At 43.2% G+C, this 72,089-nt stretch overlaps 1 long non-coding RNA gene across 2 annotated transcripts; it reads left to right on the forward strand.

Annotated features, from left to right (window-relative positions):
• The first annotated feature begins 598 nt into the window (after positions 1-598).
• LOC141940255 (uncharacterized) lies at positions 599-39,935 on the forward strand. Of its 2 annotated transcripts, none has more exons than XR_012627935.1 (4): positions 599-707; positions 14,280-14,398; positions 37,616-37,727; positions 38,903-39,935. It is a non-coding gene; the product is annotated as an uncharacterized LOC141940255 (long non-coding RNA). The 2 variants fall into 2 exon arrangements; XR_012627936.1 differs by having other exon boundaries at positions 38,890-38,907.
• Positions 39,936-72,089: the final 32,154 nt, after the last annotated feature.

Below are 72,089 nucleotides of genomic sequence, written 5' to 3' on the forward strand. Positions count from 1 at the left end.
CTTGCCCCGTAATTCAAATTTTCTTGCTGGAGCCCTTGCTGCAATGATCAGCCCCATACCTGCCTCTCCTTACCTTGTACAAGGAGCCTGGCCCATAATGGAGCTGGGAGAAGCCACATTGTGTCACTGCGATGCAGAGATGGGGTCGAGGGGGGACAAGAAGGGGCTGAAGCAATTGACACATCTAAGCTGGGAGCATGTAACTTGTAAAATTGGACCCAGCAGGTAAATGTTGCACTCAGCAGCTCTGTATGCCCTGAAGGAAAATGTGGCCCTGTGCAGTGCAGGAAGAGCCAAAGAGGGCAAAACCTTCATCTCTCTGCTTGCTTGTATCTACTAAGTTGTACTGGTAGAGAATGACAGAGCTTGATGCACAGAAATTAGTAATTGTGGTGTTCCTGAGAAGAGTCCCATGGCCAATCCGGCCATTTTGTTGATAAAGGAAAGTTATATTTTACTTGCTTTCATGGTCAGTTTGGCAGCAACTCATTGTCTCAAGAAACCCATGAAGATTGAATCACAAATTTGCTGTGGATGAGTAATAACTGGCTAATGTCTAGTTCTTATACAATTTTGTTTCTTCTTAGGTTGAAAGTGCTTTACAGAGATGGCCATTTAAATCCATTTATAGAGAAGAGGTCCAAGACACAGGGCAGTGAAGTGACTTTTGTTGAGCCCACAAGCTGTCCCAGAGGAAATCCACATCTGTGAGTCTCAGCGCAGTGTCCTGCTCACATCGCTCTCTCTTTCAGCCTGTCTTTATTTATCTGGCAGTTGTATCAGACCTTTTTACATTTTCTTGCACATTACCATAATTACAGGGCTTTTTCTTACCTTTACTGTTGCCTGTGCTGATTTGGAATCCAATTAAAACAGAGTTGAAAGCAACTTCTTGTGGCTTTCTAGATAGTTGTCATCACCTCCCTGCCTTCCCAAACAGGGAACTGAAGGAAAAGGCTTTAGATGTCCTATTCTTAGTAGCTATTGAAAAATGTCAGGAACACCACTGAGCTGTCTATGATAACAGGCTTCTTACACCAGCCCACACATGGAGAAATTTTCAGTACTGTGATTTCTGTAAGAGTATAGCTGTTTAAGCAAATATCTCAGCTGGTATAAAACTAACCTGGCCTGTGCAAAATGACATTTAACAAAGGTAATATGTGCAGCTATAACTGTGGTAATACTTCATAGAATCATAGAATCATAGAATCATAGAATGGTTTGGGTTGGAAGGGACCTCAAAGATTGTCTAGTTCCAACCCCCCTGCTATAGTCAGGGACACCTCCCACTAAATCAAGTTGCGCAAGGCTCCATCCAACCTGGCTCTGAACACTTCCAGGGATGAAGCATCCACAACCTCCTTGGGTAACCTGTTCCAGTGCCTCACCACCCTCACAGTAAAAAACTTCTTCCTTATATTTAGTCTAAACCTCCCCTCCCTCAGCTTCCACCCATTACCCCTCATCCTATCATTACAGTCCCTTGTAAAAAGTCCCTCCTCAGCCTTCTTGTAGGCACCCTTCAGGTACTCGTAGGCTACTATGAGGTCTCCCCGGAGCTTTCTCTTTTCCAGGCTGAACAAGCCCAACTCTCTCAGCCTGTCCTCATAGGAGAGGTATTCCAGCCCTCTGAACATCTTGGTAGCCCTCCTCTGGACTCGTTCTAATAGTTCTATAACCTTCTTGTGTTGGGGGCTCCAGAGCTGGACACAGTACTCCAGGTGGGGTCTCAAAAGGGCAGAGTGGAGGGGCAGAATCACCTCCCTCGACCTACTGACCACACTCCTTTTGATGTAGCCCAGAATCTGGTTGGCTTTTTGGGCTGCAAATGCACATTGTGGGCTCATGTTGATCTTATCATCCACCAACACCCAAGTGCTTCTCCCCAGGGCTTTTCTCAATCAACTCATTACCCTGCTTGGGATTGCCCCGGCCCAGGTGCAGGACCTTACACTTGGCCTTGCTGAACTTCATGAGGTTGGCCTGAGCCCACCTCTCCAGCCTGTCCAGGTCCCTCCAGGTGGCATCCCTTCCCTCACTCCATTATGTCAACCAAACCACACAGCTTGGTGTCATTGGCAAACTTGCTGAGGCTGCACTCCATCCCACTATCCATATTGCCAACAAAGATATTAAACAGTACTGGTCCCAGTACCGATCTTTGAGGGATACCACTTGTCACCAGTCTCAGCTGAAAGCCTTCATTTTCCTAGAATTCAAGGCTGATGCAGCTGGACAGATAATAACTTTTCTTTACATAAACAAGTAACCTATTCTTAATGCAGATGTATTTGAATTTTACCAGTACTTGGATTTTAAAAATTTGACAGTATTTCATAAATATAACATTAACACTCATGCCATTGCCACTGACATAGGCAAGGCATAGTAAGAAGAGCAATTATTTGTTTCCTTAATGAATTCATTTTTGGAATGAAGCTCTCCTGTTGTAACTAGTGCATCATCATTTAAGATAAAAGGTGAAAATAAGGAGATTGTAGATATATGTAGGGAGGATCTGAGCTGGATAATTACACTGATTTGAGCTTGAAATCAGCCAAACGTTGCCTTGCCTTGCCTTGTCTTCTTTGCTATGCTGCGCTATGCTGTGCTGTGCTATGTTATGTGCATATGCTATGCTAATCTCTTAACAGCACAGCACCTCCTAGCAGTGAATTCTTTGACATGACTAATATGTAACATGCTTTTTCTGTTCCTTTCCAATTGAAGAAAATCTTCCAGGTAGTGGTTTAATTTTGAATGTCTAAAAGAGATACATCAATATGCATGAGTGTGGCTCTTCTTAGAGCAGATGGGGTCAAAGAAATGTGCTCTGCCCTGGGAGTATCAGGCAGAGAGGTTGGGCACTGTCTTTAGTTTCAGTGGAAGTGCACCTCAATGTTTAGTACTGTCTCCCAAGGAAGTCTGGTTTTTTTTTTTTTTTCCCTGTCCAGAGAAGTTTCTAGTCTTACCTTAGTAAGTTTTATTGTGCTGCAGACATGAAGTGTCAGCTGGAGACTTCATCTAGAAGAGGTGCAGGCTGCAGTGTGCCTTAGAGACCTACGTGAGATCTTGATTTCAGATTCATTACTCAGGGAGAGCCTAGGAGAGGCAGTGTGGGACAGTGAGGATAGTTTGATTTGGTTCTTAGAGCTATCATGGCTGAGGATATCTTAGATGTGAAGCTTGTGTGCTAACTGGAATCTGCCAAGTCCTGAAACAGTCACATCCAATGTATTTTTTATTTAACACACCTCATTATCAATATTGCTAATATTGTTACTATTATATTGCAGTCCAACAAGGAGGTAACAAAGCCAGATCATAGCTTGCAGGGAATGGAATCTTCTAACCAATCACAGAAAATTAAGTGATTTGGGACCTCTGACGCTTTCTTGTTTTCAGGAAGTCAAGTTTTCATTTCTTGCAGCACAATATGATCATACTGAGTTTCTGGAAAATTGAGAGTGGAATATGTTTTAGCTTTAAAAGGAATTTACTATTGATATTGCATAGTTTTCACCACAGAAACTGGAAAAATATGAACTGGATGGAACAAAAAAAAAGAACAATCATCCTTATATTTCATCATGAAAATACTTTATGTGTATCAAATAACTTTGCTACTTGAATGAAGGTAAACAACTGCTTAAAATAAGTGTTAGTAGAAACCACAAATCCAGAACAGCAGCCATGCTGTTCTTCTTGGTACAAGTGTTACATTTGCAGTGCATGGTAGGACTGGAGAATTTGGCACAGACTTTGTGTATCTGGAAGAGCGTATGTGGAAACATGCTACAGAGAGCAAAGTGTCAAGCAGCACAATTCAGCTCATTTCCAATTGCTGCAGTAAGTTCAAACCTTGGAGCTGAAAATACTGCTCCTGCAGTGCTCAGAATTGTTTCCTCCGAAAGATGAAAGGCAATGTTCAGGTTTTGGAAATTTCTTGAATTAGCTTAAGTAGTTTTGAAAGCTGAAATTATGAAATTCCCAAAGGCTCTGTAGCAGTTAGATCAAATTCAGTCTTCTTGATAAAACTCAGCATCTAATTTTCACTGGGAGGGACAGATTGTAGAAATGGAAATGTTTTGCTGTGATGAATTGATCTATCAGATTGTCCTGTCTGTAGCAGAGTTTTCTAAGTGCTTTTGTCCAACCGTATATTCAGTGCTACAAGAGAAAGATCTTCCACAAGTTTCTCTGACATGCTATTCCAGTGTAATGAGCTTTCCAATTAGTTAATACTTGCTAATATTCAGGCTCCATTTTTCTTTCCAAATCCATATGGTGATAATCCTAGCTTTATGACCTATGGCGCAAGCTTACTGAGAACTTCAGGGCTATTAATAGAGCTGGTCAAAATGCAGAATGCCCATCCGTGGGGATTTTTCCTCACTGTAGTACTTGTCTTTGCTCTGAGCTTGGAACTGCAGAAATTCTGAACATACCTTATTATACATAACATAAAATAAAATATTAAATTCATTTTATATTGTTTTGAAACAAGCCCTTTGACTTCCAAAGGGCTGATTTTGTCTTGTTTGGGCACCTGCTTGACAGGATCCCTTGGGAGACGGTCCTGAAAGGTATAGGGGTCCAGGAAGGCTGGGCACTCTTTAAGAAGGAGGTCTTAATGGCTCAGGAGCAGGCGGTCCCCAGGTGCTGTAAGAGAAGCCGGCGACAGAGAAGACCACCCAGGCTAAACAGGGAGCTTTGGCTGCAACTCAGGGAGAAGAGGAGAGTTTACAGCTTTTGGAAGAAGGGGCTAGCGACTCACAAAGGTGCTGTGAGGCTATGCAGGGCGGAAATCAGGAGGTCTAAAGCCCAGCTGGAAATTAATCTGGCTTCAGCAATCAAGGACAACAAGAAATGTTTCTATAAGTATGTGAGCAGCAAAAGAAAGACCAGGGAGAGCCTCCATCCCCTGCTAGACACAGGAGGAAATGTGGTAACAAGTGATGAGGAAAAGGCTGAGGTGCTTAATGCCTTCTTTGCCTCAATCTTCAATAGCAAGACTAGCTGTATTGAGGGAATCCAGCCTCCTCAGTCAGAAGACAGAGACTGGGAGAATGACCCCCCCAACATTCCAGGAGGAGATAGTCAGTGACCTACTGCATCACATAGACACACACAAATCTATGGGACTGGATTGGATACACCCGAGGGTGCTGAAGGAGCTGGCTGGGGTGCTCGCCAAGCCGCTTTCCATCATTTACCAGCAGTCCTGGCTGACCGGGGAGGTCCCAACAGATTGGAAACTGGCCAATGTGACACCCATATATAAGAAGGGTAGGAAGGATGATCCGAGAAGTTACAGGCCTGTCAGCTTGACTTCAGTGCCCGGGAAGCTGATGGAGCAGCTCATCCTGAGTACCATCACACAACACGTGCGGGACAACCAGATGATCAGGCCCAGTCAGCATGGGTTTATGAAAGGCAGGTCCTGCTTGACAAACCTGATCTCCTTCTATGACAGGGCGACCTGCTTATTGGATGAGGGAAAGGCTGTGCATGTTGTCTACCTCAACTTTAGTAAGGCCTTGGACACCATTTCCCACAGCATTCTCCTGGTGAAACTGACTGCTTGTGGCTTGGATGGTCACATGCTTCGCTGGGTAAAAAAACTGTCTGGATGGCCGGGCCCAAAGAGTTGTGGTGAATGGAGTTAAATCCAGTTGGTGGCCGGTCACGAGTGGTGTCCCCCAGGGTTCAGTTTTGGGGCCACTCCTGTTTAACATCTTTATTGATGATCTAGACGAGGGGATCGAGTGCACCCTCAGTAAGTTTGCAGATGGCACCAAGCTGGGTGGGAGTGTTGATCTGCTCAAGGGTAGGGAGGCTCTGCAGAGAGATCTGGACAGGCTGGAGCGATGGGCTAAGGCCAACTGTAGGAGTTTCAATAAGGCCAAATGCCGGGTGCTGCACTTGGGCCACAACAACCCCCAGCAGCGCTACAGGCTTGGGGAGGAGTGGCTGGAGAGCTGCCAGTCAGAGAGGGACCTGGGGGTGTTGATTGACAGCCAGCTGAATATGAGCCAGCAGTGTGCCCAGGTGGCCAAGAAGGCCAATAGTATCCTGGCTTGCATCAGAAATAGCGTGGCCAGCAGGGACAGGGAAGTGATCTTACCCCTGTACTCGGCACTGGTGAGGCCGCACCTCGATTCCTGTGTTCAGTTTTGGGCCCCTCACTACAAAAAGGACATTGAATTACTCGAGCGTGTCCAGAGAAGGGCAAGGAAGCTGGTGCAGGGTCTGGAGCACATGTCGTACGAGGAGCGGCTGAGGGAACTGGGGTTGTTTAGTCTGGAGAAGAGGAGGCTGAGGGGAGACCTCATCGCCCTCTACAACTACCTGAAAGGAGGTTGCAGAGAGCTGGGGATGAGCCTCTTTAACCAATAAGCAATAAGACAAGAGGTAATGGCCTCAAGTTGCGCCAGGGAAGGTTTAGCCTAGATATTAGGAAGCATTTCTTTACAGAACGGGTTGTTAGGTGTTGGAATGGGCTGCCCAGGGAGGTGGTGGAGTCCCCATCCCTGGAGGTGTTTAAGAGTCGGGTCGACACAGCGCTGAGGGATATGGTGTAGTTGGGAACTGTCAGTGTTAGGTTAATGGTTGGACTGGATGATCTTCAAGGTCTTTTTCAACCTAGACAATTCTGTGATTCTGTGAAACATCCTATTTTTTGTCTGTAAATTACATGGTTTCCCCTTCTTGTTTTAATGAAACGTTGCTATATTCTGAATGAGAAAAAAGGATAAGCACTGTGTACTATAAAGAGGTGCAACTGTTTTCAGTATTGATGTCTTGGACCATTTTCCTCTATATTGAAAACATTTGATCCTAGCACAGGATATAGTTCTAAATGAGTGAGATTACATGAACAAATTTGGTTTCCTCAAAACATTTTTTTTTTTTCTGGTAGCAGCCTGTCCCTCAAGTTTTTGACCAGAATTTGTTACAACCAGAATTAGGATTCAAATCTCTCCCCTAAGCAAAGCATGTGTAACCTGGCAGGCCAGAGAAACATTATCCAGGTTTCTTCACCAGAAGTTGTGAATTTGAAGTCACTTCAGAAGCACTGTTTCTGCACATATTTTTTTATTTGTAGCTCTGAATCTGTAGGTAATCATAGCAGAAAATTGAAGCTAGCTCTGATTCCTGTCTGACTTACACTGCTGTTAATCAGTAATAACTTCACTGAAATCAATGCAGTTATAAACAGAGGTGATTGGTGAGGTGAGGTCTGGGTCCTTAAAACCAGAAGCTAAGTTAACTTACAAGGGTGCAATAATATCCTGGGCCATGAATTAGCAAAGAAGGTAGACCATGGCTTGGGGTTATGAAGGATGCACAGGTCTGATATCTACTGCTGTAAAAGGCTGCTGGGGATAATGGAGGTGTAAGAGTTGCTTTCAGCTGAAATGAAAATTCTGTTATATTGAATTTCTGTAATTTATATATTCTAGAGTGTGTATATAAATATGTAATATCTTCTCAGATATCTTCTGTTATGTTGAAAGCACATAGTTCATCCCTTTTTACTAGATTCCGGTAGGTTAAACAATATGCTAACATTGTCTCTAGAGTGTCTGATTACAATAAAAATCTGTTTGGTCCAGATGGGTGACCAAAGGGAGAATAATTTCCAGTTCAGCAGCTAACATATTAGTCAGCATTTTAAAATCCATGGTGAAATATGGGATGAGCAGAATGAATGCTACATATCTCACATCTTTGCTTTCTGCTGTCTGAGACATACCTACTGATGATCAGTGTAGCAGCTCAGAAGCTGTATAAGCTGTCTGTGAAGTGAGAGAAACAGCAACAGCGTTCAGTACTGATACATGATCTGTAAAGATTTTAAAAATTGCAAAGAAAATTATCAGTATCTGGAGACTTCCTCACTGGCCTAATATTTCTGTAGTTACTTTCATATTAAAAGGAGAAGGGAATATTCACAGTCATTCCTGTGAGAAGAGAATCAAATCTGCTTCCTACTGCATTTAGTGACATTTTCATAACAGATGTCAGTAAGACCAGGACTGACACCCATAGTCATTTGTATGGAAAACATCTACCTGTGAGGCCAGATTGACATAGTCTGTAATAAATTCCCCAAGTCCCCATTTAATTAATGAGTCCAACATTCATATAGAGATAATTGCATGTAACACATTATTTGTATACCATTAAATTAGACTGAGCCATTTTCATCTGAGAACAGGTTCCAAACATCTGCTTCTAGAAAGCATTATTATTGCTTGTTTGTACAGGACTAACCAGGTGCCAGCTGTTTTACCAGCAGATAGGAGCCAGGTCCTGGCTCCAAAAAGTTTACAAACTAAATTGCCTGCTTGAGGACTAAGGGGGATTGAGGTGAATGAAAGACAGCAGTGCTGTTGAGACAAAGAGTTTCCCTTGATCCCATCAGATCTCTGATTTTTGCAATCAGAGTAAAAAATCTCATTTGTTGAATATATACTACCCTTATGCAGGCTGAAGAATGCCAGGAGTATTCTCATCCGAATTTAGCCACTTGAAGGAGAATCTAAGCATGGTTGGTCTCCTCTAATCACTGGAGACAGACAGGCACTTCCAGGGAATGATCCATCTTATCCTGAAATAGAGGAAGAAGGGTAAGTTTAGGCTCCTTCTCTCGTCTTCTCTCTCCATTATCATAGTGGTATCCTAATGACCAGCTTAGACTAGAGGCCTACCTTTCATACGGCTGAGGTTGGAGGAAACAAGTCCTACCCTGCAACCTCACCCTGTGAGCAGTCCTCTTGCTTAGTTGGTGCTCTGTGTGTGCTTGAAATGACTCCACTACTCCGAATCAGAGGCTGGAAGAAATCCTGTTGGGAATGACCGGAAGATCCCATGTCCCAGCACACACCACTTGTACCATTGAGACTCTGTTTACTGGCTCCACAGACACTCCACATGGTGCTACCATGCTCAGTCTGGCCGGAGAGGGAGGTCCTGGAGAGGGGTTCAATTTGCATTGCACTTCCAGCAGTATGGATCTCTGGAGCTTCCTATGTCCCTGTGGGCAGCTGCCTCTGATACATCTAGTGTGTGATCTTCTCGTCGAGCACAAACATGTAGTGGAAGTGTGCCTCTGGCACCCACTGGCACCCACATGGAGGAAGCACAGCTTTCGCTTCACCGCAACATATGGCAGAAAATATCACATGGTGAGAACATTAGAATAAACACATTGGGAAGAAAACAGATATGAAAGAAACATGTGGGAGTACAGCCATAATCCAGTGCAAAAGAGGATTTTGGATGGAACACAGAACAGACACCCAAATCAAAAACATATGGGATGCATAGCCTGAGAATGCAGGTAGCCATCCCTGCAGGAGCTGAGCCTGGAGAAGGCTCTCATCAGAGCCAGGTGGACCTAACTGTTGTGTTGTGAATGGGCAATGCGATGTATAGTCCATCAATTTGGACTTCAGGTGCTGATGGTATGCATTTTTGTCAAGTTTGCAGATGACAAAAAATTGGGGGTCCTGTTGATTCGCTGGCAGATAGGGGTGTAACTCAGAGGGACCTAGGCAGGCTGGAGGAATGGGCCAACAGAAACTTCATGAAATTCATCAAGAATTAGTGCCAAGTCCTGCCCCATGGATCGAAAAGCCCTGTTCAGCAACACAGGCTGGGACAGACTGCCTGGGGAACAGCTCTGTTGGAAGACCCTGGGGGGCAGTGAGAGGAACATGGGTCAGCAATGAGTCCTGGCAGCAGTGTTGGCAAACGGCAGCCTGGACTGTATGAACACTGGCAGAGCCAGAGGTCGAGGGGAGTCATTATCGTCCTCCACTCGGTATTTATTAGACCCACCCAATACAGTGCAGACACTGATAAACCAGCTGTTGTTCAAGAGAGGCCCCTGAGATGGTGGGGCTGGAGCACTTGCCCTGTGAGGAGAGGCTGGGGGAGCTGGGCTTGTTCAGTCTGGAGCAGGGATGGCTTGGACATTACAGAAGACCCCAGTGCTTATGGGGAGATCACTGAGGAGATGGTGCAGGGTGGAAGCATGTGTACCCATGAGAACAGTCACTCAGAGGCACAGGTTGCCCAGAGAGGTTGTGCAGTCTCTGTCCTTGAATGATTTCAAGACTCAATTGGTTGAAGCCCTGAGCAGCCTGGTCTGACCTCAGAGCTGACCTGCTGTGAGCAGGAGGTTGAAGCAGAGACTGACCAGCTGGAGCTGTGATCATGCTCTGTCAGACTTGCTGGTCTTGAGTGACTGCTGAACACAGAGCCATGGTCTGTCCCCTGTGAGACATGAACGCACTGTGTGAAGACTGCTCGCCCTGGTCCAGGATGGCCATGTGTGTCTGACTGAGACTCAGGAGGTTTGTGGGGCAGATCAGGGGACTGAAGTCCATGTGCACTTCAGGTATCTTCCCGTAAAGGACAAGTTACCAACTGGAAGGTGACCTTGGTTGATCCAATTAAATTGTTGAGTATTTGAAGCAAAACTGAGTAAACCCAAACACGTAGGGGAAGTCTTTGTTCTGCCACCCCATCTTCTCCTTGAGGAGCTGCAGTGACATGCTGAGGTTCATTCCTGGGTAACACCACAGTTGCTGAGAGGTAAATCAAACCTTTTATATGAAAGTTTGCTAATCCTGTATTTCTAAATTTGCTAACCACACTAGGGAAGCTCAGACACATGACATGACCCAAGTATAGGGTGATCATGAAACTCTGATGTTATTCAACACATCCCCTGCACTGACTGTGGCCGCCTGTAACTCCTCGTCCTTCTGCAGATTGTTATGAGACACACTGGCCAGGGTGATGTTCTCGTGTGCTTGATTAACTGCATCATGCACCTTCTACCAGGGCATTTTCCTGCTGAGGGGACAATTTCCCTCCTGTATTCTCAGCTTCTATATCCATCTGTAGGAAGCCTGAGGAAGGAGATTTGACTTTCAAGGGTTATTGCTGTGCAAGGAATGTACACACTTTCTTATAAAGTATGAAAAGCTGGGGGAGCTTGAAGTTCCTTTTCAGGAACAGCTCAGTAATATTTTGCTGCATTTGATTCAGATACAAAAGATCATTTTTCTTATGTCTTGAGTGACATATACCTTCTCAGTTTTTTTGGAGTCTGTTGCTAAAACACATGGCAAGTATCAAACAGGTAACTGTGGGACAGGAGCCGTGGAGGACCAGCACATTGTTTTTCAGTCTGGTTTTCTGCGAAGGACCAGTAATGCTCCTGTCGGAAGTCAGTGTGATCATGGGGCTAATGGCAGAAGTAGCTGTACATTAGTGGCAGAAAGCATTTCTGAGTTGGGCTCAAAACCAGGCTGCAGTTCAACATAACATCCAGAGAGGTCCTACAGGTCTGTCTGAGAAAGACCTTTAATTCCTGGGTCCATTTAGCTCTTACTCTCTAACACAAATTCTAGATGTTGCTTTTTTCTGTAGGTAATACTTGGAGGTGGGCAATGTCTTGGCTCATGATAAGAGGGGTCAGGAGTTGTACATTGCCATTGTGTCACATAGCAGGACACATAAGCCAGGCCAGGCATTGCGAATGGAGGAAAGAAAGGTTAAATAGTTTTTAGAGAAGAAATGTAGTTCCTTCTGAATTCTTTATCCTGAAAACTTAACATGTAATGGAAATCAATACTGCTACTTTTGTACAAAAAAAGATGCAAACCCAGTGTGTTATGAAGAGTAGCTATGACAACTGTTAGGGTGATGGTGAGTGAAGGCAAATCCCCCATCATGCTGGATGAGACTGTCTAATTATTTTTTGTATACCCTTTCTCCATCAATTGTATTTTTTTCTACTAATAGATTCTAATATCTTTGGCTCTTTGTTTTGTTTTGTTTCCTACAGAGCCCAGCCCAGCACATAACTAGTTCTCCAACATCCTAGGATGAACTGGTGATTACTATTTTTGCTGCTGTAACACAGAATATAATCTCATATCTGTACATGTTCTGTGCAGGTCTACTCTTCCCGAGGTTTTTTTTCAAGGAAGAAGGCTTCAGCATTTCCCCTGAAATGAAAATTTGCCAAAATTTCCATTCAGGGACTATTAAGATATTTTACTTCAATAGTATCACTTTGATTCATTTTGGTTTGCCTCTAATATTGCCATTCAATATTAAACACATTACAGCTTTTTTAACATTAAATGCTATGTACTGTATAACCCATTATTAGCTTACTGGTTTATTACAGTAAACAATCAAACTGAAATACATCAAAACAACTCACTTGGAAGAAAAAAGTCACAGTAGTCACAGTGGAGCATTTGTCTTTGTCTAAAGAAAACCTGCAGCCATTTTTCTGTTGAAAGACTTAATGGAAATGGACATATTTCATTGAAATGTCCCACTTCCAGGTGCAGCTTTCAGCAGAAAACAATCTAAAAGCAATCAGAAATGTTTTGAGCAGCTCCTTATGAAATATTAGAGGATCTTGCTGACATGTACAGTAGCAACCTGGGTTAAAAAGACAGGTGCTACACAGCATTGAAAAGGTCCAGCCTTAGGCAGAACTGAAATAAGAGTCCACATACACTGTCCTAATAGCGATGGGTTTGTGTAACCCCATGATGGGAGATGGTCTTCCAAGTCAGGCAGTGAAATGCCAACAAAACATTGTTCACAGTGACAAATGACGGGTTCACAGTCCTGGTCAGTAGTTTCTGGTCTAAAATCCATCTTCTTTGTCCTGCTGTGTCCCACAGGCAAACTTAAACCCTCCCTGGACTGGCACAGAAATTAAATGAGAAAAGATATTAAAAAAGATTCCAAAATAAAAAGTAAGGATAAGTGGAATAAAGAGCGCTGGAGAAAATGAATTGGACTCCTACTTGAAGGCCAAATGCATTTGCCAGCTCAGGCTGGGGCTGAGATTTTCTCCCTGTGACACAGCTTTGCACAGAAGTCCCGGTGCATTACGTGGCATGTTTTCACTCCTTCTGATGCCAGAAGCAGGCAGCTGAACCAGATGAACACCTGGTCTTTTTTGGTAGAGCAATTTCCATGTAAGCATACAATTTGAAAAAGAATGCATTGTCTCTTTAAGGCTCCCTAGTAAATAAAATAATTTGCTGTTCATGATGTACTTCTGTATTGCATCGAAAGGGTATTTTGCACTAAAAGTATAAATGCACAAATGCTAACAACTCTGTCCTTGTGACTATCCCTGCTATAATAGATCTATGATTAAGAGGTTGCTAAATTATTTTAATGTTTATTCATGCTTTCTGTCAATCACCTCTGGTCTGCATTTTCAGCCCATTCTTTTCTATGTTCAAGGTAATCCTAGATGACTTAATTTGCACACAAAACTTCAGTCATTATCTCTATTTTGATGACCCAAAATAGCCTTGCTATGGCCACATAAATTGAATTCTGTACCTTTGTAAATAATTGTTCACAGTGGAAGTTGTTTGGTGAAATTCTGAATCAGACTGGTGTAAATTTTATTTCTGGCCTTAAAATCAATGAAGCACTTCATATATAGCTGATGTTTCATCAGATATTGCTGATCTTCTGTCCTCTGTGCAGGTTCTTGTAGCTGTTGCTCTGCTGAATTATTCTGGATTTCTGCTGCCACTCAAATGTAGACTTAAAATTGAATTACTGTGGTTCTCTCTCAGTCCTCTTCACTTTTTGTACCCTCTAATGGGGCACCAAGTCAGCCAAAGCTTTGAAGTGAATTTGCATAGACATTTTCCATAAGGTAAACACTACATAAAAAACAACTAGGACTTAACAATTCAAATGATTATCTGATCTCCCCATAGGCAGCTTTCCTTTAATTTTCTTCCACTTATGCATTTCTCTCTTTTTTTCAGTTTTTCTCGCTTAACTCTGCAAGTTTACCAGATGCTAAAAGACCCCTCCTCCTTCTCCTCCTCACCTTCCACCCACAGCTGGGCTACAGCCAGACTATCCACAGCTGCTCTCTTACCTGTGGAAAATGCATGGGATTCTGCTTACCTGCTGACTGACAGGAAGATTTTCACAGTAGGATCTATTGTATGTCAAGCGCAATAAAATACTATAAAGTTGCAATAAAAAATTGCAATGATTTAATCACACTGAATTTAAATTCAGCAGCCTATCCCACCTATTAGTTTTGGCACATTTATATTCTTGGGACCAGTTCCAGAAATTTTTGAAAATAACTGAAGATTTTTGATGGAATATAGGTTATGGTTTAAGTGTTGGCTTTCCAAAAGACATTAAGAAGGTGCTAATTATCAATCTTTTTCTTGTCTGAGCAGAACAGAAGAAACATGTCACTATCTTTGTCAGATCTACTTACAAGTGTGCTCCCTGAAAATGCTTCTACACCACCGCTATGAAGCCTAGCAACATATACTGAGAACTTGCATGATGAAAGGTAGGAATAGATTTTGTATTTTTTTGCTTTTCTTGGTAATTTTAGAACAAAAGTCTTCAGCTTTCTATCTATACAACTTCTAGATACCATAAAATTTATTATAAAAGCAGCTGATGCTGACACCTTTTTCATTCAGCTCTTAAAAGTAGAAAGGTTACATTTGCATGAAAGTACATTTGCATTTTCCTATTTACAGAACAAATATAACTATATATGAAGCAGAAATAAAAATGCCTTGTTGATTATTAACCTCTTCTGTATGTGATATGTGAGACTTTAATGTATATGGAGTTGTTTTTAATGGGACTCTTACAATTAGAGCTCTGTGGAATGCTTGAAAAACATGAAGGTAGGTATGTAGAAACATGGGCTGGAGCACACCTAACAGCAGAGTAATGTTAAGAAGAAACTTGTTTTTCACATTTTTTAAAACACTATTTACCTTTCTGTCGACAGGATTCTGGATCTGACCCTTAAGTCTCAGCAGTGGACCTCTAGCGTGGAATTCAGTTGATTAAACTTGGGTACCTATTGCTGATTTAGGTGCCTCAGGGTATCCAAGATTGTTGCATGGGGGGGGCAGATATTACAGAGGACCTGTGAAAGACATTTGTCTTCTGGGATAGCTACTGGAGGTGGGATACTTAAGAGCAACTCAGGATGCTTTTCTGTAGGCAAGAGTCAAGCCCATGGTCAATACAGTCAGCGGAGTCCAGATAACCATGTAGGTGCCTATCTATTTTATGGTGAGCTGAATCTCTCTCTGGGCTCCTTGACTGACTTGATTATATCTCCACTGACAACAAAGGGAGCAGAGATACCTAGTGCACATGTAGATGTCTAAATTTAGCCATATTAGTCTGTGAGCTGAATCCTACCCAAAGAGTTCAAAACATAGCTGTGCCAGCACTGGTATACTGAAATTTCCATTGTCAGGTTTCATCAGCCAGCAGTGGAAAGTCTTTCTTTGATGTATGATTTTATTCAGAGCAACAGGTGAAAAACGTACCATGGATCTCTACTAACTGCTGTCAATACTTCATTTGTTCTCATCTGGAATATGGCTGCTGCTGTTTGCTCTTTATTCTGGCAATCCACAGATAATTGTTTTTCTTCTTTCTCTCTCCCCCCCCCCCTCCTCTCTCCAAACATAGAATCATAGAGTCATAAAATCCTTTAGGTTAGAAAAGACCCTTAAGATCACTGAGTCCAATCGTAAACCTAGCACTGCCAAGTCCACCATTAAACCACATCACTAAGCACCACATCTACACATCTTTTAAATACCTCCAGGGATGGTGACTCAACCACTTCCCTGGGAAGCTGTTCCAAAGCTTGACAACCCTTTCAGTGAAGAAATTTTTCCTAATATCCAATCTAAACCTCCCCTGGTACAACTTGAGGCCTTTTCCTCACACCCTATCTCTTGCTACTTGGGAGAAGAGACTGACACCCACCTCATTACAACCTCCTTTCAGGTATTTGTAGAGAGTGATAAGGTCTCCCCTCAGCCTCCTTTTCTCCAGGCTAAATAACCCCGGTTCCCTCAGCTGCTCCTCATAAGACTTGTGCTCAAGACCCTTCACCAGCTTCACTGCCCTTCTTTGGACACACCCCAGCACCTCAATGTCTTTTTTGTTGTGAGGAGCCCAAAACTGAACACAGTGTTTGAGGTGCAGCCTCACCGGTGCCGAGTACAGGGGGGTGATCCCTTCCCTAGTCCTGGTGGCCACACTATTTCTGATACAAGCCAGGGTGTTAGTGCCCTTCTTGACCACCTGGGCACACTGCTGGCTCACATTTAGCTGGCTGTCAGTCAATGCCCCCAAGACTGTTTCTGCCAGACACCTTTCTGGCCACTCTTCCCCAAGCCTGTAGCATTGCATGGGGTTGTTGTGATGCAAATGCAGGACCCAGCACTGAGCCTTGTTGTACCTCATACAATTGGCCTTGGCTCATCAATCCAGCCTGTCCAGATCCCTCTGTTAAACCTTTCTACCCTCAAGCAGATCAAGACTCCTGCCCAACATGGTGTCATCTGCAGACTTACTGAGGGTGCACTCGATCCCCTCATCCAGATCATTGATAAAGATACCAAACAGAACTAGCCCCAATACTGAGCCCTGGGGAACACCACTTGTGATACATCCTTCTCTCCTTTGGCTCTGTTATTCCCTCTCTATCATATACATAAATGGATGGTAGTTGTTTTAACTTGACACTATATATTAACAATTATCAGGTGCTCATATTGATTTGGGCTATTGTTTACCACCCCTAGCAGAGTGTCACCCAGTGTTTTAAAATACCATTAGGCTGTCAGGGGAAGATGCTGGCTGACAAAGAGCAGGTTTGCTAAAGAAAAGTGCATTGCAACATCTAACAGAGATATGTGGAGACCATTAATCCGCATCCATTTTACTATAAGCTTCTTATTTCAGAGTATGCACTGTTCAGAGGAACACTAGGACAGATGGAGAAGAAAGGCTAGAAAAGCCTGGGGTATTTACTGTTGTGATGTAGACACAGCCTCCTACCTGGTGATATTGCTGTCGCACTAAATGTATTTTCCAGCTTAATGTTTGTTAAACAAAAACAGAGGCTCTTTTATTCAGCAGCTTATTCTGTGGAGCTTTATGTTCGCAAGGTCTAAGGATGCTGTTCATGTCCTGGGCAGCATTTTCTCTGCCTCGCAGGAAATTGCTCTAGTGTAAAAGGCTGGGTACAAGCTATTCCAGAGATTGTAATAGCTGTCGTGCTGGTTTACACAGACACAGCGCTATCACTCTAATAGTCTTGAAAGCTTCTTAATAGGTAATGCTGACCAAACTCAAATGTTAGATCTCCCTGCATTATCATTACAGAACACTCTGCCATCAAAAAGTTTGTTGCAACAAGTGAGAATGAGATCAAAATACCACGTTCTGCACATTTATGCCCTGTCAGATATTTTTTTGCCTTTATACAAAATAATTCCCCTTGAATCTAGGCACATGAATATTGCCGATTTCATGCAGATTTATGAAGGTTTGATTAATTTCCATATAACTCAATTTCTTCTCAGCTATTAATGTGAGGAAGGAATTGTGATTGTGTACATAGACTCTGCTCAGCATGTGGTCCACAGTCAGCAGCAGATAACACCTCCAGCTGTTGTATCCTCCAAGACTGCTCCCACAGATTATTCGGTCTTTTCAGAGTCTATTTGCCATAAAGCTCACCCATAAAGGGGTGAAAAACCTGGCTTTTTGCAACAGACACCGCAGTAGGTAGCAAGATTAAAAAAAAATCTCTGTAATGTAACACACAAGTAGTTGCACGTCAGTACCGTCTGTTATGCTGTTGTGAATCTGGAGAAACTCTGTTGACCTCAGTAGCATCTATTTTAACCTTACTCCTCATTAGGGATGGCTGGAAGAATTGTGTATTTGGTGCTGGATTTGGAACTTAAAAAACAGGATCCTTAGTCCACTGTGAGCAGCAGTAGATTATTTTATTCTTCCCCTCCTTGTCCAGTGTAACCCGATTTTGACCTCTGTGAAAGGTGAGAGCATGGGTCAGTTTTCCAGTTTCCACCTCTTTTCCCAGCTCACAATAACTCCTGCAAGTAAACAGGATGGTCGTTTCTCTGCTGCATGCCTGCTGCAGCTGAAAAACAAAGTGAAGCTGCGACACAATTTCTCATGTGTTACTGCCTGGTCATTGCATCATAGCAAGTTGCTGTCACTACAGATCAGATTCAAAGTGATGACTTGAAATTGTGTTTTCTTCCCCAGTATCTTCCTTCCAAGACCTAGCACATGATATTATGTGTCATTTATAGGTTCAGCAAAACAAGTCTGCCCTTCTTATTTGTAACACTTTTAACGGTCACCAGGGGTTGGGTAAATCTGCTGGCATCCCGTGTTCTGCAGCTGCCTATTATGACTAACTCAAGTTTGGTATGACTCTTGCTGGCTCCCTTTGTGCATTACTTTGTTTAAATTGGAGAGTTATATTACTTCTTATTGGCATAAGTTTACATCTTCAGAACACCATACGTTGACTGAGACTAATCCAATTTATTCCTTGCTGACAGGAATATGGGAGGGACTGTCGCTTGCTAGTCTCAGTATGAAATGTGATTTCATGCTGACTCTCCCCAAAAATGCAAAGCCAAGCAAGAGTGTTACAGAATGGAGATATTTTAAAGATCATGACAGTTCGGAAAATTTTGCATTTTGCTCAGCCTTTTTCAGAGTGATGGTTTTGTTGTCTTTACAGCCTTAGTACAGCCTTGTTGATTTATCATTCTTGTTGGATTTAAGTCACTAGGATCTAACATTTGCAAGATTGGACACCCCATATGCTTCAGTAATTGATTTAATTGAAGGAGATTCAGCATGTTGTGATGCTGGAGTAGCCTTTTTGCGGCTTAAAAATTAGGTCAGTCTGTAAGTGAAAATTTAACTTGAAATATTCACCCTTATCACAAGAGTAAATTTGTCTACCTTCTAGACACAGTGACACCCTTCCTAAGAAGGGGACTTTCTAGATGAGCATCTCTTGTGTGGTCCAAGGCATACTTGATTTTCTTAGATGCCAGTTACTGCATAACTTAAACGGGAAAAGGGGGTTTGAGGACATTCTTCAGATCAGAAATAAGATGTAGATACTGAATTCCAGAACTGCTGTATTCTGGAAGCAAGCAATACCTTCTTGTCTGCTACTAGGAAAATCACTCTTAGTAAAAAGATTAGTCACCTGACTAATCAAGTGGCCTTCTACGATGGAGCAACTGCATCAGTGGACAAGGGAAGAGCTATGGATATCCTCCACCTGAACTTCTATAAGGCCTTTGAGAGAGTTCCCCACAACATTTTTGCTGCTAAGTTGGAGAGATACAGGTTTGACAGATGGACTGTTAGATGGATAAGGAATTGACTGGATGGCTACATCCAAAGATGGGCCAAGTGGACACCGGTAACAAGTGGTATCCCTCAAGGTTCCATACTGGGACCGGTACTGTTTAATATCTTCATCAACAACATAGGCAGTGGGGTTGAGTGCACTCTCAGCAGGTCTGCAGATGACACCAAGCTGAGTGGTGCAGTTGATAGACTGGAGGGAAGGGATATGCCACCCAGTGGGACCTTGACAGACTTGAGACGTAGGCCCATGTAAACCTCATGAAATTCAATGAGGCCAAGTGTTCTCTTTCAGTACTTTCTTATCTCTCAGATACCCCAAAGACGCTTTTCTGCCATCTGAAAATCAGTTTTATTTAACAGTTGAGAAGAGAATTTCTGTCTACTGAGAAATACAGGGCAGATGTCTAACACTTAGTAACTGTATAACCAGTAGTTACCTGAAGGGGAAAAAGAAAGAGTACAGTTGATTTTTACTTAGTTTTTCACAAAATCTTGGTGTTTTAAAATGTGTGACAAAATGCTACAGCTCTGGAGTGGAGTGCTGTCATGCAGATTCTGTTCAAGACTGAAACAAACATTGAATCAAATTAATTTTCCCCCTCACTTTCTCTTGTATAATTAATTTTAGACATTAATTAAAGGCACAGTTCTTACTAGAAAGAATGGAATTCAACAAGGGGTGCTGTGTTGCTGTCAAAATATTGAGTACAGTAATGTTCAATCCTCTGCCCTATGGTGATTTCCTGGGCGAGCAAGTTAAGGTTTAGGGTCCTTGCTGCCTCCTGGAGTTCAGAGCTTATCTGTGGGTACAAACTGCATGCAGAGCCTGAAAGCTGTTCTGGGAGCTGCCTAAGCAGCTACTTATGTGAGGAGTCTGGTCTCAGATTATAGTCAGTGCTGGTGAAGTTCATCTGCGTGGACACCTCCAGTGCAGAGGTCACTGTGTTGGGCTTTGTTGGACTGTGTCCCATCTATGTTTTATATGGATTTAAATTATGGTACATCTACACTGTCAATAGACTTGCTTTGTATTTTTGTTCAGAACTTTGCATTTCTGTTTGTCCAAAATGTCTACATGCTAACTCGTGCCTGAGAATACTGCCTGGAGTAACAGGATTGTTCTCTGTGGGAGGAAATCAACACACAGGTGAATCACAGGATATCGAAGCCTGGAAGGCACCTCGGGAAATCACCTAGTCCAACCCCCTGCTCCAAGCAGGATCTCTGGGACCATATCCAGTTGGGTTTTGAATATCTTCAGGGTTGAGACTCCACAACCTCCCTGGGCAACCTATGCCATTGTTTGACCATCTTCACAGTAAAAAAGTGTTTTCTTATATTTAAACAGAATGTCCTGTATTTCAGTTTGGGCCTATTGCCTCCTGTCCTCTCACTGGGAACTACTGAGAAGACACTGGCTCCATCTTCTTTACATGCTCCCGTTGGATACACACTGATAAGTTTTCCCTGAGCATTCTCTTCTCCAGGCTGAACAGTCCCTAGTCATCCACAAAAAAGTGGACAACTTGTCTGCCAGGTCCTTGTTCACCAAGACCCCAAGGTCCTTCTCTGCCAAGTTGCTTTCCAGTCAGCAGACGCCCAGTCAGTACTGTTGCCTGGAGTTATTCCTCTCCAGGCGTAGGACTTCACCTCTTCTTTGCCTCTCCCTTTGTTGAACTTCACAAGATTCCCACTTGCCCATTTCTTGAACCTGTCAAGGTCACTCTAAATGGCAACACAATCATCTTGTGCATCAACCACTCCTCCCAATTTTGTATCTCTATACTTGCTGAGAGTGCACTCTGTGCTGTCATCCAGGTCATTAATGAAGCTGTTAAACAATGTTGGCCCCTCTATCAATCCCTGGGGTGCACAGATAGTTACTGGCTTCCAGCTGGACTTCATGCTTCTGATCATAACCCTTAGAGTCCAGTAGTCCAGCCAGTTTTCAATCCACTTCACAGTCCACTTGTGTTGTCCATAATTCATCAGTTTGTCTACAAGGATGTTATGGGATATAGCATCGAATGTATTGCTGAAATCAAGATAACATCCATTGCTCTCCCCTCTTCCTCTGAGCCACTCATCTCCTTTTAGAAGGTATACACATAGGCACTGTTGTGTATGCTACGTGTATACTACATTATGTAGGTGCAAGGCCTCCTAGCTTTTTAAATGTACATCTCCTAGATATTGCATTTGGGAAATAAGTAGGAACAGATCCAGATTATCTTAAAAAACTCTTAGGGCAACTGAGTTATCTTTGCAAAATGAGGGGGTGGGTTTTAATTTCTACATTTCTTTTAATTTCCTGGGTGGTGTTGGAATAGATACAAGAAAGCCCAAATGTTTTTTTCTGTGGCATATTACAAAGCCAGAGATGAAGATAAGTCTTGTGTAAGGAGTTTCAGTAGAGAATTAGGAGAACAGATTTTTTTTTCTGCTCTATTTTCAGTCCAAGAGCAGAAATTACAAAAGCTGTTTGGTGGGGTTTCTGGGACAACACTGAGAATGCATAAAACCAGAGGTGTTTAGGAGAAGATTTGCAGCTTTAGAAGATTATTTTTATATCTGAACTCAGCCTAAATTATCTTCCTATTTTTCCTAATACCAGAGTATAGGCAGGAGAGATTATTTTCTGCTGGGAGTTCCATGTTATGATAGAAAAGGATGTAATGGTTCTTTTTATTTTCTAGCGTCTTACAGGACCGTAAAATCACATCTACATTGAGAAAATAGCTCAGTTTCCGAAAGAGGAAACTGATTCAACTGCCAGTTTTTAATCCACCAGTACAACAAGCCAACAAAAGCTTTACATAAAAATTCTTTTCATATTTACATTTATTGAAATGAGTATGTCCAACCACTGACATACCAACTCCTTCCCTAGAAGTCCGTATGAAAGGAAATCAATTTAATTGTATTAGAATGAGGCTGGATTTGCAATCTGAAGAGCTTGGGTAGCTGGAGACTAATTTTTCTTGAAACAGTTAATTTCACAATAATTTCTGAGATTCCATTTTGCATTTGGTTTGAGAGTGCTTTGGAGCTTAGAGAGCAATTACTTTCGACACACTGCAGAATGAATAGTGTACCCATCGGAATATAAAATCTTTCTCTGTTTGGAAGCATACTTGGCCCATGATTCATAAAAATACCAATATGTTACTATGTGTTATGTGAAGTTTGAAAATTACTGTTACATTGCCCCTACCATTTAAGGAATGTTTCTTGCTTTTACAGTATGAATAAGAATTACAGAGCTTTTCAACAATGATTGTACTAGCCTTGACAGTAGCCTAAGGAAGGCACAGAGACAAAAGTCAGAGTCTCTTGACCTTTATAAACATTTCTGATTGTGATAGATCCAGTGAGGTTGTTTTTAATTCAGAAGAACATAGGATGCTCTCAGTTCACAAACTCCCCTCTGACTGCTGGATGCATTATATATACAAGGAAACCATGGCCTTCCAGTGTTTTCAGGCTAAAGCTAGATCTGCATTATGTATAATGATCAGATTTCTGGTTTGTTCATTGAAAGCCTCAAAATTACATTTCTGTGACACACAGAACCTACTGCAATGTATTGATAATTGTTTCCTGAAGTATTGCCAAAGATCACTTAAAAATGGACCAAATCCTGAAATTCTGAAATTTTCCCTCCCTCTGAAGTCATCCCATAGCAGGACCTACTTCAATTAATTTATGCAATTTATTTTTTGTAACAGGGTTTGGAAATTATGTGTGAATTTGGCCAAAATAATGAAATACAGTGTATCCCTTCATGCAAGGGGCTCATGGATGAAATCAGACCTATATTTTGAAGAAATTATGAAGTTAGGATTTAAGTTGTTTGATCCACCAAAAAGGAAAGATTTTATAATAAAATACTTGGAAAAAACAATGGAAGAGGACTAATCAGAAGGTACTGTTTTTATAAGCTCTGGGCTTTGCTTGCCATGTGCTTGGAACTGATAAAGTACAAGACCTAAGCAAAGAAATCTAAGTAACTCAGGATCTGACATGTGGATTAGGAAAAACATGATGCTAGATATACACACATTATTAGAAATTTACAGCATTGGGTACAGATAGGGACAGTATCAGATAAGGTAACATGGCATCCAAAACTTGGCTCTTCTGAAGCCCTGGAATCAAGTTTGCCTGGGAATTGTCCCAGTTTGTTCTGTGGTAGGCACTGTTGAAAGTCAGGATTTTTAAACAATATTTTTAGTAAGGACACACCAAATATTATTCAGCAGAAACTTACAGTTTGTACGGAGGACACTGACAGGATTTAATCTGCTGCAGATAACTGCTTGCGTTGCCGTAATGCTGTAAACAGTCTCTGGTTATCTGACTTCACTCTTGGAATGCTAATGCACATCCCAGTCACCAGGAATGTCAAAACACATACTCCTTCTGCTACAAGCCTCTAACCCAGGAGGTGAAGAGGAAGTGCCATTGTCTGTCTGATAGAGAAAACCTATGACACAAAGCTGAGCAGCTCTGGCCTCATCCTGTGGGCAGTGATGGCACACACCAAGTGATGGATCACTGCAAGACACACCAGACCATTGCAAGGTGGCTTACCTTTCCTGGGAAGGTCTCAAAGAGGTTTGGTGAAGGTGGCTGTTACGGCTCTTGTGCCACTCAGGCTGCAGCAAGGTGCTGTGAAGGGGAATGAAATAGTGATCAGGTGGTCTGAAAGTATGTCCCTCACCTACACACCTTCTCTGGAGACTTCAGGGGTTGGATTTGAGAAAACATTGCTTAATTAGCTCGTCAGACTCCCTGAACCTGGAAGCAATTGGGTTTTAATTCACTTTTCATAATATGCTTTGTTTTTATGAACCTTGTGTGGAGCATTTACTATGTAAATAAATTATATTTTTGCTTTTTCCTCTTCTCCCCACACTGGGCTCATTTAATACTCACTTGGCTTGTATCTTAGAAGAAAACAATCACAAACCGGAAAGACCAGAGCTCTTTAGTTTAAACAAATCCCTTACTCTGGAACTGAAAATTTAGTTTAGTCTCAGCAAAATAACAAGCATATGCAGTCTTTGGAGGCATTTTTATTAATATATTAAAAAGCTTATGAAATCATTACTGCCTGGCTGCCTTAGTGTCTAAAGGCTGCCTAAAGATATAAGGTTAACTCAATAATACAGCAGTCAGGTATACACAGTTGGACTTAAGTGGAATTTGAGGTACCTCTCCAGAGAGCTGCAAAATGCTGTGTTGAGCCACCTCAGCTAATGATGATTGAGATGGTTTGGTTATTGAAAGTGAGGCAGCAACACAAGCATGGCCATATTATTATATGATGGAGTTCTCTCAGTCCTGGTGAAGGACTGTGCCTGACAGGGAACCTTGTGATGCTGAAGTACACCGACCAAAATATCTGTCACTGACAGCATAACTCTCTCATATCTATAAGTCATTGCCCCTGTTGGATTTAGCTTTGCACCTGAAGTTAGCTGCTTCATACTCTCTACCCTGCTGTTTTGCTGGTGTTTCCAGCCTCTCTGGTGGAAATGGTACGCACTCCCCGTGTCCAGCCCTCTGGCATGACAACTTGCATGCTAGCCTAACCCGTTCCATGTCAGTACACTGAAATGAGGATGTCAGTGTCCTAGGTACAAACATAAGCCATGTCCTCCCTCCTTACTCTGAGCAGTAACGTCCAGGTGACTACAGTGGATGTCATACCTTCAGCCAGGTGGGACTCATGCCCAGAGGTCAAAAGGCTTCACTGCAGTGTATAGACTCTTTGGGGACCTGAGAATTGGCCTAGAGGGCCTGCCTCTTGGGACAGGTATCCCATACTCTGTTTTGACTTTGCATGTAGCCTTTGTATCTGATTCACTCGTGTTATTTCAGTTTTATTTGTTGTCAGCAAGAGGGATTTAGGGCCTTTGGACTGCCTTACCCTGGTCTGTGGGAATGCCTAGACAAATGCTGCTAAATTCTCTCCAGGAGTAGGTTCAACTAATGTAGGTCTTGAAAGAACATCCAGCCTCTATGTACAAACCACCCAGGAGAGACTGCTCATTAGCCTTTAGCTAGATATGACTGAAGGGTTTCAACCGATACCAACATTTCAAAAAAATATTTTAGTCCTTGGCTACTGGACAAAGCTATGCTATTCTGAGAGTTTAGTCATCATTGTATCAGTCTATTAAATATCCACTGTGTGAGAGACAGCCTCATGTTCAGAATACTCACTTGGCAAATCCAACAAATACTTGAGTATTTTATACACAAAGTGGAAGACTTTCAAGTGCAGAAAGAGAAAACCCCCTTGCAGAATTTCTTAAACTCCCCAGAGAAAGTGGCAGGCAGTAAGCCAGACCCCACTCTGAATGCAGCGCTAGGGATGAGGTTTGAATTTGAGGCTAATGCTGCACCCAGCCCCCTACATCTCCTCATTATCCTACAGGGTCTGCATCTCTACATTCATTAAAAATGACCCAAACCAAAATGAAGCAACTTGTTTCAGGTCAAACAAAATATCTTATTCAAATCAAATGGATTTGTACTGATTTTTTTTAAAAGGCATGTTCGTTTTTACAGGACTTTTTTCCGACCAGTTCATTTACTAAATCAAACCATCAGCTGCTCACACAGTTGCACTTTTGCTTCAGGTTTACTAGTGCACTGTTTTCACTGTTATTGCTGAGTAACATCACAGGGAAATCCAGCAGTAGGCTATGTGTTTATCCTTGTGATGCATAGGGGAAACGCAAAGATTTCTGCTACAGGATACATACGGGCTAGAGGGATGGAGAGACAAAACAGGATATTGCTCTCTTGCCTTCAGTTGGTTATGTGTCCAATTTTCCCCTGGGCTCTCAGATGTTGCCTCTCAAATATTCTGCACTGTGGATGGGCCTCAAATATTTCTCTTTCTTCAGTGACTGTGTGACAGATGGGGATTGCCAGAAGAAGTCTTACAGTAGACGTGCTCTCCATTTTTACATGCTCTAATGCATGCAGAAAGAGAGCCCAGGATTAAAATGCTCCCATAACTATGGACACTTATGCTGTTATCACGATCATGTCCCTTAAAGAATCAGGTACCAGGAGCGATGTTAAGAAGGACTTCAGACTGCAAGGTTAAATACTGAGAAATTAGGAAACATCAGAATAAAAGTTATTTGAGCAATCTACACCCATCTCTGCCTGTACATTATGATACGGTATTTACTTACATTAAATAAAAAGAAGGTCAATAAAATGGAATTTTTGATGCTATGATTCTAACTCCTGCTTCATTTTGCATATTTTCACAAAACCATGAGGAGAAGAAATTCCCTCCTGTGGCGCACTGCTTGGCACAGTTTACCAGACAGGTGAATCCATGTGTCTTAGAGGTAGGAGGGAGGAATTTCCCGCAGGAGAAGTTCAGCTGCTAGAAGAAAAGCCCCAGGTTTCACCCCAGGTTTGACACTGGGACCTCACCCCATGTTTGACATAGTGAGGGGAGCTGGGCACCTGGGTTGCACTTCAGCTGTGATAGAAATGGTCTCTTTTACCCCCCTTTTTTTGAGCGACACCCGTGTCAGATTGGCCTGTGGTGGGCGGTGGGGTGATCGCAGAGGATGTCCTGCTTAACCTTGGCAGCCCAACGGTTACAGCAAACCTGGAGCTTTTGGAGAATTTAGCTGTTAAATTTTGCCAGAGTGAATGGTGATTTTCAGAGGCCCCAGACTCCATCAGCTGTGGGAGTTTTTTTAGTCTCAGCACAGGGCCACCCTCTTTCCAAACATCAAGGGTCTGCTCCAGGATAGGAGAGTGCTAAAGCTCCAACATGAAACATTTTAATATGAGAGGGGAAAGTTCCTTAGCCTCTTTTTAAACATGATGTTTTGGCTGAAAGTTTCCAAAGGAAATCAACCAAGGATAGAAAGATTCAAGCTGGGTGAAAAAGTTGGACAAAGTCATCAGCAACTGAAAATAAGGCCTTGAAAGAGCAAGTCAGAGGATGTTTTTAACTGCATCTGTTGCTATCTGTGCTGCCTGTCAAAACAAGAGCCTGTTTCATCCCCCCGTGTTTCTGACAAGTAATGTGTGAGGTGTTCACGGACCAGTTTTGCAGTCAGAGGGAAATGCAGCGGCTTTTGAGATGGTCGCAGCACCGGGGACCACAACATCTCAGATCAGGGAAGGAAGACAGATACATTCATCAAGTCTATCTTTAAGGTAAATTTTAAGTAGGCAGAAGTTAAATATTTAGTTGGAATGTAGTCAGGATTCCAGCCCTCTGTGTAAAACAAATACAATCAACTTAAAATGCTAAAAGAGATTTTTACTTCTCTTTTCATATTTTGTTAAAAACTATTAAAACATATTAGAGAAAATAATTCAAACTTGTAAAAATCTTTATTATAAGAAAGGAAAATCCCATAACAGCTGTGGCTGAGACAATACTTTTGACCATTTCTGAGATAATTAAGCTAAATATTCAGATTGTATGTATGTGTCCAGGAAAATACTTTATCATCTGCTTTTTTGGTGTTGCTGTAAGGGTAGTTATTTATGGTAATTTACCAGTGATGAGTGGAAAGCAATGCTTCTAATCTTAATCTTCCTTCACTATTCTGCTGAGCATGCTGAACTGCAGATAGCACACTGTGTTATATTAATCATGTGAAGGGATTTATGGTCACTGTTCTCGCTGATGCTAATGGAAATAATGTACATTCATAAATCCTGGAAGCTTCTAGATTACAGCATGCTTACTAACTAGCAGATCTGGCTAGAAAATATTGAGAAATACACAATTATTTTCCTAATTTGCTTCAGGCTCAAGGTTCCATGGAAGAACATCTGTGAGCTGAAGATGCTTTGGTAAGTATAACCAAATTATGGAGTACGTATGGCAAGTGTTTTCTGTACATGGTTCAAATTCCACAATAGCAAGCCCTCTCCAGTGAAAGGCTAAAATACCAACCTGACACCCCATCCCAAAGGTATTCTTTGTGAGACAGGCAATGAAAGAGCAATGGGGACAGTCAGATCTCCCTGGCAGCCAGGCCAGCAACTGCCAGGAGGTTACAGTGGGTCCTTGCCATGACCTCACCCATATATAAACTCATACACACCTTTCCTACATTGCCAAAGATGCTCACAGGAGATAAAGATTGAATGCTGATCTCAATCATGATTTGAGTGATTGCCCTTGCAACCCAAAGAAGGTTAAAAAGGGGATGAAGACAGACTAGACAGCCCTAGGTTCAAGCAGAGCACTGATGCCCTGCAGCCTTGACTGTGAACCCCCCAGGCTAAAAGGAGATCTAATAGTATCAGATCTATTGCACACAGGTTGTGTAGTTAATTTCACAAGTTCATAGACATACTGGTGGGAAGGGACCCCAGGAGGTCTCAAATCCAGCCTCCCATTCAACAGCAGTAGATCAAGTTGACTGTGGCTTTGTCTAGCAAAGTCTGGTAAACTTCCAAAGATGGGGATTCCTAGTCTCCTGGTACCTGGTTCCAGTTTTGTACTACCCTCCAGGTGGATGAGTTTTTCCTAATTCTTAGCCTGAACTTGCCAAGCTACAGTCTGTGGCTTTATCCCTTGTTAGACATCTGCCAGTACCGAGAAGAGTTTGTTCATCATCTTTGCAACTGCCCCTTCAAAGGGGGCTATCAGATCCCCCTCTTAGCCTTCCCTCTACCAGGCAAAGCAAGCCCAAAGTCCTCAACCTTTCTTTGTAGGCCAAGAGCTCTAGCTCCCTTGACCATCTTGGTAGCACTCAAATGGACCCTCTGCAGTTTTGCAATATCCTTCTTTAAACAGGGGCCCAAAATTTGTCAAAAAGTGCAACAAGTCTAATCCACTTTTTACTGCAGTGGTGTCCTGGTTTTGGACAAGTGGTTTTACTGCAGAGGATTTACTGACATCCTGGAGTCCAGTATGAGTGCTCATGCAACACAAAATCTGATTTTATTGTGTTTGTGATGTAGAAGCACTCTGTTCATGTGCACATCAATTGTGCATGGAGTCAGATACTGCTTAGGGTCTTCTAGGTTAGAATTGTCCTGAAGCACAGTGTCAGCAGATGCCTGAGCCTCTAGAGCATCCTGGAGAATGGGAATGGAGCTTGATTAAACAGAAGTGTATTGAGTGTAGATTACAACTGACATACATGAGCTGGCTGCATTCCTATGAAATCCTCTGATAACAAAAGTTTTAAGATTGCCTTTTCCTCAAGAAGATAAGCAGATCAACATATATCTTTCATTCAAGCCCTAAACAGTATCTTTATAGCAGTCATTTTAAAAGGCTGTAAGTTTTGTACAACTAAGCCTGATTAACTTCTTAAACATATAGGTTTTTTATGCTATATGTTATAACAAAAAAATGGGATCCAGAGTTTTCTTTGGAAAGAAAATAATTCTGCTGCAACTGCAGAGGGATGAAAAGAATTGTTTTAAATTTATGTATTAATTATCATTTCTATATCACTCATCTTTGAACATCCAAACCTTTGGAGTCCTGAAATTATTTCCTAGAACTTAGACAGATGTGGTAAGAAGAAGGTATTTTCATCCTCTGGTCCCAAGGCCAAGTTCTTCAGTGCTGCTGAAAATGCATTTTTCTTGGCACAAATAGAGACATTTTCTTTGAGCAAAATTAGGATTTTTTGGCATACTCCAGCTGGCAGCTTTGAGAAACTTTACAACATCTGAGGAAAAAAAATGAAATGAGAAAGGAAAACTGAAGCATCTGACACCATATCTGGCCTTTGCTTATGGGCTTTATTTGGAGGATGCTGGACTTCTCCCCCAGCTCTATTGCACAGTCCATGTGTTATTCATACTGAATTTATCTGTTGAGGCCAGATGTGACTAGGGGCAGCTCTGTACTTTTCCAACAGCCCACCTGCATATATCCATCTCCCCCCTGTGGGATACAAAAAAGCAGTCATGCACTACACTGTGTGATTCATGTTTTTTGGGTAGTTCTGTTATCTCTGTGGCATACGATTCCTTCTTCATGAGGGAAACTGTGGCCAGTGTGTATGTGTGAGCTGCTGATAACTTTTGGGTGGAATTTATTTGAAGTAAAGCTAGAAGTCTGAGAGTTAGCTGATCTAATAAAGTTCATTACATGAGCTCCCTTCACAGTCATGGGACAGGAATAGGCACCTTCAGAGGGTGACTCACCCTCCCTGTTTCATAGGCTCACCCCTGTTCCTCTGGACTGACTCTGGAGGGAACATCACTAGCTCTCCAAGGCTGACAGCTGAGTGACATGCTCAAGTTAGGTCCACTGGACCTCGCTTCTGGGGATTAAATTGAAATAACATTCTCTTACAATTCAGTACTCTATTGGGGTAAAAATTCATGGCTCTTTCTTTGTACATCTTTTCTCAAAGTGGTCTGGCTTTTTCCTTTATTCCTCCAACACCCAGGCACAGGCTTAGTTTTAACAGGTTAAGAGACCGCAGCCAAAAAATTGTGGGTGACAATCAATACAGATTATTGTTGAGGGTACAGTCGTAAAACTGTATCACTAGGAAATAAAAATAGAGGCTGTAGACATTAAAATTAATTTTTATGAAATGTTTTCCAAAAAATAATTTATTAGACAAGTAACACTGGTCCAGTTTTCCTGATAATTCTTTGTTATATCATCCAGCATTCCTCCACTTACAGTTGTGATATATCACTTATTTCTTTAGGACTATTCCAGCAAATAAGAAGACCATATTAAGTCCTAACAGAACCTCTGGGACACAAAACACTGTCTAAATACTTTGAATTCATTCACCTTTAAAAACATAAAATAAATCATGAACTAATCAGGTTCTTCATTGAAAATCGCATGTAAACCATACATATCTTTGAATCCATTTTCTTGATATGTCTTCCCTATTACACCAAGGTTTTCCAGCAATTCTTTCTAATCTTAGAGATGCAGCATCAACCACAGTAATTGTATTTCTAAAATGCAGTAAAAAAAAATCCTTATAATGTTAAAACTATAAGCATACATTGTCACATGTTTTATTACCTGTGCATATTTGCAATCGGCAAAGTCACACAGGTAAAGAATATTAATGAGAAGAAAAAACCCCTCCATATCATTCACACATCTGGAGAACCAATTTTTCTTTCAACCAATGATGTCATCTTCCTAATACAAAATGCTGAGGAGAGCCAAGGCATAATGCAATAACTCATCTCATAGTCTTTATAATTTTTCAGTTGTCTGGTTTGTAAGATTTGTAATTGTTTTTACTGTACATGTGCCTGAAACAGATGCAAAAGCACATTTTAGGAAAGATGACCGTCAAAAACTCTCAGAATTTCACAGGTTTCAGGTGGGAGTATTTGAGCAACTGTGCCTGTCTCAGTTTCCCTGGGCAGCAACAGCCCCATCCAGTTTGGCAGGGCTTCAGGTGTGAGTGTACCACTCTGCACGTGGCCCAGTGAGTCAGGAGGACTGAGTATGTGGAGGTGTAACACAATGTTCAGTGAGGATATAGCATAAGAATATAGAAGGTGTGGGGCCTCTAGAAGGTAACATAATTATTAAAAAAGAAAAGTCTTGTCCATCCTGCATGCTGTCTGCATTCCTAAACCTACCAGCATACATCTTCATCCAAAAAGATAAAGCCATCCAACAAAAACTGTGTGGCTCAAAAGAAACAGTAAGAAGGCTATGAAAGGAAAAAGACTAGAATTTACAGCATGGAAAGATTACCTAAATGAGGGAACAGAGCACCCATAAAACATGGCAGGTCAAGTATAAACAGAAAAATAAGAGAGCTACAGAAGAATTGAAGTGCGCCTTGCAAGGGGGGATAACAACAAGCTCTTCAAGTAGCTCAGAAGCAGGAATACAGTAAGGAAACTGGTAGGGCCACTTGATGACTAACATGTGAAAGGGACACTCACAGATGAAGCCAGAGTAGCAAAGATCAGTGAATTTTTTTCATCAGTCTTCACCATAGAAGTCCTTTGGCAGATTCTTCAGCAAATAGGTCAGAAGAGCTAGTCAGGTTGAGATCAAGATCCAGGGTGTAGGAGTCTAAACAGGTAAGCTACATGTTAACAGGTCATGAGAACTGGATGGCACTGATTTAGGATTGCTGAAGTGCTCCTATACAAAATTAGGGGACTGTGGGCCAAGGTGTGTGAGTTCTTATGACAAACAGCTGCTGTGCCAGAGATCTTGTGGATTTCCAGTGAAACTCCTATCCACCAAAGGGCTCCAAAAAGGGAACTATCAGTCAGTGACTCTGACTTCCAGCCCTGGTAAGATGGCAAACTCTAATGCAGAACAAGATCATTGAACAAATGGGTTAACATGATCTCTTGGGAGAAACTCAGAAGAGCCTCCATGAAGAGGTGAACGCCTGATGGTGTTCTGAGAGGGTGATAGGAAGCATGTGGATAAAGGGTGAACTCATACTTGGGTATGCCAAATGTGGCTTTGCAAAAAGCTTACGATTAAGTTCAACACCAAAGGTTGTGAAAGAGGTTATGTTGCTGTGGGACCGGAGAAATGTCCTTTTTTGGATTGAAAGCTGGTTGAAGGGTTGGAAACAAACTGTAAGTCTTAATGGTCACTTTCCAGGATGGAGAAGAGGCAGCAGTAGGGTCCTCTAGGGTTCACTGCTGAGACAGGTTTTATCCTGCATTTTCATCTGCAGCTTAGCAAAAGAAATGTGCAGTGAAATGTCCAAGTTTGCAGATGATATGAAATTTTTTGAGTGAAATTAAAAGTTGATGGTGAAAAATTCTAGAAAGACCTCACAAAATTTGGTTAACTAAAAGGTGTCAGAAAAGCTTTGGTATACACAAATTTGAGGTATCATACCTAAGGAGAAACAATTCAAACACGCATGTACAATGCTGGACTTGGAAATGGTACTTACAAGGTGGGCAAGAGAACTTGAAGTACTCATAGGCAGTTCTCCAAAATCATTGGCTCAGTGTTTAATGCACCCAAAAAAGCTCAACAAATGTTATTCCAATCTACAAAAAAGATGTGAGGGAAGACCCAGGGGACTACAGGCCTGTTAGCCAGACCTCAGTTGCTGGAAAAATTATGGAGGAGATTATACGGTGTACTACTTTTAAAGAATAATGCAATCATCAGGCACAGTCAACATGGATTCACAAAGGGAAAATCCTGTTTAATTTGATACCCTTTTATGATTAGGTCACCTGCCTAGTGGATAAAGGCAAGGTGGTGGATGTAGTTTTTCTGGATTTTAGTAAGGCTTTTGATACTGTCCCTCATGACACCCTTCTGGACAAGTTGTCCAACTATGGGATGAGCGGGTTTATGGTGCGCTGGGTGAAGAGCTGGCTGAAGGGCAGAGCTCAAAGGGTTGTAGTGAATGGGGCTACATCTGGCTGGTGACCAGTCAGCAGTGGTGTTCCTCAGGGCTCAATTCTAGAGGCCAGTCTGTTCAATACATTTAGCAATGATCTGGATGCAGGAGTTGAATACACCATTAGCAAGTTCGCTGATGATACCAAACTGGGAGGTGCTGTTGACTCTTGTGAAGGACAAGTTGCCTTGCAGAGGGATCTAGATAGATTGGAACATTGGGCTATGATTAATGGGATGAAATTTAACAAGTTGAAATGTTGTATTCTGCACCTAGGATGGAGTAAAGCTGGGCACAAATATAAATTGGGAGAGGGGTGGCTGGAGAGCAGCCCTGCAGAAAGGGATTTAGGGGTGCTGGTTGACAGCAGGGTCAATAGGACTCAGAAGTGTGCCCTGGCAGCCAAGAGGGCAAATCACATCCTGGGGTGCATCAAGCACAGTATGACCAGATGGCCAAAAGAGGTGATTATCCAACAGTATTCAGTGTTGGTGTGGCCTCACCTTGAGTACTGTGAGCAGTTCTGGGCCCCACAATTAAAAAAGGATGTGAAGGTCTTTGCATGTATCCAGAGGAGGGCAACAAAGCTGGTGAAAGGGCTGGAAGGCATGTCCTGTGAGGAGTGGCTAAGGACTTTGGGCTTGTCTAGTTTGGAGAAAAGGAGGCTGAGGGGTGACCTCATTGTTCTCTACAGCTTCCTGAGGAGGGGAAGTGGAGAGGAAGGTGCTGATCTCTTCTCTCTGGTATCCAGTGATAGGATGCATGGCAACGGTTCAAAACTGCACCAGGGGAGGTTTAGATGTGACATTGGGAAGCAATTCTTTACCAAGAGGGTAGTCAAACACTGGAACAGGCTTCATAGAGAGGTGGTCGATGCCCCAAGCCTGTCGGTGTTTAAGAGGCATTTGGAAAATGCCCTTAATAATATGCTTTAACTTGGTCAGCCCTGAATTAGTCAGGCAGTTAGATTGAATGATCATTGCTGGTCCCTTCCAACCGAATATATCTATTCTATTCTATTCTATTCTATTCTATTCTATTCTATTCTATTCTATTCTATTCTATTCTATTCTATTCTATTCTATTCTATTCTATTCTATTCTATTCTATTCTATTCTATTCTATTCTATTCTATTCTATTCTATTCTAAATTGGAACAGTAGTAATACTCTCAAAGCACTACTACTAATACTCTCAAAGCACTACTAATGTAATGGCACTATATACAGTTTGGCACTATGTACATTTTACCACAATAGAAAACCTTTGTGAACCACATTGTGAAAAACATCTGCAGTTCTGGTCTCTGCATCTGAAGAAGGACATGATGGAGTTAGAAAAAGTGCAGGGAAGGGCAAACAAAATTGTCAAGAGAGCGAGAGAGACCAAAAGATTAGGACTGTTCAATTTGGAGAAGATAGCTGTGAGGAGATTACCATCAGGGTACAGTATCATAAAGGCAGCAGATAAGAATAAATTATTAGTCAGATGCCATAAGTACTTGGGGGGCTCATTGAAACTAGTAGGAAATTGTCTTAAAACAGATCTTGGTTTAGATTTTAAATATCAAGTTTTTTCAAAACAGAAATTACTTCTTTACAAGTGAGTAGTGATTTTTTTGACTTTGTTGCCCCAGGAGGTTGTGGAGCAACTCAACCAGAGCAGATTCAAATAGGAGTTAGGCAGATTCATAGATTACAGGTCCTAAACAAGTACTAAAGAGAGAAGACAGGTATGTACCCTCTGACATCCCTCATCTAGATTAGGGATTGGTAGCAGATGATGGGGAAATAGGATGGGAAAGACCACAGAAAGTGGCCAGATTTCTGTGCTCTTAAAATAGCTTCTCCTATTGCCATTGTTGTGGCCAGGTACTGTTCTTACCCATGACCCTGTATAAAATACAGGTATTTTTATTTATTAAGATTTATTCTCATTATAAAACTTGTAACAATATTTATCATCCCTAGAAAAAGTCAGAGTCTGAAAAAGAAATTCTGCATGTTAAAAATATCCATGTTCCTAATCTCACCCAGGAGCTGAGGACTATGTGGGGGAGAGTTTATTTTTCAGTGAAAGGAGGCATGCCAATCACATATAAATTAGCATAAGCAAAGAAGGGGGAAACTTGGGGCAAATCTAACTATTCCTCAGGTACTAGTCTAAGACCTGAAGCCCACGATGAAAACAACATGCAGACTGCATGCTGGCATCATAAAACAGCTGTGATTACAGCTGTCACACAGCCAGTGGAACAAAATATCCTTCAGTATTTTGTATTTCTCTACCAGGACTTTGTTCTGACAAGAAAATGAAACCCAACCAAAGAGGAGGTTTGGCTTTGTCCCACCCATGTCCCTTCCTTCCCTGGTTTGGCTTCATCTCTGCTGCATCCTGTGGAGCCTGTGTCCTCCTCTGTCCTAGTACTCCTCCATCCCAGGCACCCCTTGGGGCAGAGCACTTCCAGGCAGCTGGTGGGAGTACCTGTGAAGATCAGGCTTGTGACTGGAAAGTGTTTTGTCCAAGTGTAAGCCAGATAAATTGTTCTTGCCACCTGGACCTCTGCTGTGGGCTGTGAGCTGGCAGCTCCTGCATTAGCCACCTGTCTGACCCACTCTCTCTCCATTCATCCTATCCACCTCAATGGACACTCTTCAAGGCATAGTTTGTCTTCATCTGTACAAATCCCAAAGCCAACCTGGCACATACCTCCCACAAACTTGCCTGCTAGGTGTTTTAAATTTTGTGGTTGGTCCTTGCTTCTGCCATTAGATATGTTTGAAAATCTTGCCTTAAAACACATTTTGAAGTTAAAGATTTTTTCCTTTTGCTGTTCCCACAGGATTTCTCCCATCCCAGGTGTTCTCTGATTTCTACTGGAAGAGGGATTAACGCTTGGACTAATCGCTAGATGGTGTCACTTGATGTAATGGTGTTGAGAACCACATGTTATTTGCACACACTTATGCACTTTCAAGGCTGTATGTGTAGCATTAATGTATGAAAGTTGTTCATATAGACATTTTCCAGTCTTCCCGACTCAGCATGGACAGTGTCATTCAGCTCTGCTGGAAACCTCTAACTATTGGTATTAAATGATTTTCATACAGAGAAAAATGCAGGCACTAGTGACTTGATCAGAGTTCTTCCACAGCGTCTGTGTGTATGTTTCTGTCTGTGAGGCTGTTCATTGCTGTACATATATATTTGCTGGGCAAAATAGGGTCATCAGGATTTACAGCAGATAAACACGTGCCTTAGAATATGCTGATTTTATTTATATGTTGTCGTTTCATTTTTTTTTCTTTCATATCTTGATCTGAGGCTTATTAAATTGGTATTAGAAAACACTACATGGCAAACATTATCTTTATGGCTCTGTGTCCAAGATGCTTTAATGATGAAGAAGGAGAAAGAAAATGGAATGAAGGCATTCTTTAAAATGATCTGTTTAGTTGCTATAAACCTCCATACGCTGTTGGGAGACCTGGTAAAAATCCCTAGAAAACCACTAGGAACTCAGAAAATGTTGGAATGTGTTTGCCCTCATAGGATACACCCCTCTTGTCTAGAAAACTCCTAAAGTCTTGACAGAACTGAAAATAGAGCTTGACAGTTCCTATTTTGGAGGTTGAGAGAGCTGGGAATGGTTTGTTAGGTTAGAAGGTGCATCAACAGCATTAATGCAGAGCCTGGCTTATCTTCACAGCAACAGAGGCCATTTTTGTAAAATCACACTATCAGCACCAGCATACAGGCAAATTAGAGGAGTTTCAAATATTCTGGGGAAAAAAATCACCTTTAATTCATGTTCAGAAGGAGTTGCTCCACTGCTGATGTAAAAGATGGAGTTCACTGTCTTTGGGATGGAAATTGTGATGAAGGGCTTTGCAGAACCATGTCTTCTTCTTCACAAGAGTTTTATGAGAGCCTGCTGATTCTTGCAGATGCTCCAAAAATGCTAACTGAAGAAGATCTCTGCACTCTGCTTGGCTCTGTATCATCTCTGAGCAACTTGTGGGAACTATGGCTCAGAGGACCATGATGAGTCCCTAATGGGTAAGACTCTCTTCTTAAATATATGGAGTCAGACTGTGTCTGGGTTGCTGAGATGCTTGTGACAAATGTGTAGAGCTGATCTTGCCAGGGCACTGAACACTCTGAAGGGAGTCAGCAATGAATTTAAGCACAGAACTGTTTCCTTTGACAAAATTATTCAAGTTTTTAAACCCACAATTAGATCCCTTTATGGACTGAGCCAATGTACCCTACTTTGGCCATCCCCCCTCTCCAAAGATCTTCTAAGAACTATCAGTGCCCCTAAAAAGCATGGTGTTTTTGCTGGATCAGCATATATGGGGGGAGATATTGTAAGTATGGGGGCAGGATCTGGGGGATCAGGGCAGGGGGATGAGCGGGACGTGAATTCTGGGTCCTCCTAAGCTTGAGAGGGGAATGAATTGAGAGCTCTTCTTAAGAGACATCAAGTTGCTGGGCAGTAATCACCTTGGTGGGGCACCCTCCACTGCCAGGAGCCCATGAGAAATTAGCTTGTCATTAGGGCACCTGGCAGAGGGGCAGGTCCAAGGGTCATAGACCAGGTTTTTCTGATCACTTTTTACAGCCTATGTACCTTGCTTGAGGAGGAGTTACCAAAGTGCTATCCTGGATCTCATCCTTCATCCTCCTGCATGTCCAGGATGAGAAGTACAAGTCATCTGAATAGCTTTCATAGGTCCTTTTCTGAGACTAGTAGTAGGAGCAATTCTCATGGTACACTGAAGCCTATCCATTGGGACATTTCCCCTTCATCATGAAGGTGCTAATTAACCCTAGCTGGGATAATTGCACCTCTCAGAGCAGCATGTCCTCAGTGTCAGGTACGTGCCAAGCTGGGGGAGGATCAGCCTCCACCAGCTTCCCTGACATCTTCCAGTGGTAGGAGTTGGATGCTGCCCAAGCAGGCCTTTCCCAGCCCTACATCCCCTCCTCTGACAAGGAGGGGAATGCCATATCCCCTTTCAGGGTTGTGTCAACCTCCCCAAACTGCCATACATCTCAACTGAACTCCTTTTAATCTGTTGTCCTAAAAGTTTAATAAAGGTAATGACAGTTGTCTGCCCCAGGCCATCCCTGTAAGTCAGCAAAGAGTGCTCTGATCTTGTAAATTGTGCTGTAAATTGCCTACATATCTCAGATTTTGTTAGTTTATTTGTTTCAGTTTTCCTTTGCAGCTCTCAGCTGGTGCCGGACAAGGGAGACCGGATCAGACCAGACCGACCACGGATTTGAGCCAGCATGGCAAATCTGGAACAATTTATCTTTTTTTTTTTAAATTTTTTTTCAGTACAGCAGCAGCAAGTTTGCTTTTGAGCCAGCACCTCACAGTCCCTTGTGACTATCACAGATATAAAAATCATGTGATGTTGCTTGGTAACACTCAAATGTAAGTACTGTACATGTCCCAGGGACTGCACTGTATTTAATCAAAAGTAACAAATACTATATAAACACACCAAATTCAGGGGCATCTGCTATTAATTCAACAGAGCAAGGGTAACAGTGCTGCTCATAAATTTGAAACTCTCTACATATTAAATAGGAATTGCTGACAACATAGCACTTACCATGCAATCTGTAAAAGCGGAGAAAAATATGATTCACTGGCCATTGATAAATCAAAGAAATTAAACCTATGGAGTAAACCCAAGACACAGTGAAGGCAGTCTGTCAGAATCAAACAAAAGAGCATCCAAATTAACCCAGGCAAGATCCAGACTCAGGCTATAGCCACAGATCAAAACATTCCTCTGCATATAAACATCCTGCCATGGGGGCTGATCAACATCTCACATTAGTAATACTATACTCCCTGAGAAGGGCTTTCAAGGCACACATCAGCACAAAAGATGTGAAGTTCAAATCCAACAATAAGAAAACAATTAGAAACAGACATCTCCTACTCAAGGACTCCACCAAGAATGGCAAGCTTTTTTATTAACACAATAATCCCTGCAGTGGCAAAGGAGAGAGCTCAGAGAAGTCAGAGAAGAGACAAAATAGTCTGCAAAAATTACAATAATATACTAGTGGACCATATTCTATACATGCATAGCAGGAAACAAACTTCTACTTCAGGCGCTCAAGAGCACCTTTTCTCTACCCAGGTTTGCTTCAGCTCCTAGATTTTTGCTGCAGCTGTTAGAGAAAACATGCCATAGTTACTGTGATGGCACTAATCACAAAGTGTTAAAATAAATATTACTTTTAAATTAAAAATAAAACTGTGCAATGGCTATGCTGCTGGATCATGTTCTTTGGTCTTCCTTCTTTCTATTTTCTGACAGCTGCTCCATCAAGTAAAGGGCTTTACCTGCATCATCCCAGAATTGCTCCTGTTACTGCTGTTGCTGCAGTTACTTCAGGCCACTCTGGAATTAATTTGATTTTTCAGCATTTACTCTTCTCATGTTTTTTTTTGTTTCCTTGGCAAATGTATTCCTGGTGAATTGACACTGAAGAACAACCAAAGATAGATGTTGGCTTTAGAGGTTTCCTGTGCAGGAGTACAGTCCAGGAAGAGACACGAGACCACTGAAGATGGCTTAACCACAGGTGAGACCTTCCTCACTGGGAGGCCCCCAGAGAGTGGTTGCAGTGGGACACATTTGCCCCATCTTAACAGCAGCCCTGGGATCCCGCCTGCTAGTGCTTTTGGTGAAATGCAGCATTCACAGCACTTCTTTTAGATAGGGAAGGCAGTTACATGGGAAGGTTTATTCGTGAATGATCAATCATCCCTAAAAGTTCTGTGTCTTTGCTATCAACACGTTGATGTGCTGTGTCATAAAAATGTTGGAGAACATTGACTAAGATCCAATAGCAGAATTTTACTGTTCAAAACTATTTCTTCAGAAATACTAAACAAGAGGAAACCAAGCTAGAGGAGGAGGTATTCATACCAGAGAGGTGAATCCCTGCAGCATTTTTCCTGCATGAATACTGTCTGTGGTTGATGGCCAGGGTTACCTGCCACTCTCCTCGCCTGTGCTCAACAGCCTGAGAAGAAAGGAAAGAATGGGTGTGGGAGGACCATGCTGCCTTTCATTTCACACCATAAGCTTTTTCTTAATTTCATTTGAGAAAACATAAATCTCCCTGGAGTGGGTTGTCAGCGTGAGCTGGTTTGGGGAGGGGGTTATAGAGAGATTGCCTTGGGGTAAAATCAACCTCCCCTTCCTGATTTGCTCCAATCTTTGGCAGCTCCTAGGAACATAAACCAAGTAATTTTGTAACTGTGCCTTATTAAAAACAAGTTATAGAGAAAAAAAAAGAACAAGTTTTAAAAGTGGATAGGAGTCGTGATGAGTTCCAGACCCGGTCCTGAGCGGCAGGTGGTTAACGGGAACCTTCCGAGGAGCCATGCTCAGAAAGGTGCCCCAGGGACAGTCTTTGCAGTCATATCTGTTAGCAATAATTTCTCCAGCAATTCTCTGAGGTTGTGAAATAAATATAAGCTCCGATAAAATAGATGATGCTTGTATTTAATGATGACTGTGCTCAGAAAGAGCTTGCAGTGTTGTCAAGAGGGCCATAAGGTGAACAAAGAAAGTGAAATGTAACCTGAAGAACATTATGCAGCTATGAAGCTACATTTGGATCGATTAAATGGATGAAGAGAGGAAAAAAATCAATGCAGGTCCTCCACTCTGGGATTTGACTGTGAATGTGTTACTCTTAAATCCTCCAAAGACATGTGCCAAGCAAATTCCCATAAGAGCATTTCCATCTTTCACTGACTGCCCTCAAAATGAAGCCCATTCAATGGACTCAATCACAAGGCAAGATTTTTCCAGTGGCCCTAGGTCCAAGAAAATCAGCTTGCTGTAACTTCCAAGTACAAAGCACAGACATCAGCTCTTGCTGCAGGTCCTGGGTTCATTCCCAGAGTTACTTGAGATTCTGGTTTCTGCACAGAGGTTGGGTGCTTCACCTGCTCTTCTGCAAAATAGTAATCTATGAAAGAAACAGTGAATTTGGGACACTGTGAATAAAGTGTGCTTATATAATAGTTTTAACCAGCATGATCCCCTTATGACACAACTGTTTAGACACAGTCTGATCTGCTAAAGGTTGTCTCTGTTAAGAGGAGAAAATGATCCTACCATAAGATTTTAATGTTGAACCATTCTGTTTACTTACTGAGATTAATGAAGCTCTGTTTCTCCAAACATAGAGAAATCAAATAGCAATTAGCCATTTCTTTGCTCTGAGTTTCAAGCCTCTGTCAGTCAACCCTCAGCCCTAGATGTCTCCCATTTAGCTTGTTCTGGAACCTATAACCTTCCACCATTTTTTCACATTTCCTTTGGGAAAAGTAGCCAGTGACATTTCTTCATTAACATGTCATTTTGGTTTAGAGAGTTGTGCTACAGAAGCCACTGTTATTTCAGCTATATGAGTTCATAATGGAGCGTAACTGTTCCTTGATGGTATCATGAGTGGATGTCAGCAGTTTGTACCCCATCCATAACACTGATTCACTAGAAATGGCTGAAATAAATATAATGAATTAGCCATAAACTTTGTCAGTCACTAACCCCGAAGAAGCACTGTAACAATCACAGAAGTCAATCACTCCATCACAAATGACAGCAGTACCTGATTAAGGAAAATCAGTGAAATATTTTGGAAGTCTCCTCAAGATGATCCCAATTCCAAGCCCCACTACCCACAGGCTTCTGAACAATAGATTTCAACTGGGATGAAGAGTCAAGTGTTACAGATGTATAAACCAAATTTTAAAAATTGGCGCAGTGCTAATTTTGGTGGTTTCTACCTTAGAACTTTGTCCAGATGCAGTACATTTAATTTTTAAGTTATTTTCCTTATTCTGTAATTATTTTGCCAGTCATGCTCACTTCTAATTTATAGAGCTGGTCCTAAGTGTTGGGATCATGTTAGACAATAAAATGGAAGCATTAGCCTTCTTTTTCACTGTGCCCTCTCTTTTTCATCAAAGAGAAAATAAACTCTGTAAGGAAACCCATAAATTTTTTTCAGGTATTTTCAGATGCTGTGTCTTGTTCAATGTTTTTGGTTGGAATAATGATTCTTTAAGAGAAGGCCCAATCCATTTGTGTGTTGTGGGATTTTAACTAGACACCTTGAAGAAACTGCTTTGAATAGCAGTGCCCCAGCCATTGCAATGGGGGAGCAGCAGGTCTTCCAACCAGGAGAACACCAGTGTGAGACACACTGCCCAGGACTGACAATATGCTGTGTGGCTCCTGGAGAGCCACTGCAGACTGCCTGGGGCTGTAACTCTTTATTTCATCTGTATCTGATGAAATGTGAAATTCACTTTTGCAAGGAACCCCTTATAGCTCAAGTCTGGTTTATTCATTTGATGCTAACCTGCTCGGAAGGGTCAGTGCCTTATTGCTATGTGGAGCAGAGGAGGTCAGTGTGAAGGCCATGCCTGGTTTTCAAGGCTGTGTGATGGGGTTCACTGGGACCCACCAGTGGCAGAGGCTCACACATGTTTCTCTGAAGCATTGGCATGACACATGTCTACTGAGAGCATCGCCATCTCTGTGGGAGTGCTAACTGTTAGGCCAACTATGTTGACATATTGTAGGAAATTTAAAAGCAGATCATGCACAAGGCAAGGTTCACCCCTGCAATAGAGCATCAGAAAGAGCCTTGAATTTTCAGGACATAGCTGTTGATCAGAAAAGCTTGTAGTGTTCCAAACCTTTGGAGTTTGCACCTTTTCCAGGCGCTCACCAAGCTTCTCACAAATGCTGACACCCGTGCCCATATGTATGCCTGTGCAGCAGGTAGGAGCACATGCTAGAGGCTACCCTTAGAGCAGTGCCATAAATATTCTTGAAGAAATGGTAAATAAGGGGATCATAGAGGCCTGGAAGATGGAGACAGGAGAACAGTACTTGGGAGAGGAGGCAGAGTGGAAAACAGGGTCGTTCACATGAAGAAAAAATGGTTTGGAGACAAGCATGAAGATGAGAGGGAGTTGGAAGATGAGAATTCTGCTATGGGAAGCAATGGGGAACTGGGGAAGGCCATGGACAGGCTGAATATCTTTGTAATGCACAGTAGTAAAGAAAGCCTGACTATGCCTCTCCTAGGAAATTAAACAGTCCAGGGAACATCTCTGAGCATAGCAGCTTGGCTCTCTGTACTAGCCCTAGCTATTTATCAGGGGTAGTTTGCAAATGGCTACAGTTTTGGAGGTTAACAGATCTACCTGCAGGTCACTCTGGGCCAGCTGGTCTCGCCTTCATCGACTAGTAGAGATACAGCCCTTTTGTATATGATTTTTAGATCATGTGCCATCTCAAGAGGTCCTGGGCATGAGTGAAGTACCTGCAGAGGTGTGAAGCATTGTCCTGCTTCATTAGACAGACAATGTATACTCTAGTCTCACAGCTCATGTGATGTGGGTTGGGTGGATCTTTGCAACGTGAAGCCAGGTTTCACGGAGCAGGCAATAAAGCCCTAGTCAGAGCATACACATCAGTTCTGGTCCTTGCTGCCTTTGCGGAGTGTTGCCTGGTGTGCATGCAGTAGATGCAGCATCAAAATGATGCCACATTGTCTCAGGGATTTGTCCAAAGAGAAGTCCTGCTTCAAAGGACTTAGATCTTACTATTTAGAATAGGTTGAAGAAATCAAGTTGGGAAACAGAGGGACAAAGACTGCAAGGTGATGGATGAGAGAATCAAAATCCAACGTAAAGATGTGTTCAGAGAGATGAGAGGAGCCTCAGAAGAGCCCAGAGCCACTGAAGCATACACAGAGGAGCCGTCAATTATGCTGAAGGTTCACTGAGGTGAGAACAAGAATGTGAAGCTCACCAAAGACCCTGGCGGTGGCCAGCCTCAATTCTGCAATGCTGACAAACATAGTAATTCAGGGTATCAGTAAAAAGCTGGTAGAGGCATTAGGAGGGCAGGTCTGGAAGAATTTACAGATACAGGGAAGGGAGAAGGCAGGGTGTTCACTGCATATGCTTTGTGAGAGGTCCCTAGAGGGGTTTTGAGGAACAATGAGAAGATGCAAAAAAACATTTGTCTGATGATGTTGAAGAAGGAAGCCTTTCTCTGTAACAGTAGTTATCTGAAATAGCAGTGTGCTACTGCAGAAACTATTCTGTCCCTACAGTAACACATAGCCATTTGTTTATCCCTGCCTTCCTTCTCTCCTTCTCTCCTCTCCTTCCCTCCTTCTCTCCCTCCTTCTCTTCCTCCCTCCCTCCCTCCCTCCCTGCAAACATGTATGAACTGGAACACTGCAGGTCTAAGGCAAGCAGATGGTCTGCAGACAGAAAGAGATGCTCAAGCTGCCTGGCCCAGAGGCATCACTACACATCTATTCAGACCAGGGTTTATTTTGGGCTTGGCCCCCTCCTTGGCAAAGTCCCAAGCTCCTACTGTGACTCTGCCAAACTGTGAGCTGAGTCTCCTTTTTTTGACAGAACTGGCACATGTTGTTCTTCATTCACAGTCTGTTTTTTAGAGTAGTTTCTACAGCAAATAGCCAAAGGAAACAACATTTTATCGCATAACAAAACAGCACAGAAATAGTGAAATGAAGGTGAGAAATGCATTATCAGGAATTAAATTAATAATTAAAAAAAGAGGTTTGAGAGCAGGTTAGCTCTTGCCTTTGTGCTATTTTTATGACTCCTACTACTGCATTGTCAAGCCCTGGCATAGCACCGTGTCTGGAGATCCAGCCTGTGCTGCTGACTGCAAAACAAACACTCACTTTGGAATGCTTTTATCATTTTGTAAATCATCTTTCCCTAAAGAAAATCAATGAACAAGTGACCCAGACAGTTGGGTTTTGCTCACTCCAACAGTACTGCAAAGCCTGGAATGCTAAGGTCTGGCTGTGCGTGACACTTGCTGCTTCCACCATGCATTTGAACACTGGTTAAATGGAGTGGGAACAAACCCACCTCCCCCCAGCCTCTCAGCAAGGTGTGTAGCTGAGGACTCCTCTCTAAGAAAGGCACCTGCCATGCTGCCAGGTTTGAACAAGCCACAACCACTCAACCGCTGATGCCCATATTTCCAGCATTGAGGTCTCCAGCAGCCCTGCCCAAAACACAGACATCGCTTCCATGTTCAAGAAGAAGACATCAGCTTGTGACATCAGCGGTTCCCAAAGCGGTTGCATATCTCCTGTCAGCCTGCATTGCTCCCACACCTCACAGATGGTCCTCTAAGTGCCTCCTCCCAATGGCAGCTTTTCCTACAAGGGTAGCCATGGAGCAGACAGGTTGTCCTGTGAGACTGGGGGCTGTGTCTGTGCTTGCATATGGGACATGCCCAGTACTGATGTTGAGGCCAACACTGAAGCAACAGGATGCTTGCAATGAAATGGCTTATTGGGAATGCCTTCTGAACTGTGTCCAGTGACTGGCTGGCATGGGTTAGCTGTTCTGCTCCAAAATGATGCTAGGATTGTGCTATCAACTTAACAAGGTAGACAGCCTGGGGATGCTCCCAGGCACTCAGGTACAAACCAGCTGTCTAGCCAAGTGAAAGGGACAGCTGTGCGATGTTGTCCCTGAGTAATGGGGTAACTGGCCCCTCTGAATGTGTGTTGGGCTAAGGCTCTGGGTCTTTCAGAGCAGACCAGTCCCAGGTTTCCTAGTCTTGGTCATCCTGAAGTTCTGCCCATCAGGAAAACAAAGGTGTCTACAACGAAAGTAAGAACAGGCAGAACGAGAGAGAACATTGTCCCTCCCCAGCTCATTCCTACCTACAGATCTTGTTCTCAAAAGAGAGCAGCACTGGCATGGTGAAAGGAATCCTTTTCTTGGGAGATCGTGTGGATGATGGATCAATGAATGGATGGAGAGCAGGATGAAGACCAAGTGAGAAAGAGTAGTTACAAAATACTTAAAGGCTGTAAATACAAACATAAAGGAAAGATAATGATAAGGAAAAGACTGTCTTTCTAGGACCATCTTTTTATTTAGCAACCAAAAGGCATACAGCAATACCTTCTGACTGTAGGGATCCCCACCCCAGTCTCAGCAACTCTGGCCCCACTCCTTTGAGATCCCACAGAGAAATGCCCACTTCCAGCAGCTGCCCTGCGTGTGGCATCCAGAGCAACCACCGCACATTTTAATTTACTTGAGTTGGCTAACACAGAAACTGCTTTGCAGGAGTCTCTCCAACTCAGTTTCATGCCTACCTCTGTTAGGAGTGTGTTTGGTCTTGGTGCCTGTGTAAAGCACAGCCTGCAAGCATCCAGCAGATGACCTTGGGGTGGTATAACGCTCCTGGGCTTTGTAGGCTGGCTGAAGCTTGTCATACACAGCTAGGAGTTTCCTCTCACCACTTTGTAGTAGCCATTAGCACACTCGGTTTGCCCAGTCTGACTTATGGGAGGCATCTTCCTACCTGATAACTATCTTTTAACCAGAGACCCCAGATAACTTCCAGCTATGACCATGTAAACCAGTATTAAATGGAAGCCACTGCCCTTAAAGTCATGGGAGCCTTTTTACATGTAACAGCAAATATTCTTAGTTTAAAACTTATCTTCCCTATGATTATATGCCCATAAACATTGTTCTTCATAAATGCAGACACAGACAAGTAGTGGTTTTATACAGGCCTCTAACACAAAACATCAAGAGAACTAAAATTAAGGGTGTACTTTCACCTTCACACGTTTCATAGGAAAAACTAACATAAAATAAAGTGAGTACTTTGCAATAAGCACTGCACAGGTCAAACATAACATGTTTTGTTACAAACTGACCTTGGCTAGACTAGTTTTTTAGAAGGTTTCAAACCTCAATGAACTGAAAAATTGCAAAGGCAGCTGGAGAAATTTTAGCCTCTAATTTTCCCTAGAAGTCTCCCTGGTAGGAATTCAAAGTTCACATTTTTGCCCATGGACAGGGTGATGTATGTGGGAATTCATGTGGCATATGCTCTAGTTCATTAAAAGAGTAATAAAACTTAAATCTTTCTGCAGTCGTAAAAAAATACTTCTCACCTGAATCACCACTGTAGACGGCTGTGAATGTTTTCAGCTGAATTATACTTGAAATATAAAATGATATTAAATCAAAATAATTTTCAACCATGTTTGATGTGTACAGCAATATATCAGCCTTACTGTGTCTGTCATGAATTTCATCCATATGTTTCCTTTACCTCTCTTTCTTCTCTTTTTATTTCTATTATTAATTATTAAGCCCCACAAAATCTAAGACAGTAGAAACAAATGTTTTGATTTCTTGGGACATTGCTTACTTACCTGAAGTTCTCCCACAGTGAGAAAAATACACTCTTGTCTTCTCTGTTTCATGGCTCTCAGCTTTGAATGACCAGATTGCGTTTACTTGTGGTTGCAAGGAGCCATGTCCCATCCTCTCTTTTCTAGCAGTTATGCAAATAACTTAATTGGTGGTACCAGGACTATTCCAACAGATAAGTGCTAGCCAGCACAACTTCTACAGAAAAATATCCTGTGGTTAGTAGTTGGATTAAACTGAACTCTCCTCATATAAGAAGTTATTCAATGATAAAATCAATTAATGACCTTATTTTCTAACTTTGGATATTGCAATTGTTGTTTCTGTGAAACTACTCCAAATTGATAAAAAAAAAATTAAAAACATTTTTACTTGCGTAATTCAAACCTGAAGTGAATTTTCCTTAACTTCAAACTCTGCATACATTTCTTGCTGGAAATCTTGCCAGACAAATCTCTTCTTTTAGTGTTTTTCTTTATTACTAACTTACAAATTTCAGAAAGTAAGAAAGTGTATCTAAATGTTAACCTCAACTCTAGGCTCTCACATGACATTAGTATAGTTATTTCTGTGGAGAAAAATAATATAGAAACATAGTACAGAAGAAAGAACCAACACAATGGCTAACTCCATGCTTGTGCAATTAAAAAAACCCCAATAAACCAAGAGAAGGTAGAGCATAAAATGAACCTCTGTTTGCAACAGGAGATGTCCCATATCTCAGTGAGCCTGTCCAAGGTGGCACAGAGCCTTGCAGTCTTCCACTGAAGCAGTGCCATGCTGGTGGGCTACACGATGGTATGAAGTATCCCCATGTTGCTACCAAGTAGCCCATGGTCAGAAGTAGACCAAGCTTTCTGTAGTTGACGTGAACTGCCACTAGTGTAAGTAACCCATGGCTGAGCTTTCCCCCAAACCTGAGAACCTGCCAGTGCTTCAGACAGATGGTCTGAAACGGGAGGACCTGAACCTGCCCAGTCCTTTGCAGCAGGCTGTGTCCAGGTTCCCATGGCCTCCGGACTGGGGAGATCTTGTGAGCAGGCACGGCACATCACAGCTCAGCTTTGGGGCCCAGACAACTTTACAAAAAAATAGAATTTTACTGAGGGACTGGGCAGAGATTGTCCCACTGCTGAGCTCTTCCACTGTCATCCTTGGTGGCATTTGAAGTAACTTGTACAATCTAGATCACAAACAACACAAGGTGAAGCTGAGCACCAGCTAGAAAGGTAGCCAGGAAAGGAAGCAAGAACAGCAAGGAGGAGGGCCTGGCTGTGGTTCAGGATCTGGGGGAAGGTGGAAATAGTGGTAGCAGCAAAGGCAGACTAAGATAACAGTAAGGACACCTGGCTTTGGTCAATGTTGCTTTGAGGCAGTACTTTTCCCTGGGGGATCAAGGAGGGAGTTCTTTCCCCACCAGAGTTTTTGACCAGAAAACTCCCCTGGTTGGTAGAGAAGGTGGCAGCTTCCATGCTGGTGCTGGGGCTGGATATGGTGGTTGGCAATCAGGTGCCACTCCCATGCCAGACATACTTCTCTGCACAGCAGGAACACATCAGGACAGAAATGTGTCCAGATGCCTAGAAGTCAAGCCCAGAGCATCTGCTTATTTATCTCAAACCCTGAATGTTTTTGCTCCTTCCTCTAGCATGCATGACCAAAGCCACATCCTCCAGTGCATGCAAGCATGCTGCAGTCCCACTTTGTACATTGCTCTACAGAAATGTCAGAAATATCAGGACTGGCATTGCTGATTGTATGTTCAGGGCAGAGCTGCTGTGCTGTAGTGTTGTGCACTGAGGTGCTGTGCTTGGAAAAGACTAGGATGTGAGAAAAAAAAGGCATTGGCTGAATCCTGCAAACATCCCACTAATCATTCACAAGGCTACCTGGCAAAAACCCACTAATAGCCTATAGTCTAGTAAAAAGTCACTCTACATCTGTCTCTCTGCACAACGGACGGCAAGAAGATCCAAGATGCATATTGTCTTACAGAAGATGAAGATTTTGTCTTTCATCCTGGGGGATGCTGCTTTTCTCTCTGCCTTGGTCCTGAAATGGTAAAGGCTTAGCTGATGCTTTTCAGGATCAGGCAGGTCCTCTTTCACCCCAGGACTGGATAGCTGTTCTCACGCCTCTGCGTTCTCTAATGAATTTCTTTGTTTTTATGAACATGTTTCACAAGTGCCATCATGCTGGGTCTTAGCATGTGTCTGGGCATGCAATGTAACAGCCACAGTGAAGCTGAACAAGCAGCTTGGCAGCGAAACAAGATCCCTGGGACTGTGTGCAACAGGCATCCCTGAAAGAATGGGAATGAACCTCATACTGGGTGAGTGGGAATGTATTCAATTGCTGGGAAACAAGCTGAATTGAACAAATGAAAATTGCTCCTTCATTTGGATAGCACAGGCTGCCAGCTTTTCTCGGTATCTGCCTGACAATCAAGTCCTGCACCCAACATCTGTCATGCTCATGTTTTCCAGTTTCTTGACTTTCACCCCAGCCTTTGACTGTGCTTCTTGGAGCCATCACTGGTTTCTCCAGCTTCTGCCTGATATTGTCCTTTGATTTGAGAGGTGGATGCCATTTCCAAATCTACTGCCACAGAGAGTTGGCAAAAGTTGAGCCTTTCTCAGACAAGCATTACTAATAGCTTCCATTTCTTATAGCTGCTATAGTAGAAGGTAAGGGTCTTGCATCAACTGCAGAATCTTCTCTCAAGTTGTCTGAAATGTCTCAGCTCTTCTGAACTGTGCTAAAGTTAAAATCTTGCACTTAAGAGGTTCATGCATAAGGATGATCTTGGAAAAATATGTCAAAGGCATAAACCCACGATTTTTCCTACATCTTTTCCATGCATTTTCCTTCAGTGTACTGTTTCATCTGTCTCCTCATACAATCTGCTGTAGAGTAACATTGGAATGGAAACTTCTGTAACGTGTTTCTAACACAAAAAAAAGCAGCTTGCTTATACTGGTACTTGACATATCAATGTGCATATCATCCAGAGAAAATGTCAATAGTTGGGACCAGCAATTTCATCAGAGGGAATGAAATTAAAGTGAGCAAATGTAATGGTAACATGCTGGTGAAGGTTGTTGTAGGTGAAAAAATAACTTAAACTGTGAACGCTAACAGATAGCAGATCATTGGATACGTGTGTCTGGGCATGTGACTGTCCAAAACTGAATTTTGAACACTGAAGCAGAAACTTGCTACTTGCTAGATGTGACTGGGATGGTCTGATTGCAAATTTTGATAATATATAAGCTAAAGAAAAGCAGCACAATTTGAATACATTGAATTACTTGAGCGTGTCCAAAGAAGGGCAACGAAGCTGGTGCAGGGTCTGGAGCACATGTCGTACGAGGAGCGGCTGAGGGAACTGGGGTTGTTTAGTCTGGAGAAGAGGAGGCTGAGGGGAGACCTCAACGCCCTCTACAACTACCTGAATGGAGGTTGCAGAGAGCTGGGGATGAGTCTCTTTAACCAAGTAATAAGCGATAGGACAAGAGGGAATGGCCTCAAGTTGCACCAGGGAAGGTTTAGACTGGATATTAGGAAGTATTTCTTTACAGAACGGGTTGTTAGGTGTTGGAATGGGCTGCCCAGGGGGGTGGTGGAGTCCCCATCCCTGCAGGTGTTTAAGAGTCGGGTCGACTTAGCGCTGAGGGATATGGTGTAGTTGGGAACTGTTAATGTTAGGTTAATGGTTGGACTAGATGATCTTCAAGGTCTTTTCCAACCTAGACAATTCTGTGATTCTGTGGTTCTGTGAATAGTCCAATTAACAAAGAGCCATGAGACAGAGCCATCGGGTAGGATGCTGGTCACCTGTAGGGCTTCTGCAAATGGACAATTTAGGTTGGGAAAACTGGGGACTTGGGGTTCTGGAGAGAAGATCTGGTCCCAGAAAAGAAGGGTCCTGTCAAGAAGTGATCTCAGAAAGAAAATCATCAGAGGGAAGATCCTGGAAGTGAGGGAAGATCCTGGAGATCAGGAAGATGAATGAAGATGAGTGCCAGGGGTGCCTGAGGACCTTGGCAGGGATGGTAGGGGAGACCAGCAGCACAGCAGGACCTGACCCAGCTTTCTGCCTGAGCATCCTGCAGCAACCATGACCTGCCTGCAGGAGGGACGTGGAGGCCTGGGGGAAGCGGGGAAGTGAGTGCAGGAGATAATGACAGAGCGCAAGAGCTTGGATTGTGTCTGCTCTTAAATAAACTCCCGTACCCAAATCCACTATGTGATGTTATTTACTATGTCTCACTCCTGATAAAGCTGTAAATAAATCTTGAGCATAGCGGAGAGGACTCCATAGATGAGTAATGCAAAGAGGTTTTATTTAAACAGGCATCTGCGGAACAGAAAGGGGAGAATGTCTGACCGGACATTTTCTTTTATAAATAAATTTTGGGTTGTTTTGAAATGGGAAACAGTTGGCCCAACAGCTGTCAGTTATTTGACTGCATAAGATTTGCAAAGTGGGATGAGCATATTTGGAATACATTTTTGCTACACTATTAAAAATATGTTGGCAGGGAAAGAGACACTTAAAACTACCTTTTAAAAGTGTACAGATTTTGTTTTCTACATCTGAAAATGTTCTTATTCTGAAAGAGTCCTGTCTGAATCTAAAGTAAGTTGTATGGCAAGCAAATAAAAGCAAGGCAAAGAATGGCAATTCTGTGTCAGAGAAAATGTAGGTGTGTGAAATGCAGTTTCTTTCTGACAGGTCAGAGAAAGCAAGCTGCTCCCACAAAATGAGGCACTCCTTGTTTTTTCTGACCAGCTTTACAGTCAAAGTGAGTCTAGAGTTTGAAAAATATGATTATAATTATTTTTGCTTGGGAAGACCATGTAAGAAGATATGTAAAAGGTATTGCATGCCACAGAAAACTCACAAACGTGGATAAGGAGGCAGCTGGGGTAGCTAGCCACAGCAAGCAGGAAGAATGCTGACAATGACACGATTGTGGCTGGCATGATGAACAGCACTTGCATCTCCTGGGTACGCACATTTCTTAACTAAGTGCTCTAGAACATCATTCCCAAGGTGGATATACAGAGCCTAAAGCCATACATGCACTATGAGAAGGAAGAGACCGGGGAAAAGGGCTGAGAACCAGCCCATATTTAGCACGCAACCTGGCATGGTACTAACCTGTGACATGAGAGCTGTCCCCAACAATGTTTGGCAGCTCCTGGTAAGCACCTGAGACATGCTCATTCTGTGCTCTTTGAAAAGCAACTCAGCTAGAAGCTGTCTGACTGAGGAGAGGGAGGGTTATGCAAGTGTAAACCTCTGGCAACACAAAGTACAAGCCCAGCAACCCACCCAGCACACACCACCTCTGTCACCTGGAGCTGGCAGGACCCACTGGGAAGGGTTTCACTATGGTTCATAATAAACGTGAAGAAGTTCTCCAAGCTTATGTCTTGTTCTGGATTACAGCATCTGTCTGCATGAACTCCTGACGCCTCAGCAGCAGTGAGCACAGCATCACTGAATTTTGGAAGGCGTCTGCAGAGAAACGCACTTGTGCTCTGCTGTGCCATGCCACCTAAGCTTTTTGTCTCTGAGGTGTACTGAGGGGTCTCAGAGGGAGTTACTGGGGCAAGTATGAAGGGAGGTTTATACAGCCTGGGTCAAAGTCTGAGGAATGCACAACTCCTATTTACTGCTTCTGGTCCAAGTCCTTCTTTTGTTGTAGTTGAGAAGACAGTGAAATAGTTGCTGTAAAGTTATTTGCATCCTGTTTAACAATCTGCTTGATGTTTTTTTTCTATTTTCCTCTTTAAGCCAGAGGATTTGTGCTTGTAAGTGAGGAAAACTAGATCTGAGCACCAGAAATCTGTTAAACTTTCCTAGGTTTTAAGGTGGCTCAAACTGATGTTTCATTAGTGACCCCAGAAATCTGCACTTTTCTGGTTTTGCTGTTAATGGGAGGGGTTGGAAAGAATAGTTACCCAAAATAAAGATCTTGTTTCTGGCTTTATGTGTGACTTAGTCTTGTCATTCCTGATTTTCAGATGGTTCATCCACCCTCCATGTGCTGGAAGCCCCAAGACACCCCCCAGGAAGCTTCAGCTCAGCAGTGATGAGCTTAGGAATTTTTCCATTTTGGTCAATAATTTCTCCTCTCTCCTCCTCCATCATTTCCCACAGCAAGGCTTATGTCAGACACAAAGAGCACTTCTTCTCAAATAACTCAACCTCATAGAAGGAGGCAAGCTCTCTTTTTTTTTTTTTTTATCTTACTCAAATATTTCATAATCTGAATGTCTAATTTACCCTGTGCTTGGAGAAGGACAGGAAATATCAGGGGAATGCAAACAAGAAGACAGATTTTGCAAAGCCAACCTTCAGGCAGGCTAGCTTTCTCCATTTAAATTAATGTCCTATCTCCCCTTCTCTCACTCCCTACATCCAGTGTACCCAGAGTTTCTCTCCACCCTCAAAATGTTTTTGCACAGCTGTGTGCCAGAGCAAGCCCTGTGCGTTGCTCTTCTCCTTAAAACACTGTTTAAATGCTACCAAACTGGTGCACAGGCTCTGTACCGGCACTGTGATTTCCCTTGCCCCAGTGCAGGGGAGCCCTAGTGAGTCTGCCAAGCGTGTGCTCTCGGGGGCTTGGGAAATGCATATTGCTCACAGAGGGAGCCTGTAAATCTGCTGCTACTCATAGATGCTTTAATAAACTGGATGAATGACTGATTAAAGCCTTGCCCAGCCCTGCTGGAGACTGGATTTGTTACTCTGCTCCGGTGGTGCCTTGGCTGAAGGAAAGTACCTCCTGCATCTCCACGGGGAGCCCCAGCGTGATCCACCCTGCAAAGGTGTCACGTCTCGAAATGTCAGCAGGGAAATGAGCAATGATTTTTCTGGCACTACAGAGACGGTTCTGCATGTACTGCCTCGTATCACAGCAGGACTGGGCAGATGATAGACAGGGCTGGTGGGAAAAGCTATTTTCTCCTGAAACTCACAAGGCCAGAGAAAGCTCATGCCACTCCAGCCTGCTAGTGTTTTGCCAGCTCCTCAGATAAAAATCAGCTCCTTGATTGTGGGCTTTGAATAGTCCTTAAAAGGCATCACAAGATGTAAGAAGATTAAGGTGCTTCACAGCTTTCTCTTGCTTGCAAAGCTCTTGGAGCAGGGAATTTTCTCTCTCCCATAAGCTGTCCAGCATCCATGGTGGTATAACATCTTCCCAGCAAGCAAATACATAGAGTATCTTGGAATCATTCATTCTAACAAAACCTGCTGTACATCTTCACAGACAGATTTGACACCAGTATCTGCCCTGAAGGCAAGATCTCGTTCCTCTTCACACTTTGAGCTTAAAAATTAACTCCCTTCTTGATGCTGTCTTGACAGAGTGTATCATCCTGGTAAGCGATACTGTCTCTCTCTTTATGCAGTTTTATAGTAGAGAACTCTGTTGGATTCAGTGGTTCAACATGAATTTACTTCCACTTTAGTGAGAGGAAAGCTCCCCCTTCATTTTTGAAAATGTGGCATCTGTTTCTTGATTTGGCACTGCATATGGTAATTAATGTTATCAGTCATTTTACTTATCCATACCACTGTATCTAGGTGTGCAGAGACACACACATGTCCATATGCAAGTGAGATGCATTTAAACCCATGCTTTTACTCGCATACTCATGTGCGAGTAAAGCCCCATTAGCATCCTTTCCTCCTCGCTGCCCCTCCCTCAGCATGTGGAAGAGGTTATCTCCCAGACCTCTTGGCCATGCCATAGGGTAATCATAGAACCATAGAATGGTTTGGGTTGGAAGGGACCTTTAAAGGTCATCTAGTCCAAACCCCTGGCAATGAGCAGGGACATCTTCAACTAGATCAGGTTGCTCAGAGCCCTGTCCAGCCTGGCCTTGAATGTTTCCAGGGATGGGGCATCTCCACCTCTCTGGGCAACCTGTCCCAGTGTTTCACCACCCTCATTGTGAAAAATTTCTTCCTTATATCTAGTCTAAAACTAGATATAGTTTCAGTTTAAAACCCTCTTTTAGTTTAGTTTTTACTTTAAAACCATTACCTCTTGTCCTAGCACAACAGCCCCTGCTGAAAAGCTTGTCCTCATCTTTCTTATAAGCCCTCTTTTAAGTACTGGAAGGCTGCAATAAGGTCTCCTCGGAGCCTTCTCTTCCCCAGGATGAACAACCCCAACTCTCTCAGCCTTTCTTCATCGGAGAGGTGTTCCATCCCTCTGATCATTTTCGTGACCCTCCTCTGGACCCACTCCAACAGACCTATGTCTTTCCTGTGCTGAGGACTCCAGAGCTGAACACAGTACTCCAGGCTGGGTCTCACTAGAGCAGAGTAGAGGGGGAGAACCACCTCCCTTGACCTGCTGGTCACACTTCTTTTGATGTAGCCCAGGATATGGTTGGCTTTCTGGGCTGTGAGTACACATTGCTGGCTTATGTCCAGCTTTTCATCCACCAGTATCCCCAAGTCTTTCTCCTCAGGGCTACTCTCAATCCCTTCATCCCCCAGCCTGTATTGATACTGGGGGTTACCCTGACCCAGGTGCAGGACCTTGCACTTGGCCTTGTTGAACTTCATGAGGTTTGCATGGACCCACCTCTCAAGCCTGTCAAGATCCCTCTGGATGACATCCCCTCCGTCCAGAGTGTCAACTTCACCACAGAGCTTGGCGTCATCTGCAAACTTGTTGAGGGTGCATTCAATCCCACTGTCTATGTCACTGATGAAATATTAAACAGTACCGGTCCCAGTACAGACCCTTGAGGGACAACACTTGTCACCGGTCTCCATCTGGACATTGAGCACTACCCTCTGAATATCTCCATCCAATCAATTCGTAATGTGGTAATGAAGTAAAGATTTTGCTCTGAATGAAGACTTGTTTTCTGGAGGCTGTTCCCATGCCCTGTGGCTGGTCAGCTGAGGCCAGCCTGGAGGTGGACATGCTCTCCACTGCCTCTGAAGATGCCATGGGTGAAAGGCAATGGGGCAGGATACTTATTACAAGCACAGAAGTTCATCCTTCACAGGGAGAGTAACTGTGGGAGATACTTGCACATATGTTTTAATTACAGCTGGCAACATCTCCCGTTGACAAGTCACAGTGTTTGTGGCCAGCACAATGAGGGCAATCTCAGTGTAAGACTTCAAAGCAGTTCCTACCAGGATCTAGTTCTGCTTAAACACCCAAAAGAGTAAATTTGTTTTTTTTAATACTGAAACAAAATATTGTTTATATTTACACATGCAGGTGCACTTCTCTTGAGGTTTAAAGCCATGCTAAAATGGGAGAGAGTTGGTGCCTGAAATGAGAGCTATGTCAGTGTAAAAACTGTGATTACAAAGATTGCTGGAGGTGGAGTTTGAGCATAGTCTACCTGCTTCTTAAGAGTAACAACAGACAATCCTTCCCAGCAAGTTAGCAACTAAATTCACAACAACTGATTTTTTCTCTATGACAGTTCTCCCCTTGGCAAAGTAAAATGGACTGGAACCAAAATCCCCCCACAATGGCCACCCTGTCCCTGTGCTGTGAGGTTGACTCTCACATCCTCTAAGAGCATAAGGACATGATTCTTTTCAGCAGAGCTGAATCCTTAATCAGAAAAAGAGAGCACAGCGTAGTGGCTGTGGGCTTCATGAGATGGACAGAGCCAGAAACAGACTGCAAAAAGGCAAATGTCACTCCTGTCTTCATGAAAGGTGAGGAGGAGGCTGCAGAGGACTGCAGGCTGGTCAGCCTCACTGCAGCTCCTGGGAAGATTATGGAGCAAATCCTCATGGAAGCCACATCCAGCATCTGAAGGAGAAGAAGGTGATGGCAATACATCCCCACCAGGCTTACCAAGAACAAATTGTGCCCGACCAAACTGATTGTTTTCTATAGTGAGATCTCTGTGGTCAGGAGTGAGTTGTTGGAGATTTCAGAGAGATCTCAACAGCCTGGAGACATGAAGTGGCAGAGCCCTCATAAAATTCAGTAAAGTCAAAGTCTGTAGCTGGGAGGGAATAACCCTCTACCACAGTGCAGGCTGGGGGTCCACTGGCTGGAAAGCAGCTTTGCAGAGGAGGACCTGGGGATCCTGTGCACAAAAAGTTGAACATGAGCCAGCAGTGTGCCCTTGCAGCAAAGTCCAATGGCATCCTGGCTGCTTTAGGCAGAGCCTTGCCAGCAGGTCAAGGGAGGTGATCCTTCCCCTTTGTTCAGCCCTGATGAAATACATCTGGAGAGCTGCGTCCAGTTCTGGGGTCCAGTACAAGATAGACATGGACACATATGAGTGAGTCCAGAAGGTGCTACCAAGCTGGTGGGGGACTAGAGCACAGGGCTATGAGAAGATGCTGAGGGAGCTGGGCTTGTTCAGCCATCAGAAGAGAAGTTTGAGGGGGACCTAGTTGCATCGTTATCTACCTAATGGGGGGTTACAAAGAAGATGGAGCTGGACTTTCATGAAGATGAACAGAGAAAGTCAAGAATCAACAGAGGCAAGTGCAACACAGGTAATTTCTCCTACATAAGGAGAAAAACTTCTGAGCAAGGATGAAGATGAGAACAGGGGCCCAGAAAAGCAGTGACACCTCCATTCTTGGGGTGTTTCAACACTCATCTGGGCAACCTGCTGTAACTTTGAAGTGGACCTTGCTTTGAGCTGGTGGTGGTGAATAAAGGTGAGAGTTCTTCCAGCAAAGGGAAAAAGTTTCAAGAATTTACCAGGAAGATACTATAGCAAATGGTTCCTATAGTTCATCAACTGGTGTGCTAATGATTTCACTGGTCTCCATCTTCTCAGTAATGCAGAAATTGTTAGGGGTTTGTTGTGATTCACTTGGCAAATGTTGCCAACAGAAAGCAAAGTATAATGCTGTGACTATGTTACATGGAGCTTCCAGGTTAGCTGTCACTCATGTTTTGTTTTTAAGGCAAATTCCATTTCCTGAGAAACACATTCCTTTATTTACTTTTCTTTCCCCACCTGAGTGGGGTGACACAGGCTCCTATGGAGTTTACATGGTGTCTGTTATCACTAATGGACAAAAGTCAAATAACACAAAGGGAAGGGCCATTTCTGCTTTGTATTTGGCTCAATCACTGGTTTCCTCAGCAGTTAGAATAACTAACACATGAAGGAAGGATACATGCAGTGAAGTCCAGTGATTTCACACGTCTGACACAACCAGGTTGCCAGATTTGCCCTTGCATTCAGAGAGCGACTTGATGATGATGGCTTTGAAAATAGACTTTGAAAATATGGATCTAGCTCTGGTACAGCTTGAAAAATTCCATATCACAGGGACATTCTGTACTGATGTCAAGTCTGCTCAACATCAGCGTGGGGGCGTGAACGCAACTGCAAAGCCTGTCGTCATGAGCCGGGGATGTATACCCAGAGCATGATGCGGAGCTGGGGAGCAAACCTCCTTCACTGCTGCTGAAGCAATGTTTCTGCACTACTGGGACTTGGTACCAGCGTGCTCTCAGCTGTCACCTCCCTGCCTCCTCCCCTCACCTCCAAAATTAAATTGACAAATCACCAAAACTAAACAAGTGCAGCCTGACTTGCTTGTATGGAAATAATTAAGCATCTGAATGAAGGAGTGCATTAACTCTCTGGTGTCCAGAGGTGCCTGTTAAGTCCATCTCCTGCAGATGAGAATTTCCTGGGGACCTTCAGGCTGAGCATGGTGGCGCTGGGCTCTAACCCATAGGGCTGAACAGGACCTTGAGCAGGGCTGGACCTCCCTTTCCCTTTGGGGAGGACCTCAGTGCAGTGCTAGACAACTGGAAGACATGATCAATAACAATGCAGACAGGATACACATGTTTAATAAACACTTCTGTGCTTCATTTAGATGATATTTAGCACCATGTAGTGTTAAGGAGTTATTTTCTATCCAGCAGTAACTGAAAGGGATGTTAAACAGTAACTGCTAACAAATTAAAAATCACTGATCAGTATAGTTTATATCCAAAAGAGTGTCTGAGGTGCACTGGCACTGCAAGAGCAGATGTTACCCTTTAATAAATCCTGGACACTAAGGCAGGTTCCAGCATATGGCCAGAAGGATGAGACTGTAGCAGTGTTTAAAAGGGTGAAATAAACAGCTGAAATAAGACAGGTTTGCTAACACCACATACCCCTTGCACAAAACGATGGAATACCTGCCTCCTCCTTGCAGTCTCCAAGCACACAGTAAGGAATACAGAAATACCAGGGAAAATCACATAGACAAAATAATTTCTGTCCAACATTGTTAGCCCTATTAGTCATCCAGGAGCTGCCCCTTACTTAGCAAAACAAAGAAAAGACTGCAGTTTTCCTTCTGGGATTTGTAATGGATCCAAGGGGATTTGTAACTATTTCAATCTTCTTCTTATAGGATACCACTTTAAGCAAAGGCCATCACACAATATAACCTTAAAATAATCTTGATTTAACTTGTGTTTGTTAACATGCATTATTCTGTGCTGGTAGTGCCACATTAGCTAAAGTGGCCAAAGCTCAGTATTTTGGGGAGCATTCTTTCCTGGATGGCCCTGGTACTACCTTCTTTCCAAACACTTGTTGCATCTGTTGTTTCTTAACTGCTTTTGTGTACGTGTGTGTTTTCTGTGTGTTTGTATATTTGGCTCCCATTTTGTACTTTGCATCCATTTTTAGAAAGTAAATATACTGTTTAATCCAAACATTTCCATATTCTCAAGAGACATTTTAATAGTGATTTGAACAATTTTCTCAAGAGAAAGAACAGTGTTGAGGCTGCTTTATGTTAAAGCTTTCAAACACAGTTGTTTAACTTCGTTTAAGTGTCAGAAATGTATTCTTTAAATAAAGGAGAGCTACAAAACCCTAATGGGAACTAGACAAGTACTTAAGTGTACTGTTTAAATTTCACCTGTTTCCATTACACATATTGTAAGGAATCCGTGCAGGCTCTCCAGTAGCTGTGGTTTATGTCTTGCGGTGCCGCGTACTGGTATGACATGGGCACAAAGGCTCCAGATTGCTGAGGAGTTACCGTGATGTTTTCTAGAGAGAAGGACAACATGTCTTGTAAATGATGGCATGTACTTAAAGACAGCAACTGTGCATTTCAGATATCCTCAGGTGGCCTAATAGCAGGCTGATACCAAATTAAAAGCAAAAAGTGCCTTTAAAGAAAATGTATTTGGGTCTGGCTGACCTCTCTGCAGAAGTGACTGTCATTCCCTGACATGTGCTCTCTCTCCCAGGGCTGCAGAGGGATTCTGCAGCCTTCTCACAAGTTAGGGTAACTCCTAGGAGTCGCTTAATGTCCTCCAGTTTGTAATGGGCCCTCAGATGTTGCTTCATGAGCTGGAGCAGGTAAGACCACAGCTTATGACAGGGGCAGAGTTTTCTGGACCTCACCAACACACTACTTAACACAATTTATCCTCATGGTTGGGAGCAGTTCACAATATCACTCTATGCACCATTCAGTCCTAAAAGCTGTGAAACATGGGAGTGCTCTGGGGAGGCAGAGATACAAGATGGACCTTCCTGAAAATCTGGAAAAGCAGGTGTTCAGGGACCTGCTGGGACACCACCAAGAATGGTTCCCACCCTGGAGGCCCCACCAACAGCAAAGAGGGGTAGGGAGGACATCTACAGAGGAAGTCTAAAGTGATTAAATACCTGATCTCAGGTGTCCAAATGAAGTGCTTAAATGTATGTGAGATGACTCTGGGCAAGGGTATCCTTATTGCAAAACACAGGGAGTTATCTATATTTTGCTAGCAGACATAAAGAATTTTTTGACAATAAACTCCATAGGAAGCAACATTTTCCGTTACTGCAGCTGAGAGCCAGAGTAATGAGCAAGGCTGTCTGTAGGTCTTTGCTGGTTGGGGGTCCCATCTCCCGACTGAAAGGCACTTTCACAGTCTTGATGACTTCCAGCTCATTTTGCATGGCACGTTAACTTAAGAGCAGGTTCTCGTGCTTTTATTCTTGTTGAGAAATGTCATCCTTCGTATGCAGACCCATGGAGTTACCTGAAATCGTTTATGTTGACATGCACCTCAGTAGGCATATTATTTCCCCACGTGGAAACTGCAATGAAATAAAAGGTAGTTTATATCTTCTGACTCTACAGATACCCTCTCTGAGACATACATCAGCCTTGGAAGAACCAGGTGCCCTTAGATTTTGCATTTCCAGGTTACCAGTGAGTTTTCTCTGGCTTTGGAAAAAAGATACCAATTCTGATTCCTGCATTCATCCTTCTGCTGCTGGGGCCTGTAGGCAGGAGGCACACATGGCCTGGAGAAAGGGCTGCTGGCCATGTGTTCACCATACCATCATCTGTCTGATACAGACCAAAACCTCTTGACTTCTGTAGCACATTACAAACTCATTCTCCACCAGTCCTGCCCTTTGGGAAGTCAAGAATGGGGGAAAATGAGAGATCCTGATTTTTTTTTTTCTTTTTTTTTTCTTTCAATCTGTCCAGTCTTGTCCATGATAGGTTATTTTAAAAACACAGTTCTGACAAACAGTAAATTTACCAGAAAGTATGACTCCATGTCATCCTGTAATTAAGCATAAGGTTAAACTGAATTCACTAGAGGGTTTCACTTGGAAAAATATTTTTCTGGTTAGTACTTCTGTAATCAGAAGGCAAGATGCCACCATGCCTCCTGCATCCAGGACTCACAGCATTCCTCCAAAATATTCAAAGTGTATATTTAGTGACCCCCTGCAACCTGAGAGATTTGAACGTCGCCCAAAGGCAGCTGTTTGCAAAGTGTAAGGTAGGGAGCATTCAGGGGTGGCCCGAGATGATGTGTTCGCTCTTGGTATGGACCATACTTGATCAGTGTGGGACCAGTGGGAGTAGCAGACCAAAAGCCCATCTCTCCTCTGAGCATCCTGCTTTGGCATGGGGCCTCTCAGGGGCTCCAAGGCTGGATAGTGGGATGGAGCACGCCACCCACTTGGGTATCCTGTGACCATGGGTCCTCATGAGGGGTGGGAGCCCTTCACTATAGGCTGTAACCTCAACTCCCAAGAGAGGGGCTGCCATGCTCAGCAAGATGTTCATCTCTCTGAACACATTAGTTGCAGAGCCCTACCTTGCCTGTGCCAGATGGCTGCATGGTAGAGGGGTGTCAGAGTTACCTCGCTGTAACCACAGCATTGCTCTTGAACATTCACTCATGAGCCCAGGCAGGAGAGGCTGAGGTGGGGGAAGATGCATCCCTAACCAGGGTGGAAAGGCCATGCAAACACAAGCAGTGAGAAGTGGAGGAACAGCACTGGTGGCCCTCAAACCCTCAGTGCGTGGCAAGTGATGGGCAGGTGGGACCTTACTACTGGTCTTGGCTTTAAAGAACTTTTCTCTTACTTACAGGAGTGTCAGGGCTGCTTTATTAATCCCCTGCTTGGGGCCAGGCAGCAGCTCTGGATTGGGGTGGGCTCCTGACCGCCTGTTTAGTACCTCCTGTACCTTATTTCTCTGCCCCATTGCCACTGCCCCATGTGGGTGAGCTGCCTGCAGAAAGGTGCACCAAGAGTACAGGGCAGACCCTGAGCAGCCACTGCACAATGCCCTGCTTACCTTGGATGCATGGGGAAAGCCAGCAGAGCTGTGTTTCGTTAGCACCCTTCTCAGAGAAAAACTTATCTCCATTCACCCAGCAAGGTTTAATGGGCAATGACACCCACGTGAAAAATAGCCACTGGGATTACAGCAAGGTAAGCGTGGCTGCCTGTAGCAAGTCACTTCTCACACCTGTGTGACTGCTGACTTTAATGGAGAGCCTTCGGATTTATAGCCATGTTGGTGGAACAAGAATCAGAGCTAGTATGTCTTCATTTCTTCCCTTTGGTGTGCTCTGGGTGTAATCAAACACTGGAGTTGGTACAGCAAAACCTCAGGTTGAGATGAACTACAGCTCAGCACTGGTGATGACCAGCAGTATCAGCGGATGTAACTCTTTCTATGGAAACTGATTTTACCCCTTCAACTCCTTACCCTGTTCCAAAAATACTCAAGAAAATATAAAACCTAAGGTGCTGGATGTCAGAAAAAGCTACAAGCCAAAAAAAAAATTAATAAATACCAGCTCTTCCAGGAGCTTTGGCTCACCCACAGCTGTCACCACCAAAAGAGAGGCCTTTAAATCAAACACCTTCAGCAAAACCCTCCCGCAGAACTGACCTAAGCAAGTGGCATAAAACCCTAAGTAACCCGCCTAAAAGAAAGAAAGCTCCAGCTCTAATAGCCACATAAAGTTTTCATAAGCAATTTAAAAATGTTCCAATTCCTTGTTTTGTGAAGACGACGAGCTATAAAGAGGGCTAGTACAATAATTACTGAAAAATGGCCTATTATATTTTTGTCTGATATAAAATGACACACAGAAACAGGGTGGAGGTGATGAAGTCACCCACAGTTGGCCACAAACACATCCCCCGTGTTGAATGAAGGAAGACTTGAGGATCCAGCAGCATTCTTCGCCTGGAGTCCACAGGGACGGGTGGTTGCCAAAATGCCAAACAGTAAAAGAGCTCATTTCTCCCATGGTATAACATAAACAGGAGCACACAGGGCTCCAGGAGCAGAGAAATTGTCCCAGATCACACATTTTCTGTGTGCTAGATGACCCATAAACTGCTTCAAGAGAAAACAAACATCAAGGTAGATGTGTTCTCAGCAGAAAACATCCAAGGAAGGAAGCACAGAATACCAAGGAATGGCCCCATCATTTTATGATTTTTAGGTCTATTAAATCAGAGTTCTACTACAGGCTCGCTTTGTTCCCGCAGTGCCCTCATCATGTGCATGTCATTAAAACTTACCCAGCAAAGATAAAGCCTGATGCCGAGGAGCCCTCTTAGCATGTGTTTCATGTAACCATATCCCTGGGAATGCCTTTCCATTTAGATCAAAGTCCTGCCTTGACCTGCCAAGGTGAATAATGAGGGGCAGGGAAGTATTTTTAATTCCATGACTGGAACTGTAGGCACATCCCAGAAGGGAGAGGTGGGGTAGCAGTGGCACCATTCTATAAAAGGAACAGCTGAAACAGCCTGGCCTTGAGCTCCTGGGGCTGGGGGCTGGGGGCAGTGACCTGGCTCTGCAGGACCCCCCTCAGCCCACTTCCTAGAGAGGGACACAGCTGCGGGGAATGGAAAGGGAATGTCAATTTTTAGATTGGGAGATTGACTCAAGGCCAAAGTCAGAGGGCACTGGTGAGGTGATGTACATTGGTGCACCCTGGCACAAGTGGTGGTGCGGGGTCCCAGCTCCACTGCTGGTTGAGAATCAACCACCCATCTAGCTGGTAGCTAGCACTGACCCACTCCTGGCACGGGAAAAATGGGGACCTAAAGCCAAACTTCCAATTTCCTATTTGAACATCTGAATATATGACCCAGAAAAGCTCCTTTGGAGCTTCCTGTTACTCAGCATCCCAGAAAATCAGATTTAAGTGCTGTTAGTATGAATAATGAAATTAGTGTGAATTTAAGGGTCTAATTCTTGGCACTCAAGTTACGAAAATCTAAGTTTTCTGATCTAATCCATCATGGAGAATTCTCCTTTTTGGCCTTTGCCAGCTTTCTTTCCCAATGTGGCTACAAAGTCATGTATTTCATTTTAATTTGTGAGACATGATTGCGGGGTGCGGCCAGAAGTTACTTGCAATTAATATGGAACTGAAATGGTAGGAGCATTTTTTAAGCAAATATTATGAATAGCAAAAGAGAAAACAGGGAGTAGGGAAGAGACTGGAGTCATGGCATCTTTAGCAAAGCAAAAATGGAAACAGTAGAGTATATATAGCTTGTACGGTACTTATTATTAATTGGACATATCAAATGAAATGCAGACCAGCTTTCCAAGGAGCCCACTGTGTGAGCCTAGGAGTGCTTACAAGTACATGCGTTTCTCATCCCTCGACATCCTGGAGATTTGGGGATCGGTTGATTTACAGCCACTGACTCAAGCTAATTCTCTTTCATGGGCTTTATTTCAGTAATATGGGTAGCACTAAAATCAGTCTAGTCATAAATCCTGTGCTGGTAATTCAGTTATAAGTGATGATGCTTTGTCAGTGCTGTCTGCCCACCCTCCCCAGCGGGGCCGTCATGGTCCCCACGCATGCCCGCACCTCCAGCCCTGGCTGCCCTCTCTACCCTCACTCCTATGCAAAAGGAAGGGTCCTGGGGGGGCACCCCAGCCTGCCAGAGCAGGGAGGACACTGCTGTTCTCACAACTGAGCTATGTTTTCATGGAGAAATATTTAATTACAATATTGTTCTCACTTAGCACAAGAAGCAAAGTTCCTTAGATGGGAGTGATGTCCTGAGCATGGCCCTCCAGCTGCCACTGCTGGAGTGGGAGACAGCAGTTTTATTCCAAGGTATCTGGCTGCAGTACACATTCTAGAAGGAATTTAAGTGAATTAAAAACTGTTCTGCCTTTCGGAAAAGCTGCAACACCTTTCTTACCATACAAACACCACTCATCTACCCCCAGACCCAATTCTTCCAGTGCTCTGTCAGAACAATCCCTGTCTGAAAGAATGACAAAGCAAATGGCTATGGCCCAAAGAGGGATCCCAGACAGAGAGCATATACTGAAGATATGTCAAGGACTCCATGAGGTCTGCCCACCTTTCATGCTTAATTTCACATGAAAGATGCCCAGCTGTGACAGCAGTGAGGGGCAGTGGGAGGCAGGGAGACAGTGATGTATTCAAGCAGCTTTGCAGGAAAGAACGATATAAAATGGAACCAAGCAACAGGGGCTCCTTCAGATGCCCAATCTCTGATGAAGGTGTCTCATCTAACAGCAGCCATCCAAAATGCACATCTCATGTCTCCTGCTCTGCTGTGGTTGGTGTGGCGCTGCAGGTTCCCACACACCCCATCTGCCTGAGGCAGAGAGGAGTTGCTCTTGGGACATGCCTTGCTCCCTCTGGCACTAGATGGTTAGCTTGGAAATGTATCTTTAAATTAATTACCTTAACATTAATTAATTAATTGTCTTAAAGTTACCTTTACTAAAGAGGCACCTAACTTTTTGACAGTTCACATTAGATGAGATAAATCTCTCCCTTGCTGTGTTTAGCTTAGATAAGGATACTGCATGCCCTAAACAGTTAATATTTACAGTAAGCTGAGAATGAGGGGTTCCAAGACAACAATCACTGCAAAAGTTTTAAGCACAGTCACACAAAGGAACTGAGCCATAAATAGAGCAGCAGACTTTCCCATTGAGGTTGGTTTGGGTTAGGAAGATTGTAAGGGATAATCTTTTTTTTTTGTCTTTAAAAAAACAAAAAAGGAAAGACCAATACACAACAAATTTCTTCTCTTTGATGAGATGTGAGATTACATTCCTTTTAACTTCAAATTTTATGATACGCTGTCATGGCAAAGGGGTGATGAATCTTCTGCGTACAAACTATTCCCAGCTGTTGATAAAAGTGTGATCACCAGCAGCTTGCCCTGGCCAAATGTTGTATGCAGTCTCCACAGCCAGATTCAGAGGAAAGGAGCTGCTGCTTTTGTCCAACTCTGGAGGCCTATTTTACTCATGGACTTTGCTGGAGCACACAGACAACTAACTAAATGGAACCCAGCCCACCAGTTTTCTGGAGCTGAGTTGTGGTTCACCTAATTTTTAAGTCTTAATAACTCACATATTTCTTTGAACATTCTTCCTTCAAGTTTTTCTTTGAAGTTGCATAAGTACAACCAAAGTTACGCTCTGCACCCCTTGCTCCTGATGGCTGCTGTTTCCAGAGGAGATGGGTTTTGTAGCCTCTTGTTTGTTGCAACTGATGGAGAAGGAGGAGTGGGATGACCTTTTTCATTGCATTCCCCTGTTGCACAGGGCTTGGTGAAGGAGCTGTGATGGGTGAGACAGAGCAGTGACACCACGGGGGCAATGGACAGTGCTGGCTGGATGGTTTTCCCAGGGCTGGAGTGTAGAGAAACAGCATATTGCTGACACACTACCAAAACTTGCACATCTGTCTGCTCTCAGACAGGGCAGTGTTGAGAAATGCCATGATCACTTTGTATGGAAGAAGCTTCTTAGGCTGAAAGGGCATCTGCATCCTCAGAGGACAGGACAAGAAGTCCTGATGTCTTGAAAGGCATCGGGGGCAGTTTGGGCTAGACATGCAGGGTCAGTTTCTGATGGCACAGGGAGTGAGCAGTGGAGTAGGCTGCCTGGAGAGGTACTGACTTGGACATTGCTGGAAATTTTTAATTAAACAGGTCAGAGAAATATATTGGGAGCAGTGGTTGCTCTCCTAGGGCAGTGGGACAGACTAGCAGGGACCACAGCCCACAAATACCCAGAAAATTTATCTCTGTAAAATATATCACGTGGTCCAGAAAACAATGTTTTCAGGATCACTAATGCATCTTTCTTTTCCACTGAGGCCATTGCAGCTGTAGGTAATAAATATGTCTACCTAAGTAAATGAGTATGTTTGATTTTATTAAGAATTGCAGAACTGGGAGGATGATGTGAGATGTAAGGGGCTGTAGTGTCTTCAGTCCAACTCTTCCCCTAAATTGCACTAGAACATATTTATGCTGTTAGCAGAAAAAAAAAACCAAACCAACAAACCCAACCGATTTATTTATTGCTCTTTGAGTCTCTCTGCCAACAGTGACACCACGTTTGTTTTCCACCCTTTTGGAGTGATACTCTTTTTACTTCTTGCTCTGAAGTTCTATCAGTCACAGCTATTTTTCCAGGCTGTGCAGGATTCACAAATGTCTATATGCAGGTCACATGTATTTCAATGACTCGAGCCTTTTCTCCCAAGGAATAACTGCTGGAGGCATTTATTTTAAAGTAATAGAAGGGTGAAATTCTGCAAAATATATTAGGAGCTCAATCAAAACTTACACATAATACTGCTATAAGCCAATTCCTCCCATCAGTGGGAAATTAAAGCAGGCTGTATGTTGAAATTTCTACAATCATTTTTTAATAGTTTTGAGCAGCAATCATATTTGCAAAACACCTTTTGCTTGCAGTTCATTAACAGAAACAAAGGTGTGTGTGTGTGTTGTGAATTGTTTTTGTCCTGACCACCCTGTAGTGGACTTGACACCTCCATCATTGGGTGCTGGAGATCTTTCACTTCTCTGTTTTGATAAATGCTTTCTGACGGGGGATGCAGAAATGCATCCCTCAGGTCTCTTCTAAGGACCAGTGGCAGAGTGGGGACTTCAAAGTGCATCTAAGTGATTGCTGCCTGCTGAAATTTATTCAGAGCTCTCTGGTCTGGAAAAGAGGTTTGACATGTCATGAGAACAAGCTGTTCAGTTCTTACGAGCTTTTGGCCAGGTCAGTAATAATACGAAAACTCTGTCATACTGTATATAACCTTATCTAGTCAACCTGCCAAGGCATGTGTGCTGTGCTTTTCACCCTGGTATTAGAGTGCTTTGGCTGAGAAACTAATTGTGGTTGTGTCACCAGGAGAGCCTCAGAGCGCAGGGCAGGATATACTGGAAGACATAATATCTTTTATTAGACCAACAGACAGAGCTGATGAAAAGATATGTGGACAGACCACCTCTTCCTCCGAGCTGAAAATGGGCTGGGGTCTTTCTGTCTCTTGGTGACATCCTCTGCTCTCCTGGATACTTTTTTCTGACTGTCCGACAGATTAATATAGTCAGACTAAACCCAGAACATTTGTTCTGGACCTGTACTGGCTTTTTTTGCCGTGCCAGTCCTAAAGAAAACCCTGGTTTCCTCTAGGCTTGTTTTCTCCAACTATGCCCACCTGTCTAGTCGGTATTAACTCTCCCTTCATTTGCCTCAGTGGGGGAAGCCAGTTCAGGCCAGAGAGCAAACCAGGGCATAGAGAGAAATGGGAAATTAAAGTCACAATATATAGTAAGATTCTATTCAATGGCTTGACCTGGTACATTGTGATTTCGTCCCCTGCCTCTACTTGCAGAGCTCTTGACCTTACAGACAGCAGCAGGCAGCTCTTTATAACCTGGCAGAGGCTAACCTCACTGGTGGGTAAATTCAGGGTTCGCTGGAGCACTCAGTGCAGCCCAAGCAGGGTCTTTCTGGGTTCAACAGCCCACACTGCAGAAGTGGCTCCAGAGCTTGCATGGGTCTGGGGTCAAACCCTGCCATACACCTGCACCCTCCGGGGTGTGGAGCAGCCCTGTGTGGGCTCCAGGATGTGCAGGCTGCCTGGTGCCTTCCCTGAAGGACGGGATGGTACAGATGTCCTGTCCTGCCTGTCCCCAGGGGAGCTGGCTCCTGTCTGCAGGCAGCAGTGACAGCTGGGTGACTCCATGAGTCATCCCACCGAGCACCCAGATCCGTGGGAGTTTGCGCTGGCAGTAATAGATGGGTTTATTTCAGGAACCAGGTTGTGCAAGTAATTCCTCTAAGAATTCCTCTTGTCAGTTTTCAGGGTGTTTACTTTTTCTCTCTCAGCTCTTCCTTAGGCTTTATCTGCACAGTTTTTCCTACTGATTCAAACATGGATGCTGGGATGAGCTATTAGGAGATCAGCAGGAGCCTTCATTTTGATACAGCTGTATTCATGTAAACATAATCATAAAACACAGCAGTGTAGTGCAGTGTAGTTACACTACTATGTAAAGTAGATGCCAATTAATCCTTTAGCCACAGCCAGTCTCTGTCAGCACAGCTATATAAGAAAGTCTTACCCCAGACTGATGGAGCTGAGATAGTAATGACAACTCATATACAGCCTGTGCAGGCAGGATGGTGCTTTCACAAGGATAGAGTATCTTTGATCTGGGCAGAACAAATAGCAAAGACAGGAGAGAGTCTATACGCAGAGTCTATACCCACCTTCTGTAGGTCTGGCATGTATACAGCTAACAGCGCACTAGCAGGGTGCTTTTTATGCTGGCCTGGACAGAAAGTGATCCCCCTTTGAATGAATTTGCTTACAGCACTATGAAGTTACAGCTCCTCCAGAAATACCACCCTGAGTTCACATGCCCCAGGTGCAATGATGGAGAAATGCCTGTGGGACTGTGTTAGCACCCATCGCCTGGGGAGCAGCATCCAGCCCAAAGTGTCTGGGAAGCTCCAGCATGGCACAGACACCTCTGTGAGCAGCAGAAGCTACTGGAAGGACTCTGTTTCCTAAGAAATTTCATACCTGAGTGTATCTGATGGCAATACCTTTATTTACTGCAGTGGGTATTGCATGCCTCGCTGGTTGCTGTTATTATTCCCTTAGAGGTCTAAGTTCATCAGTGTTTTAGGCCAGAAAAATGTTTGGTTTTCTATTTCTTTGTCCAGTTTGTCTATTTCTTTGAGCATCTGTTTCCCAAATGTACCCCTCTTGTTCTGCACTGGGAACTGGCTCAAAACTAGGTAGGAGGTTTGATAGAGAGATTACATCCAGGACTCTAATTTCAGAAAAAAATTCAATAGAAGCTTGAAGGTGTGGGCTGCCTCTAATCAAAACAGTGTTTAGAGGAGATACAGCCAAAGTCTGACAGTGCCCATATCTGGGAGAGGAAGGATGGTTCTAGTGAAGCTGTGGGAGCTGTGCAAGATGGGTTCACTTCCCTCTTGTACATGGATATTGTAACCTTATCAGGATGCTTTGCCTCAGTTTCACCATCTTTACATCAGATGTTGCTGGGTGGGTCTTAACATCACTCATTGCCCAGATACTGCAAGACTTTATTCATCATTGCGGGGCAAGTACTTGGAGTAGAAATTAGACATATCTTGATGTCGGCTGATGTTTTAGGCAGAGAATGTAAACTACACCACTCGTGGTACAACCCCTAGTGTACATTAAGTCTTCCTGCTTCCCCTTCCACATTGTTGCTTCCAGACATGCCAAAATTCAGTGCAACTCTTTATGGACTGCCAAAGAAACAAATTATTATGCACTACAAAATGAAACTGGCATTTTAAATCTAAAACACATGACATCAGCATTACATGTGGAACCAAATACCATCAAATCACATGCCACCTCATAAATATTCAGGCTGGTGGGGCAAAAGAAATGAGAGGTGGATTGCTGGCCAACAATGCTCCCCGGGGTCTACTGCTTCGTAAAAAGCTTTTA

This window comes from Strix uralensis, chromosome 2, assembly GCF_047716275.1.
Source record: "Strix uralensis isolate ZFMK-TIS-50842 chromosome 2, bStrUra1, whole genome shotgun sequence".
Classification (NCBI taxonomy): Eukaryota; Metazoa; Chordata; class Aves; order Strigiformes; family Strigidae; genus Strix; species Strix uralensis.